The sequence below is a fragment of the Trachurus japonicus genome, chromosome 10 (assembly GCF_045865225.1).
Source record: "Trachurus japonicus isolate A0001 chromosome 10, Traja_1.0".
In the NCBI taxonomy this organism is placed as follows: Eukaryota; Metazoa; Chordata; class Actinopteri; order Carangiformes; family Carangidae; genus Trachurus; species Trachurus japonicus.
Window position 1 is genome coordinate 7,499,075 of NC_140916.1, and position 72,089 is coordinate 7,571,163.

Below are 72,089 nucleotides of genomic sequence, written 5' to 3' on the forward strand. Positions count from 1 at the left end.
GGTATGGCACATAGTTGTCAGTCACACACGTGGCCCACAGCCAGCCTCTGAACATTTTTTCTGAACACAACACAAAAGGATCCTTGTGCTCGATTGCTTGCCTCTTGACTGTAACACCAGAGCCATGCCCTGTGACATAAATCATTAATCTCTATGCATATGGTGCTGATTAATGTGTGTATGCAAATGGAACGCCATGTCAGTCAGAATTAAACCACGGGAAGGCCGCCCAAGTTGTTTGACAGAAAGTGATGATGAATGAGATATGGATCAAAATTGTGTGGGAAAAAAAAGAAGAAAAAACTTCACTTGCGATGGATTTTATTTTCACTGGAAGAACAAAAGCTCAAAGTTCCTGTTCAGCTCTTTTAATGTGTTTCAACCAATCGTACAGAATGAGCGGAAAAGTGACACAAACTGTTTTGACGTTTTTGAAACAGCGTTGACCACATTCGCATATTGGAGCTCTTAGAAATGAATTAAAAAAAGAAAAAAACCTCTGGAGGGAATTCTTTGAAATGTTAAAAGTCATTTCTATCATCGCCCACATTATCAATTCTATTTTTAAAGACTGGCTCAGCTTTTATTGTGGTTCACAGTATTTTATATGAGCCAGTTTGACATCTATATTTAATATTTCAGATCATTTTTGGTCAATTGGATGATAGATTTGTCATTCTTTATTGAAGAAGTGAATATTAGCCATGTCTCAACTAATAAAAACACTCCTAGTGAGTGGCAGCTCATCCTGTAAAACCACAAATATCAATCTTTTTCTACCACACAAATGTTGCATAAGGGATATTCAGGATTTAATCTGCCTGAATTTTGTGACATCATATTGCAGCAGGTTGTGTTTGTCAAATCAAGATGAACAGCACAGCACTACACAATGTTGAAAAGTCGAGTTTCTGAGCTTTGACTTTCTGGAGTAGAAATCCATCTTAATACTGTATGTAGCTCACCAGTGGGAAACTCAGCTGCTTTGTACTGAAGAGTATCCATCACATAAAAGTCCTACATATCTTTACACACACCGTAGATTACATGCAGTATATAAATCATTGCTCTCTCCATAAAAAAGAGATCATATGATGAGTTTGTAACTGCTTCTGCCAAAGTTTTTTTTTCACACCATATGAGTCATTCGTCCAATCGCTCACTCTGCCCCATTCATCTGTTCTTCAGTTCATTTAGTCAGAGGCTAAATCTCAACGTAAACAAAAGGTCCCACGTTAGAAAACACACACACACACACACAGTGCAAGCCTGCTGAGGCTCCCGCGGTGATGGATAAGTGTTTTAACACACCGACTCACAGCTGAGTTATTGATCCTGGGAAACAGCAGCTGAGAATAAAGTCTGTGCACTGCAGAATTCAATCGGTAGCTGTTCTGGAGCTTTTGATCATGTCACAGTTTTCATCATGGAGTTTCCCGGTTGTCATGGAAATGTAGTTGTTCAAAACTTCCCTTTTCATCCCTCAGCGGCAACACCATCTGGGTTGTCCGCATGTATATGACACAATATCTCACCAACACCTTGATGCGGGACTTCCTACATTTTGGCACAAACATTCACAAGGACTCAAGGATGAAGTGATTTGAATTTGGGGGTCAAAGGTCAGGGGCACAGTGACCATGGTGATTCCCAACCCGCCCCTTGTGAACACAATATCTCAGTGACATTTTGAAAAACTTCCTCAGACTATGAACACAATAATATCTCCAAGGGAATCCCTTCATATTTTCCACAAATGTCCACTGGGGCTTCGGGATGAGCTGATTACACTTTAGTGGTTGAAGGTCAAAGGGCAAGGTCAATTGGACCTCAGAAAGTACTTTTAAGTCATTACTCAAGACTTAACACAGCAATTATGACAAAATTTCACACAATTGGTTCATATTTTATATGATTATGGAAAAGTAAGGATGTGACATCAAAGTAGTCTCAGACATAGGTGATAATTCTAGTTTTTATAAACACTACTTCCCTTCTGTTTCTATAGGCTAGACACATGAACACACATGTTAAATTGAATTTAAATATTTATTTATTTATTTATAGCCTATTTATATTTAGTATATATTTTTTTCGTTTTCTTTTAGAAAAGAGGCCCGCTTTATTTAGGAAAAAAAACCCAACATCGACATTTTTTATATATTTAATACTCACACATTATTCACATCCATATAAAAATGAATATGATTTTTTCGTACATTAACCCTGTTGTCTTTGAGTGCACTACTACCAGTGGAAGCCCTGATCTGACGGCATCCATAATTCCTGCTTTATGGTCTGCACAGCCCTGTTCACTACGCACATCATCTGCCTTTAAATACCACACAGACACTTACATAAATAGTGAGGCGTTTGCTTCCATCACGTGAATGAGAGCATTTTTTCCCCCTCTTTTCTTTTTATTTTTTTTCTCCCCCTTCTGCTGCCACGTCACGTCTGAGCGTTTAGCAGCGGCTGTGGCTGTGGCTGTGGATGTGTGCGTGGAGGCGGGGAGCGGCTGTCCGTGGTGCTGATGGGAGGACTGATGCTCTCCGGCTTCGTGCAGCCGCTACTGCGCATGTTGCATGACAGGTACACGCAAGCCTCCATCTTGGGCATCCCGAGCTGAGGCGAAAGGGCAGCAGCCATATATATATACACACACACACACACTCATTCCTAAATAACAACAAGCAGCTGGGCGCGGAAATAAAAAAAAATTGGCAATTTGCCGAGATGTAACTTTTTGGTTTTTTTCTTCTTCCTCTAAAAACCCATTGAAGAAATCGCTTCGGTGAAGAGAGCGGGAACAGAATGGACCAGAAAGACAGCGGCTGGTCCTGAAGGCTGTGTGTTAACCACTAATTGCTCACTCAGCTTCACTGGGTCCAGTTTCCGGAAGAACTGACAGGTGACAAACAGAAACGGTAAGTGAGACCGCGTGAAACACGACGAGCAAAACCAAACCGCTCTCGTGTTATATTCATGTTCGTAACGTGTTCGCGCTCGCCTTCATATGTGCAGGCATCTTCTCCCTGCATCCCCCTCCTCCTCCTCCATCCCCCCGTCATGGTGGTCGCTGTGTTTTCCTGTGTTGTTCTCACTCCAGCTCCTCTGCTCTGCTCTTCAGGCGCTCAGGCTTAGGGGGGTACGAGTGTCAGCCACTGCTACTTACTTTTCTGTTGTTACACAGAGACCCAAAGCGATGTGCAGCCACAGGTTGTGAGAGCCCTGCCAGGAGCCTATGTGTATACTGTTTGTTTTGAATGGGATGCATCTCAGTATTGTGATGAGCATATAGCACAGGCCTGTCCTCATGGGTTCATGCATTTAGCAGGTAGGTAAGCACATTACTGTAAGTAGTCATATGGAGTGTAAGTATGTTACACTAAATCTAATTCAAATTGAATAATAATAGTATATTTATTATTATTTTAACCAAATTGCATTACTTTATTGCTTTATTGTCAGCATAAACAGGTTAATAATCATTCATATGCCTGGATATGCTTGGTTTGTCATATAAAAAGATGTTTATGGAGACAAATCTGAGAAGTGCAAAACCTGCAGAAGGAATGTGAGCAGAGCAGAATTGCTTATTGACCTTGGACCCGTGGGGCGAAAAAAAAACAAAAAACAACCTATAAGGCATCTTGAGTCACTGTCAGCTGCTCTATACAGTAGCGATGTCTCTGCACTTTCAACATCACCAGTAGTAAAACACAGGACGGGTAATGTTCCTCGGTGGTGGCACAGAGTTGACTCAGGAAGTGCCACGGTCAATTTTATAGCTGAACTCACATTTCTGTGCACAGGGATCAGTTCAGCATCACTGGGCATTATGTCTAGGTGATGGTCAGTACGCAATGTGTATTTATTTTATTATATTTTGTGAAATATGTAGACAAGCGTTAGCAAAACAAGTTATTCTAAAAGTCTAAACACGATTGAGGTTAAATGAAATCTGAGTAGGGAACGTTTCCTGAAGGGGCCGATGAGGCACTAGTGTGATGATTAAGGGTCACAAGCCAAAAAAAGAAGGTTAGGGACTAGTGGCATAATGTGCTGTCAGTAAAACTGGATCAGGGGGTCAGAGATGGGAGTCATCATACTAGACTGTAACCACAGGGGAAGACGGGACACAAGAATAGTAGGTCAGATGAGAAATGATTTCCAAGAAAAAGTGCCACCGGATACATGTGGCTCAGTGTTGTTGTACGCTGACAGATTCCTCCTCAGGAATGAGGACACCGTCCGTCCAGCCTCGCTGTTGTCTGCAGGAAACTTCCGAATCGATAAAGTAATGTCGACTTAGTTTGGGTGAAGTCAGGTATATGCATGGGGACAGACTAAAAAAGAAAGAAAAGAAAACGCTGGAAACGATTTCTGCTGAAGAACATGATGATCAATGTGCAGGCGAGGAGCAGACAGAGACTTACTGGGCCAGGGCAATGAAAGAGAGAGAGAGAGTGTCTCTGTCTAGACAATAAACTGCTTCAGTTAATATACAGTCTTGTTGGCAGTGTGAGGTGGGATGGGGATGGGGATGGGGATGGGGCAGGGCTTGACGCTAAGCTTTTTTCCAAGTAGCACTGTGCTACCATGCTGAAAAATTTAGTAGCACACAACATTTTTTAGTAGCACAATAAAAATTTTGTAGTTTTGGTGAAAATATCATTTTCAAACAAATAAAGTAGATTTAGCCTATAATCCTAACCCTGTAGACTAATTTTTAATGTTTTAACTGGCTCTTTGCCTTAACAAAAATCAGGAAAGACAAACAAGGCAAATATGTGTGAGAAAATAGAATATTTACAACCAATATTAGTTTTTAGTTTTATGCTGTATGTGTGTGCATGTGGCCCAGGGGTGGGGGTATTGATGAGCAGTGAACCTATATTTCCCTCAGTATAAAAAGCTGAACATTACATACAGGGCTCTACACTAAGATTTTTTAGGAGCACAATGAAAAATGTTGTAGCAGGCTGTTTAAGCCTTAAATAATGCTGAGGGTCCAACATGACCCATTTTTACATTTGAGAACAGTAAAAACACCAAACATGTTTCCTCAACAACCTGTCACACAAGCAGCTCCATGTTGCCCCTGTGTGATGTTCAGGGACAGGTCAGACAGGGAGCTTTGAGGTTGAAGTTTATATGAATGTTGCACTGTGAGACTGTGACCACATGTCAGCTGTTCTCACCGCGACAAGCGTTTTTTTTTTTTTGATAGCTCCGCGGTAGCCTCGGAGGCCACGTACCACCTAAGGGCTTCCTTCACCTGGGGCAGAGCTCCGTGTGAAACAGTAGGAGAGACACAGCCCGAGACCGTGTACCGGAGGAAGAAGCAGGTCGAACGTGCACGGAAAAAAAGCGCATCGCACCGAATGTGCGCTGCTACGGTGTCGCCTTGGCGTGCATGACGCGCGTCTACCTTGAAAGTAATGTGCGGAAAAGACGTTACATCTGAACGGCCCCGATGTACACAAGCTTTAATCAATGCGGCGGCCAAAATCACCAAACAGGCGGGGGGGGCGGGGCGGGGGAGATACTGCTCACGTTAAACAGCATGCAAAGCGGTGCATGCAGTTTCTGTCCGAGTCGCACTGATGCGACTGAATGCAATTTTTTATTCGCACGGGCTATTATCAACTCGCAAATGCGAGCAAAACTGTCGCACTGTCGAGCCCTGTGGGGGGGTGGGGTGAGACACAGTTTGGTTCGCTGTTGGTCTCATTGTCCCTACGCAGGGAAAAGGGCACTGCTTTCCTAGACAGGGGTGCGAGATAGTGGGAGGTGGGTGAGTGGGTGGGGGGTGATTCATACAGGTACTGTGGCTGCTAGCTGATTAATGGCCCCTATCAAGAAATGCAAAAAAGCGCTGCCTCCGTGTATAAAGTGTGCATTTGTGTATATGAGCGGCTGTGCTCTTAGGTTTGACCCGGCTTTGGATCTTCTAACAAAGAGATTTATGGTAAACCCAAAGGACCATATTATCCCCCGCATTCTAGTATGTGCGGAGTGAGAAAGGACCGAACCGCAGCCTTCATAGATCAAACCTAATGATGCAGTTTTTTAAACATCATGATAAAGCGGACGCTCAGTTGAGAAAACAGCTTTATTAAACCTCCTCTGTGCAGCTTCTGGGCTGAAGTGGAGGATATTTTACGTAATATTTATCTCAGCCACCCTTTAGAGGTCACATTCACCTGACGAGTCCTGAATGACCATCGTTATTCAGGTGCATTACGCCACTGATTGGATTTATGCTTGAACTTGCTCTGCTTGATTAAACCTGGTCAGATTGATTAATTTACATTCCAGACGTTTTACTATTGGGAACGCATCATATCAGGACAATTGTCCCCACCAAGGGTACATCTGAAGCAGCGGCTGTCTCCTGTCACATGTGCAAATAAAGATTTGTTGGATGCGATGAGAGAAACACGCTTTTTTTACGGTTATTAAATGGCACACCATTAAGCCAGAGCAATTTAAATTCAGCGGCGTCTTCCTTTTATTTAATCAGTTTGTTTTCTCTTCCACAGGCTCAGCGCGCACCAGAATGGGAGTTAAGAGGCTCGTCATCTTTCTCCTGGTTCTGTCCCTGTGTCTGGACGGAGGGACTGCCAAAGAAAAAGGAACAAAGAAGGGGAAGAAGAAAGGGAAGCAGGTCTACTGTCCATCGTAAGTGCTGTCACACATCCCTAAAGACAACATAACGTATACATGCATGCATGGTACACTTAAATTCAAGTCACAACTGTGCTCATTAGCTCATTAGACACTACCCATGACAATTAAACTGAACTTGTCATTTACTTTTGAGGTGCTTCGGTGTGGGCTGATAAGCAGAGAAGTAAAACTCTGTCCGTTTTACAGCTGATCGATACTTTCTGGTATTCATCCACCTGCTGTGTTTGCTGCTTTACTTTAGAGCTACTTTAGGTTCTCGTGTGTGCTTCAGTACAGTCCAATAGGATCCATGGACCCATAAACCCACCAAGTCAAGTCAAAACAAGTTAGCTTTTATGTATACATCAACAATTCACAGCAAAAGTCTTCTCAAGACACTTCAGACAGAGCAGTTCTAGACACTCTCCTAACAGTGTTTACAGAGACACAACAGTTCCCACCAAGAGTGAGCAATCAGCAACAGTGATAAGGAAAAACTTCATTTTAAGAGTCAGGGAGCTGCGAGGCTGCGACCTGCTGGGTCAGAGAGGAAGAGATGAAGAGAATAATAACAGGAGAAATGACAATCAGTCATGCAATCATAGTAAAACACATGACCTTGACTCACACATTGCACAGACAGAACATCAACACATAGAGCTGGATAGGTCAGAGGGGATTGCCATTGACTTTGGATTGGGAGGCTAGGGTTTGTTTGAATCCCAGTCACAGCTACTGTACAGTATATGCCCACATGGCAACTATTAGAGGAGTTTGTTACTGGGTCTGGCTGCTGCTGGGCCCAATAATAAACCATTATTCTTCTGTTGACCCAGCAAACTAAAAGCCATATATGTGCACATGGCCATGGGATGAAAAGTCAGTGGCATCACCCACTGACCTAACCAGCTGGATGTGTTGAGTCTTAAGGATCTGCCTAAAGAGACAAGCTGCCACTCTCTCGTGTCTCTGAAGGAGACAGCGGCCGAGGGCTCGACACATCCAGCTGGATAGGACAGTGGGTAATGCCACTGACTTTGGATTGGGTTGCTGGAGGGTTTGATTCCCAACAAGGTCTGCAGAAAAGAGCTGGCTTTCTTTTTATGAATAGATGTGACAAGTATTTACTGTAATCAGTAGCGGAACATTTAGTTACATGACTGACCTTGTCACATATCACAGTTCTGAAGCAAGACAAACATGACACATGAAAGGAAAGACAAACAATATGGTGGACCTTGGGGATTGACCCATCCAGCTGGATTTTGGATTGCAAAACTGGCTGATCATTACCTAAGCACGTCCCTATTTAGTCTTCAGCCGACTGGCTTCAACTGGCTAACACCATTGGGCTCTATCAGGAAGTGTCGAATAAATATCGAGTTTTCCGCACACAGATAAACCTGAGAAGTAAATACATGTCTCCGAACAAAGTCAACATCTGTACGTCCTCACTTGCCTTGTAAGCGTCCATTGTCTCTATGTATTGGAGAGCTGCAGCCTCTACTAACGCGTAACGAATGGCTCCACAATCAAACTGTTTAACACGAGGCAGAGAACGTTTGATGTAGTCCCAGTATTGGCAAGTGTAAGCTGTATGACATATTTCGTGTTCAGTGCTGTGGATGCCTTTGTGGATCAAGGAACCACTTGGTTCCAGTTTAACTGTTGTGCTTGAGGTTGTCAGAAAGGTCTGTTAAGAGAGAGAGAGGGGAAAAAAGAGGTTTAGTGGATGGGAATTATGTTTTTCACTTTGATCAGGGGAACCGCAGAACATACGCACACTGTGCAGCATTCCTGTGGAGCACTTTAGCTCATCCTCAGTGCATGATAAGGTTTACATAATGATATATAAAGTGCTTTGAGGAGGGGAAATTCTTTGGCAGGAGAATTCATTGCCACCCACAAGGAGGCTTTCTGTTTCTCCTTTCTTTCCTTTCCTGCCAGATCCTGTTCCACCCCCCCTTTCTCTCTCTTTCCCTCTCTTTCTGTCCCATTGTTTTTTCATCAGTGAACCTCAGAAAACAAGTGATGTTAGGGTAAATGTCTTTGAAACCACCGCTGTGTGTTATGGTAAATTTCAGCTATAGGCCTACTATTTTGCAGGGCAGGGGGGTTTAAATGTCCCAATAAATAGGGGAAATGTTTGTCTTGACATGTCATTTTTTTCTGTTATAGCTGAATTCTGCACTTAAAAATACAATGAACAAAAAATTGAGTCACATAAATGATGAATTGCCATTTTTTGAGTGACAGATCAACCATTTGATCATTGGAGTCTCTTTATCAGAATGAGAGAAACATTTGGTAACCCTTCAATTTACAGGCCGTTATGTGATAAGAAATAACAATTAATTGCAAGAAATGCCCTCGAAATAACAGTCATTTCATAGTAATGTCATGTTTTTCATAAAGGCAAAAGATTACACACGCTTTTCATGCTTTGAATTTTTTGGGAAAGGCCAGAATTTTTCTCCACCAAGTCCTTGCAATTGACCATTATTTCTGTGCTATTTCCATGCAATCAGTAGTTATTTCTTGGCTATATTTCTTGACAACTATGAAACTGACTGTTATTTCTAGGCTATTTCTAGACCTTATGACACAATTAATTGCTATTTCTTGACATTATCACGTAATTAACAGCCTGCAAATTACAGGGTTACCAAACATTTATAGCTGGAATTAGAGGTTGGAGAGTTCTTTGCATGACCATAGGCCTCTATCTCCATTTTTGTATTTGTTCAGCTAATTCCCAAATCTTAATCATAACAGGCTTAATAGCATTGTTACATGAACATGTTAGCATTTAGCACAAAGCACCTTGTGCTTATAACCACACAGGGATACTACAGTAGCCTTCTGTGTGTTATTTCTCCTAATTAGCTAATGTTAGCATCAGCATTGTTACAGTGAGCATGTTACCATTTAGCTCAAAACACCATGTTCCTAAAGCCATGCAGTGGTGCTAGCATGGCTGTATGCTCTCAGTTTGCTCAGAATATATTGCTTCTTACTTTTGTGCATGCATAGAGTTTTTATTTTAAAAATGTATTCACAAAATTCACATAAAAAGTTAAAAATCATGTCCTTTGTCAGGCTGTGGTGGGTGCATGGCACGTCAACCTCCCCAGCCGTGATATGGAAACATCTCAGAATAGCACCACATCACATTTCTAAACATTCCTTCGCTCTAACGTTGGGCCTGGGTGGTCCAAATCTTAAAAGCTAATTTAATCCCTAACTGGTAGCTCTCTCAGGTTATAGTTTAATCAGAGAGTATACAGAGCAGAGGTTGGTGTAATGTACATCTGTACTGTTCATCTGCCAGGAATTTGACCTGCTAATGTAATCGTGCCTACAGTTGCCTCTCTGTCTTTTTTTTTTTGTTTGCAGACAGCTGTCATCTGAGGATCTGGCCCGAGTCCCTGCGAATTCAACCAGTAACATCTTGAACAGGTTACTGATCACTTATGATCCCAGAATAAGGCCCAACTTCAAAGGCGAGTCTCTTTCCCTCTTCATCTGTCTCTGTCTATTTTTAATTTACATTTTTTTACTGCAGTGCCGTCACTGTAATTAAAAAAACCTGTATACTATGAATATGTACCTCCAGATTCCTCTTCAGAATTTGGTGCTTGAACAAATATCTGCATAATGGCGCTTGAGACGTTAATGAAAATTAATTTCCCTTCTCTGCATACAGTACGTACACTTGCATATACAGTATACTGTATAAACTGTGCCACAGCACTGTAGCAGTAAGCTGATGTTCTCGGTTTGTTTTCCCTCTGAGACTCTTTGATATGATGTTGATTGACACACACAGCAGGCTGTTGTGGGGGTTTGTTTAAACCGCCTCAAATCTTTAAAGAACGGTAAACAGCGTGAATTCTGTGTCTTTGTATTTTGACTTTTTGGTGCAGGAAATAATTTAAGGAACGTAAGGGACTTTTGCACTTTAATTAAACAGCTTAGGAGTAGAATGGAGGCTCTCTGCCTTCCACCTACCTATAAGGTCTCTTGGCCGAAAACCAACCTTACAGTCAGCGCCTTCAATCCGGTGTCCCAGATCCCATCTTGCAAGAAACATGAACTGCTTTACGGCACTATAGTACAACACAAATGTATTTATTTTATTTATTTATTTGTTTATTTCGGGCATGTCAATTAAATCATCATCATCACACTTCATTAGTTCAAATAATACAATACACATGGCCGAAAGGGAAAGTGGGAGAAGCAAAAACTTATCTAGTCCCGCCCCCATTACCCACAGAATAATTATCTTCATCATAATCTTTTCTTTTTCTTTTTCTTTTTACATTTTGACATAATATTTTCTTTTTCTTATGACATTTTGACATAATATTTTCTTTTTCTTATGACAATTTGACATAACATGTTACAACAGTAGGGAGTATACAGGTACGCCCTGTAATCTGTGATCTCATGTTAACGTGACCTACCTTGGTAGAGATTACTAGATTGCCTTCTCGCTGGCTTCATTGAAAACAAATGCACATGGCCATGGGGGAGGGAGGAGGGTTAGCGGTGAGTTTTTACAACAGTGAAAAAATGTAGGGGGAGCTCTGTAGAGAAATAAACGACCAAAACGGCAAAAACTTGCATAGTTCCCCTTTAGGTTTCATATTTTACAAACCAATTGAGATTAATTATAAACACTGAAATTCAATAGTATATAGTTTTTTTTCCCCCGTTCTTTACTGCTGGCCAAGTATCCATCTTTACAATGTGCTGTAAACATCACACTGTAAGGAGTACCAGGCTTACAGAAACAGCCATAAAAATAACAAAGAGGTGACTGGCAGCCTCTCCGTCTAACTGATGAGTCGGTCTTCAGGTGGATCCTCAGATAGTTTCCATCCTCTGGCACTTGGCAGCAGGAGCTGTATCTGGGACTCGGTGTTTGATGTGTTGTGAGCAGAATAAGCTCCCTCCCCGCGACTGCCCGCGACTGGTCCAGTGGCCAAACATCTGCTCTTGATTTCAGGGTGGGCTGAAAGCTCCCCGTCCATTAACATCCATGTCATAATCTCCCAAATTACATCCTAAACTGCGCCTGGTGCCTTACTTTGCCCGGGCCTATAAAATGGTGAGCAGCTTTTATAGACCATATAGAGAATTTTAAGTTAACGCCACAAGGGTTTCTTGAAAATTAATTAGTGTTCTAGTTTGAAACAATGCATCAGAGGTGTGAGTTATGTGTCGCTGTCATATTATGTGCATTAATGTTGTTAACCGCTTGATGAAATGTATCCTGCGAAACTCCTGAGCCTTCAGTAAACACGTCAAAGGAAATCACATATTCAAAGCAGTGTCAACAGTTGGCATTCATCAAGGATTTTATTAGTTTATGCAATAACCTGAGCGGAGAAAGATGCCTGTATAAATGTTTACAGCGTTAGCTTAGCAGAGGAACGGGAAGCTCCTGAGAGGGGAATGTTTTTTTTTATTACTTTGCAACGTTGATAAAGTCTCACACAGATCCTGATCCAATTCAGCCACAAGGAACAGCTTGCATTGGTGTTTAAATGGAGATGTACAAGGTCTCATGACACATACTGACGCTACAACGCAGTCGACTTAATGCCACTGTCACTTATTTCCTCCTCCTCATTCAGGAATTCCTGTGGAGGACAGAGTGAACATTTTCATCAACAGCTTTGGCTCCATCCAAGAAACGACCATGGTAAGAATTCACTTCAATCCTATTATTCTTGACAGCATTGAAAATCAATAGTGCTGCCAATCAGACGCGGTGGTTGAGAGCTCAAAACTGCTTTATCCTACAAGGTTTGGGAAGAATGCATGAGTGGGTTTTTCTAGACGGTATCAGTCCATTTAGCAGTGAATCATTATGAAGACTGGAGTTTTCATGCCTCATTTATCTGATGGCTTAATTGCTGATAAAGAAGTGCAGTTTTAATGCTAATGAACAGATTAAACTCAAGGACGGCGCTGGGTCGACTCTCGATCACTTAAGAAACAATAAAAAAGGAACATTTGTGAAGGTTTCTAATCACCCCGGCTTACCGGTGTGTTTTAATTTAAAGCTGCTGGGAGGGGCCAATGAGTTTTAACTGTCTCTCTCAGTAAATATACTCAATCATGTAACAAGTTAATTGTAATTACTGCAATGAAGAGTGACAGGATCCACAGTTTGACTTCATGAGGGACACAAGGGAAGGAAAAGTTTATCCTCATTGAAGTAGTAGTAACTTTAAAACAATGAGCAACAAGATGTTTCTTCAAGCTTAATCTTAAATATAAATCTGATCTTTGGTCTCACACATCAGAACACTTGATTTTAGATCCAGATTCTGTTAATCCACAATATACCAATATACCTAACATTTGTAGTATTATACTGTATTTGTCTTAACTTTTAAAGTTACAAAAGCTATAAAACTGGCCTTAAATGCAGCACAACTGTTTCTTTTTAGCTCAAAACTGTCTGACTTTATCAAAGTGAAAACAAATCAGTTTTATTCATGAATACCTCAGTTTTTACAGGAGCTGAGTGTTTCAGATTTCCTTTACCCACAAGATTCCCATACAGTAGTTCAGGCCTGTAGACTGACTCATCAGAGTCCTCCAATCTTCAGTGGCAATCCAAGACTCTGCCATTTGTGGACTAATGGCAGATGGTGTAATTTACACATGTCCCCTAAATGCTTCATCTGTGGGCGATGGGCAAGCTACAGCACACCTCATTAGGAGCCCCCCTCTGCCTCTGAGCAGCAGTGCACTAGTGTATGCATGGGAAATTTAAGGAGGTCTATAGATGTCATTGCAGAAATGTGCCAATATAAGGAGCCATTAGGGGCCCCAAGCCTCTACCAAGTCCATTTCATGAGGAGTCACACTCTGATCCTACATCCTGGGGTTGGAACGGCATGAAAATCAAGTCTGGAAATATTTCCTTTTGGCTACACATCAGTAAAGTGTGTTCACATCTGAAATCCTCCGGCGGAGAGTTTCACACCAGGACCAGTTAAAGTCCAATTAAGGTGTTACATGCTCTAAGTGTAAAATCTTTAAAATGCAAAGTGTAGATGTGAAGTAAGTGGGAGAAGAAGAGATAGAAAAAAAGAAATAAATCAGTGAGGGAGAAAGTGCACGAGAAAGGGAAGGTGGAAAAAAAAGGTATTAGGAAGAGAATGAGGAAGAAACAGAAGATTGGAAAGTAATAACAGAGCCAAGACAGAGTGAGAGAGGTGAGAAAGTGGAGAAAAACAAAACAAGAGACAGGAATGAGGAAACAGCTCAGCTGAAAGTATCAGACAGAGAGGGGAGAAGAAATTAGAAAGAGTGGAAGAGGAAGGGGAGAGGAGAAAAAAAGTGATGAGGAGAGGGAAGAAACTAAAGCCAGGAGGAGGAAAGAAATAGGATTGAGAAAGAAGAAGCGAGAGCCAAGACTGTGACAGAGACAGAGAGATGAGGGACTCCCGGACGGCAACTTCTGTCCTCCTCCTCTTCTCCCTGGACGCCCGACAAAAAGATAGAAAGAGACGGAAAGTGAGGAAGGTTTAAAACAAACCCAGGAGGAGACCGTTGAGACAGCTGGTCACGTCTCCCCCTCAATTTATCACTCTGTGGGGCATCTGCTCCCAGGAAACCCTCTCTCATCATTTACACCTCCCTCGGCCAAACAACCGCCACGCGTCCACTGTAGTTAACACATCTGTTTTCACTCTATGACTGTATTCACCAGGAGAGGATGACTAATTTGATGGTGTGAGATGAAATGAATGGGGGCCGTGTATGTGTATGTGTGTGTTTTTTACTGCTTCTTTAGTTTTAGTTTTCCTGGTTGATTACAGCGAGAGGTGGTGTTAAATCTCTCCGGAATCGAACGCAGCACTGGCAGCTTGATAGCGAGCCAGGAGGAGGATATATTTCCTTGTCTGGTTTTCAGAAAGGCGAAGGTGTGGGAATTGGCCTGCGTCTTCTGGCAGACAGTGGGGGAGAGGCAGCGAGGGGGCCGTTTGCGCTGTCACTTGAGGACTAGTTGGACGTCAGAGTCTGAAATTAGGATGTACGGAAACGACGGCACCGACTTCCAAAAAAATCAGACATCAACAACTCTGACCACCTCACTGACAAACAAATGTTTACTGGCAGTGAAGTGAAGCAGAATCTGGGGAACTGATGAATTTATAAAAATAACTACCATGGTCTCTGTGTTTAAAATGTTACGAGTTTTCGTCAAATAGCTCCTTCCTATTCGTATACAACGGGGAGGATGGAAACCTTTGGTGTGGTTTCTTGTCTTGTCTGTTGTGGACACGAGCTGTGGCCACTTCCAGGGAACAACATCCTTCAGTAGACCGTTGACCACGAAGCCTGAACTGAAATGAAACAGTCTGGCCCACGGAGAACTTTCACTTTGTCATCATCATCATCATCATCATTCCCTCTCTTACCCCTGTTGCCTAGCAACCTCAACATCCTTAAGCTTTTTTTTTTTTTTTGAATAAAATCCTGAGGTTTTTTACGTCCCTCGGTTTTTTAACAGTTGTAGTGAAATGTGGCTGTCTATTTTGATTGGATTTGATTTATTTGTCAGTAGAAAAGAAATACAAAAACTGACGAGGATAACACAGAAAAGTCCAGGACTTATTTCCACTGTGGTCCTCTGAGACGATCCAGGCTAGGTAATAAAAACATTCACATCGGAAAAATTACTACTAAGCAGTCATTTACAGTACATGTTAAATACAGCTTTGCAAAACACAATACACATTAAACGAGGATTGTGTGTATTTGCAATACACCTTAAAGAAAAGTGCACACATGAGTCACTCGAAAGCACGTTGCAGGATGATGGAGGAAATACTCTACTGCTTTAAGCAATCCATCCACCACCTCTTCACTGCTACTTTAAACCTGTGTTTGGAGCTGATTAATTTAATTGATGCAGGGAGACTGTTCCATGCTAAAGCCCCACTATAGGCAAAGGTGCTTTTCCCTACTGCTGTTCTGAAAGTCACAGTGTTGACATTGTAAAGACTTGCCCTGGTCCTGTGGTCGTGACTATTGTTAACCCGCCTGAAGTAATCTTTAAAATAAGAGGCTGAGTTATTGAATAGGACATCGTGTACTGCTCTGCTTTTGAGTGAGCATGGACACTCGATCCTCTACCTTCAGCCATCCTGTGGCTCTGAAGTGATGCATCGTCAGGTGGGTACGGGGGTGAAGTTTTAGGACCACTCTAATTAGTTTATTCTGGGCAGTTTGTAGTCTGTGTCTTAGGTTTTTTGAAATACTACTAAACCAACTTGTGCAAGCATAGTCAAAATGGCTTTGTACTAGAGCTGTAGCTGAAGCTGAATTTTGTTTTGGTACAGTATGTACTTTTTCTAATACTTGTTCTCCCCAGACATAGCACTGTCAAGTTTATGACTCTCTTAGCGTTGTTTACTATATGTTTCATTATTGGTGAACAGTGAATCTTGGGGTAGGATGGGTTCACCTGTTGGGTTGGGCCAAGGAAAAGAAGGCCACATGTCATTATCACATTTGACATAGCCTTTGAAATGAGACACTGTAGTTGTACAGTCTTCAAATGTGGCTTCTACATGGTGGCAAATGACCCTAATCCTACAGTAACTCTAACCCGAACCGTCGCCCATCTACATGAACTGTAACACTTCTGCATGGATCAATCATCACATCACATCTCTGCAGTTTTACCTGGAAGCTAATTGCGTTTGATATTTAGATATGCAGGATAATTACCTACTCAATATTTGCATAATGTTTGGGTCTAAGTTCTTGAATGAATCGGTGAAAAGTAAAAGGGTGTTAGTGTTGATAAACAAGTTAATAAAAAATGTTACTGTGGTCTTGAGAAACAGTCTAAGTTTGAAAAGTGTCCTTCTGGCCTCGAAGGGAAGTAGAAGCTGCGACACTGTGTATCTCAATATAAGCACAGACAGTCTAGGTCAGTGTCTACAGGGCTGCTACTTTACTGCAGATAAAGTTGCCATAGAGCTGAAACAAAAAAAAATCACAAAACCAATGTAGTTTCATGAATAACAGATGTACAATAAAGCCAGATTCAGGTCAGCTGGCTGTCTCTCACGATCAAACCTGGCTGTGACTGACATAGTTTCCAGTAGGAATATCTTTTGGCAGAGGACCAGTTAACATATTTACAGTACAGATCATATAGGACTGAGAGAAAAATGAATGAAATGCCAATATCTGCTCTGTTCCCTTAGTCGAGCTCTATCTAACAAATGTGGTAATAATAATGTTGGCAAAAACATTCATTTTGATGGATGGATGAGCCTGTGCAGTTGTAAAATAATAGTCAGTAAGAAGAGATCCCTGAGGGGAGTTTTTGTGTTTTTTTGCTTTATTAGATAAGTTACAGCAGAGATGCTGACAGGAAACAAAGAGGAAGAGAGAGAGACATGCAACTAAAATACGCCCCCAGGATCACCGGGTTTAAAGCAACAAAAAAACACTGCGGTGATCGCAGCCGTCGTACTGTATAGCGGCAAAAAGACAGAACTGCAGGTCAAACGGCCGCCTTGGGCTCAAACACGTCCGTGACAGAGGAAGCAGCTGTAACATTATGAAGAAAATTTCCTGCGTATCACCATTTCAAAGACCACTGGCGAACCAATAACAACGTGAATCATTATTTTCATGCCATTCCTGTGAGCCCAGCAGTCAGCCGGAGACAATGACACACATAATGGGCATGGAGGCAATGAGCTGGGTGAATGAGATGAGCGCGTCACCATGTTTGGACACCTTATCCGGTGTTTAATACATCTGTGGTGCGGTGGGATGAGTTTTGTTGTGCTGTTTGACTAAAAGACTGATTGACCTGGATTTGACTCAAGCACATTTTTATGCCAAAAAGGAGGGGGGGGGGGGACATAGGGTCTCTTATATGTTTATTCCAGCTCCATTATTCCCATTGTGGTAGTTTAGCATTACACCCTCTGTGTATATGCACTCACTCTGACTGTGCTGGTGGTTGGTGATGGTGGGGGGAGAGGATGGGTGGTCTGGTCTCTTTTGCCACAGCTGTTGTAAATTTCTATCACTGGTATTCAACCATAGAGTGCAGTGGAGCCACTTTTCTTTTCTTTTTTCTCCTCTCATTTAATACCGGTGCAATCATTTGAAGTTGTCAAATATTCGCATTTCTCTCAGTTTAGGAGAAAAATTGAGCCACTTTTATTCCGAAAAGTACAGAGCACGAAGCAGTGACAAATGTTGGCATTTAGAAGAGTTTAAAACAAGTGAGGGGGGAAAAAGAAAGTTATACAAGAGGGAATAATGAAAGGATGGAAGATGGAATTTAGTCTACGCACACACACACACACACACACACATATCCACATACAGATGGTATTTTGGTGGCTTTATTTGACATGCCATCCATCTTCACACTCAGCATTAATAGTCCTTCCTAGCACCTGGTCCCAGAACAGCTTGAGGCACGCCATCAAACCAGGCACAATGAAAAAAAAGAAAGTCTCGTAGCCTTACTGAGTGATACGTAACCCACCAACAAGAATGTGTGTATTTCACCATAATTAGCTCACTAACGAGATGTTGTTGTATTGATAACATTTGACCGTTGGACTATGCAGCTTCCTGTATGTTGTAAAGGACACGTGTTGAGTGTTTTCATCGCAGCTGTGGAATGTGATTCTTGAACGTTTTTTTTTTTTTCTTTAAAGAAAAACAAAGATTTTTAAAAAAAAGTCTTAAAAGAAACACAGCTGTTGTATCTTTGACATTTTGGCTTTAAAACAGAAAATAAAAACAACATCATCAGTGTCTTACATGAAGGAGCCAGCTAGCTTTTGGGGCACATGACGTCTGTCCGACTACCTATTTCTCCGGCTTCCCATTTCTCCGACCATACAATTCTTTATTTTTGCGTCCATTGGTCCGACCTCCCATTTCTCCAACTTAAGTAACCCTAACCCTAAACCTAACCGTAAGGTAACACTGTAGAATAACTCAGATTAAAGGGATAGTAGCATTTTTTTTTTAAAGTGGGGTTGTATGATCTACAAATAGCCCCTAAGTACTTTAATTGCAGTAGAAGACTCTCTGCACTCCTCCCGTTAGCAACGCCAGCCCATAGCCCTGCCCAGAGATTTACAACATACATTGTTGTGAATGGACCCAAAGAAACGGCCTATTTTCGCGGCCTAAAAGAGGTTTTACGTAAAAAAAAAAAACACAGTTCCATTGTTCGCTATAATATAATTTTTTCAGCCCTTCAAAGTGCAGGAAAAGCGCAGTTTTTATTTGGACCTAACCAACTCACGTATCCCTCCGGCCCAGGGTTAGGGCCCGCCGATCAGCAGTTGGTTAGCTCCAACTTAGTCGGAGAAATGAGGTCAGACTTTTGGGCGGTCGGACTGATGTATGCTCCCCCAGCTTTTGCTGCATAGCCTAGCTAATGTTAGCACTGTTTACTGAAATAAACGTTGTGAGTTCGACATCAACTTCGTTCCTTTACTCAGAAAGAACACCTACTGTATATGGACTTCAATATAATATCAAGTCTTTTTATCCACTGATAGCAAGTTAGCATGCTAACCAGCTAGCCCTGGCCCCTAACCAGCTAGCCCTGGCCCCTTGTTTTCCAATCCGTCCCGAAGATTTAGCGCTGCGTAGAGAGTCACACTCTGCAGCAGAGAGAAAAAAAACATAGATGCCTTTTTAAGGATTAAAATAAAGATTTTTTCATTACTCCATTCAATTGTTATTGAGCACTTTGAAAGCGACTGACGTGTGTATGTGTGGTTTTGAACGCCAACAGGATTACAGAGTCAACATCTTCCTGCGGCAGCGCTGGAACGACCCCCGGCTGAAGTTACCACAGGACTACAAGTCTGATTCTCTCACTGTTGATCCCACGATGTTCAAATGTCTGTGGAAACCCGACCTGTTCTTCGCCAACGAAAAGAGCGCCAACTTCCACGACGTCACTCAGGAGAACATCCTCCTCTTCATCTTCCGTAACGGAGACGTCCTTATCAGTATGAGGTGATGAATATTAATTCTTTTCATTATCTTTGTCCTCTATTGTAGACATTATATGACTTGGTTTGGAAACTTAGAGAATTAGGGAATATCTGTAACGTATTAGTGTTGCACGGTTCATTATCCTCCAATCCTGAAATGTCAAAGAGGATACATGACTCACAGTAATTGGTGAGGGCAAAAACCAAATAAGAATAATCGTACATAAATATGCAAATGTCCTGATGTAGCTTTAAGTGTGGGTGTAAACAAAGCTCAACAAGTTGATTTTACTGTAAGGACATATTGCACAAGTCACTTACCTGGGGATGCTGAAGTGATTACATAATGGTACATTCAGCTCTAATGATTTTAGTCCTGTGTGCTTTGTTCAGAATAACATTTCCCTATGCTTGTCAATGATTCCTTGGTTTTATTTGTTTTGTATCTGGGTCAATAATGATTGTGGCTTAAGGCTGCAAGAGTGAAATCTCCGAAGATAATGAGGCTCTTGACATGCATAACATATGGTGAAAAAAGATATTTCATCTTCCAAGGGGCTCAATGTAAACGATCTGAGCCAGCAGCTACAGTGTGTTGTGTTAGCTTTCAGTCATCTCCACAGAGAGTCATTGAAATGTATCATTTGTAATTCTGACTGCAACACACTGATTATATCTCCTGGAAATGCTCCACTCCAAAAATACAGACGTGACGGGTAAACTTTTTAAATCCTTTGACATCTCAACATTATACTGGTGTCATGCACACAAGGCTTGTGTGGGAGTTTAAGTGGATACGAGTGGATGCTCTAAAGCAGAGCATAAATGAAAAACTTAAAACTATTTCTTCTTCTTCTCCTCCTCCTCCTCCAGGTTGTCCGTCACCCTGTCTTGTCCGCTCGACCTGACGTTGTTCCCCATGGACACACAGAGGTGTAAAATGCAGCTCGAAAGCTGTGAGTTTCCCCAGAAATAATATCACTTTACCTTAACCCGGCTCATCAGTTAACCCATCTGCTTGGTCGGTATTTGGGCGATACAGTATTTATGAGTTGGGAATATATTTAAAATAGTTGTTTAAAGGGGTAAATGGGAGATTTATGCCAGTGCTTGAGAAGCCGATATGAATGGCGAGCAAGTGGAGAAGTGGAATAAATTATCATATTTTAAGGTTGTGGTGAAAATCTCACAGTTAATTGAGCTTGACTGTGGTTATTGCATCTTGTTTACAAAGCTGCTTAGACTTAAATGAGCAAAATAACTTCAAGCCGTTTCCCTATAATGCCGAACCTGACTGCTGAGACTTATAGCGTCTTATGTCTGTATGCATACACATCCTTATTTATTCTGTGATTATGTGTTTCTGTGCACAACATGCAAACATGTATTATGCAAATATGTGTTTATATATGTGTATATAAGCACTTGTGTATACTGTTTATGCTGTGTTTGGGTGCATGTTGACTTTTTTTTTCTTTACCTCTGTCATCAAGTTGGCTACACTACCGACGACCTGCAGTTCATGTGGCAGACTGGAGACCCGGTGCAAATGGACGCAATTGCTCTGCCACAGTTTGACATCAGACAAGAAGATATCGATTATGGGAACTGCACCAAATTCTACGCAGGAACAGGTACTGTCCTGGTTATGGTTATGCTGCCCCTTCTCTCTGATCTTAAAAACATAAATTACACAAATGGAAACAGAAATATTTGTTTGTACAGGGCAGGATTCCCATTTTGATTAGGAATTACCCACCCAATAAAAAGTAAAAAAAATTACAGCAGAGTGAAATATTTGGAGCCGTCATTTCCATTAACCGCAATGCTTTAAGCTAAACGACGTTTTGATTTATTGCAGTTTATCTTAGGGCTTTTCTTTCTTTCTTCCTTTCTTTCATTAATTATTCTGTCTGAATTGAAAATAGGTTGTTCTGGGAGGGCTCACAGCTGTAGCGTCCTCGTTATACGTCGGCCCCAATAAGTACATTTATGTGTCTGGCAGGTCCCCTGATTATTGTTTAGGTTGTGTTCCTACTCCTTGACATCTATGTCGGTTGTCATGATGAAAACACAAGAAAGTGTTGTTTTTGGGTGGAGTGGAGGCATAACAACAACTAATTGTTTCATAATGATCAGCGGTTAGCTGCACTGTAAGTCTGGAGTACAATACTGTAGGTTCCCAGTCAGAGAGGATGATGGATCTTTTTGTTGAGGTAGGATTAGTTGGGCTCCAGTGATTGACAGTGCAAACTGGAGCACATCATGTCTTAGACAGGAGCTGATAGGGTTCATGTGCATGTTTTTATCTGATCAAAGCAAAAACTGTATGACTTCTATCTAACCTACAGTATAATTTTTTTAAATCACAGATAGCAGAGATGTATACGTACAGTATGCTGCTGTATGATTATATAATAACAAGAAACATACTTTGTTAGGTCCACATATATTAAACCTGTCTAAAAATAGAGACCCTATGAAAACATAAAAACAATAAGCAAGACATTAAATAAAAACTTTGCTTTTTTAAGTTCAGAAATCACAGGTGTCCTGTGTTACATAACATGTTATTTGTGTATGAAATGTATTGAAAATGTTTCCACCTTCAGAAAACACAGTTTTAAGCCATAAAGGTTAGGGTTAGGGTTAAGATGAGGGTTGGGTTGACCCTAACCTCAACACCCCACCCTGTCCCCATCCTCTTGCTCGTGCACAACACAAACAACAGGAAGTCTCTGGTAAAGACGCTGTGGGAAAGGTCAGCTCCTCCACATGGTACCTTTAAGTTGTGTTCAGATGTACAGTATGCATGTCTCCACCCCCACCCTTTAGATACCACTCTAGGGCGCCTTGCTGTTTAACTGGCAGAAAATATCATCATCTCTTCATCTTTGCATTGAAAACCTTGATTCACAGATTCTTGTGTGTTGCTGTGCACTACAGGTATAATCAGTGGAGACAAGCTGTTAATACATACTGTAGATTGAATTAACAACATATCACCATTAGCAACCACACACACACAAAAAAAAGAAAAACACTGGACATTCCTTTAATAAAATTGGAGTCAAATTGTTAAGGTCGTGGTGCTGTGTCTTACACAAATTCCAGGCTGTTGTGAGACCAAAAAGACATTTGCAATGAAATAGAAAATCTCTATCAGCCGACAGAGCCGATGTGACCTCGGTGCTCTCGCACTCGGGGAGGCACAGCGCTGTGCAATGAGTCAGCCTTTTAACGGGTAACCATGACAACCTGTCCAGACACAAAGATCACCTCTGTGTGTACAACTGGTGCGAGCCTGCTCCGCGACACAGGCAGCCCTTATAAGCTGTATAATAAGGATCACCCTGAAAATCCCAAGGCTAGTTCAATATTACTCACGCCCATCCACTCTGCCATCCCATCGGACCCTGACGACCAGCATCAAAAGAGCGAGAAAACACAACACGGCCATAGGAGGTCTGAATAGTATGGATGCTTAATACGTGCACAGTTAAGCCCGACTAATGGAAACCATAGCTCTGCACAGGTGGATTAGTTAGAGTGGATTGTGCATGAGTAGAAATTTATGCTCATGTGTTGAGAAAAATAATCCTTCCTCTGCCTCTCCGACAGGTCTCCTACATAATTGGCACATTATCAATTGGAAGCCGTGTTTTTTTGTTTTTTGGGGGGGTTGCTGCCCTGAGTGCTCAACCAGGTCTCAGCTTTAACAAAGTTAGCTGAAATGATGTTAAAGCTCTTTCTTTTTCTTTTTGCTTTCTCTGCTACTAATGGTGCACACAGCTGTGATTTCCCTTTCATCCTTTTATACTTGGGCAAATGGAGGCAGATCAGATACAGGACTTGCCCTGGACCATATACCTTTCCTCCAAATGCTTAGTAATGGGGATTTAATAGACCAAGTCAGTATGGAGACATTTCTCTCACCAGCCGTGTTTCACTTCAGGGTCTGAATACTCGCATTACAGGTTGATATTTCTAGACTCAATCAGGTAATAACCCGCTGACATCTTTGTGCTTATAGAAATGCTGTGATGCAGCGTTTATGTTGAGCCATTCAGAGTGTAAATAGAGAGTACAAGTATCTCCCATTTGGTTATAAAAACTGCAAAAAAACTGTTGATTTAAATGGTGCAGATTCACTCCCTCTTGGATCGTGTCCTCTGGAGGATTCGGCCTGTGAGCTGGAAAACAAACTACCGTATGCTTGATGTCAGTGTATGTCCTCTCTTGTCTTGTCTGCCCATGCAGGGTACTACACATGTGTGGAGGTTATCTTCACCCTGAGGCGACAGGTCGGATTCTACATGATGGGTGTTTACGCCCCCACGCTGCTCATCGTTGTCCTCTCCTGGCTGTCCTTCTGGATCAACCCTGACGCGAGTGCTGCCAGGGTTCCCCTGGGTATGGATTATTTTAACTCTATTGATCATCTTCCACTGACGCTGACCAGCACAAAGGAGGATTTGTGAATGTTGCTTGTGCTGTTTTGGTTCTAAGATCAAAAGCGGGGGAAGTGGGTGAGAGTGTGTACTGTACTGTACTGTACTGTATGTCGCTGAGGTAATTAGGTGTGAAAACTTGCCATGGGGAAAAAGACTTTGGTCGATCAAATAAAATCCTCTCTGAAGGATTTATATGTTTTCAGGGATCACTGACATTACGGCCCCGACTGTCTCCGTCATGGTGTCATCAATCACTTTGGCACCATGAAGGACTTTATCTATCAACCATGGTACCATGTCCAGTGTTGGCCTGGATGTGATAAATCATTGAATATAGCTGTAATTGACAGATGCGACCCACAGCAGTGGTAATTTAGGTGCAAGCGGCACTTATCTAATGAAGGAATCAGGAATTTGAGCCCATGTTAATGTGGAGTAACCACTAGAGATTCAACATGAGGCTAGTGTTGGTTTGATTTCTCCTTCAGATATTGATCTGATATCACTTAGATTTACCTATATTCATTTTTAGCCCCCTAATTTCATGTTTTTTAAAGGGACATTGTGTAACATCTCCTGTTATCTATTCACGAAAATCGATTATTTCGTTCAAAAGTACGTTTTTCATTCATCAATAATCACCCCCATCAACAAACTGAAGTGTTCCTTTCAGCTCTGAATTTGCCGTTCATATCATTCATATCTACATGGAGCGGGTAAGCTCGGTGCTGGCTGCCATGTCGTGTTGCCATGTTTTTACGTTCAGTGGCAGCGTGACGGTAGGAAACCACAGAAACTCAGCGGAGACGCCGGAGCTGTCGGCTCAGGTCGAGGTGGCGTCTGTGAAAAGTCACCGCGGTAACGCAGTGAGGAGGAATGCAGCGTTACACTGATGCTGCATTCACTTGCAGTCGGGCAGACGGCCGTCGGTAACAAACCAGATGTCATTTTAGTCACAGAAGTCGAGAGAAAGCCGGTAAAACGTGGGTCAGGTACAACAATACGACATCGCCATGACAACATATTGTCACATGTATTGTTTTGCCTCGAGCTGACGGACCACTTGTTTACATAGAGGATTGTTTATGCCGTTACCTGCAGCGGCTGTCGTCCGTCTGCCGTCTGCCCAATTTCACGTGAATGCAGCATGACAAAGATTGAGTTGCTTGCAATATACAACTGCAACGCTAGATGGGAGTAATTCTTACACAATATACCTTTAATAGTTAATATCAGAATTAAACATTTAATCTTGCTTGTAAACTGAACTCCGGTGTAAAATGTGCAGGTACAAGACTAAGCTGATGGTGGGAAACAAGTACAGATTGCTGGGTTTCTGGCTAATCTTTGTTCATGCGAGTGGGTTTGTTCAGGAGACAGAGAGAACCTGGAGACACTCAGCTGGCCAACGAGGCACACCTGATCCCTATTAACCCAATTAATGAAGGAGTGTGCTGAGCTGCATGAGGAGCAGTGCTGTTGTTTTTCTCCAAACCAGGGAGCACACAATGTCTGTGGCCCGAAGAAAGTCCAGCTACATTACTAGACTGTTAGTCTGTGCCCCAAGGGGGACGCAAGAATGGGTCAGCACTGGTAGTACTTAAGTTTTGTTTGTGTATTTTTTGTGTGCGCTGAATAAATCAGGCAAGAACCAGATGCAGGCGCAGTCCTAGTTCGCTTTGCATGACAATGGACAGCAACTCCCAGACTTCTTGTGACCTTTATTCATCTCATTAAGGAGCACTCCTCTCATTGCATCTTCATCCTTCCAGCATTTTCTTAGTTTCTTTGTGTGTCCGTTTGTTGTTTCATCAAATTACAAATTACATAAGCTGAAGTAGCAATGCACCGTAATTAGACACTTGGTAACTGATCAATGTGGCACCTGCTCATGAGATTAAAATTGCATTACTATTATTTACAGTAAACACAGCTTGAACAGCAGAACATTATATATTTAAACACATAATTAATTGTCAACTTTGCAGTCAACAGATGTAGCGGATGCTCAAACTGTACCTGTAAACTGTTTGCTAAGCTGAGCCGAGCCGATCTGTTGGTTGCAGAGATAATGATGTCAGATTTACTACTCAAAATAGAAAGTGTTGAAGAAATGAGTCCATGATATAAACAAGAGCAGGTTTCTGTTATCTAGTTGACAGCTATATTGTTTGTCAGCTGCAATTGCTAGCATTACTTTTTTTCAGTTGTAGCTTACTAATGTTAGCTAATTAGTTACATACTGTGAATTACATAATACGTTCATGCTCCTCTTGTGTTTTTGGTTTTTGGAAAGGTTTGTAAAAAAAAAAAAAAAAATTAGTTTGACGTACAAGCTCTGTCTGTATCAACATTTGATTATGGGCCTTCAGGGAGCTATGCAATGTTTTACCTTAATTGAGCAGCTTCGAAGTGATGGTTAAATAACTTGTTATGGGGAGAATGGAGGCTGTGTTCAACTTTGTTTTAAACAAATGCACATGTTAGTGGGTTAGCTCAAACTTGCATAGTTCCCCTTTAAGTATCCGCTAAATATTGTGCAATAATATAGACTAGCTAATTTCAATTAATCAAAATCTGCATCAGGCCGCAGTCTGTGATTGTACATTATACTGTTTAGAAATTGTCCCCAAGGACAATATATTTTATGACATATTTTGTGACCATGGAATCTGTTCTGAATTTGTCTAGACTTTAATATTCTTCCCTGTATGTACAGTACAGAAAACATAACATTTGTGTTTGCTGGAAAAAATGTCCATTGTACTTTCCACCTTTTTCTGCTCCCTCTCCACGATTCAATCTATATGTAATAGCTATGTCAGTGTCACCCATATACAGTTGCACACAGGCACCTGTGTGTGTGTGTGTGTGCAGGTCTGCATGGATAAGATAATCCATTGTTATCCCACTCCAGCCATCCACTGCCTCCTTTTCTCCATCCCTCCCTCCAGTTATTTATCACCACTTTCATCCCATCATCACTCCAACTCCACCTGGAAGCCTCCTCTGACTCCTCTTTAAATGGGATCAGTCCAGGTCAGTCAACACCCAGCTGTGGGACTACTCTCATTTATTGCTCCGTCTATTTGTGTGTGTGTGTGTTGTGTGTGTGTTATAGCACTTAGGGGTGTTTAGAGTGTCGCGTCCATATGTGCATTTAACTATGAATGCATTTTGAAGTTAACACCACATGCTTTCTTTCTGCATGGGGGATATAAACAAATGTCACAATAAAAAAAACTGTTTAGCTTTCCATCACAGTCATATACTATGTTGTTCATCTGTTTTTGTCTGATAAAAAGACCATGTTTTACTCTGTACATGCAATTGAAGCTGTCATAAATTAACAAGGCAAATTATCTCAAGGCAAATGATCTCAGCATCAATAATAGTCTGTTTAAAATGCTCTAAGAAGTGATGTTAAAAAAGTATAACTTTATACACAAATCAGTCTTTAACGAGCGACCATAATGGAGGCATAACCCATTACATCGTCCATTCATATATATTAATTCTGTCTCTGAAGTAGCATTACAGTGAGAAAAAGGGGAGTGACGCCCTTTTACTGTTGGTGAGGACCCCCACCCCCCCTTCAGAGTTGCTGTAATTATTTCTGCTGTAGTCTGAGACAAGTGCTGCTGTGCAAGGGGGGGAGTCTCTAACCTGTAATTCTGTTGGCCATCAGAGACTGGAAAAATAAAAAACGATTTAAAATGACTGTGTCATTAGAGGCTGTCTGAGCTCTGGAGATGTCCTAATAAAAGGGGTAAAGAAACGGTCATGCATCCGAATTGCAGTTATCTTTTCAGAGGCCCTTGTGTTGATGTAAGCATGTATTACAGCTATTGTGCAAATTGGGAGATTAATTTGTTCTGTATTTTTGTACCCTGAAGAGGATTGTTTTTTTTGTTTTGTTTTTCTTCTCTCAGCATTGGATGGATCATTTTATTTCGAGAAACAATTGATGTCTGTGTTTTATTTTGAAAATTTCATAATTACACTCATATTAGCAGCAAGTTGCAATCATCAGTTCCTTTTTTGGCATCTACCTAAATGTGTCAACAGCATCAGATACCAAAAACTGGCAAGTGCTAAAACAAAACAACCTTACTGATATTTTCATTTTCTATTTTTTAAATTTAATCAAAACAGGTGTTTAAAATTACATCACAAAAATAGGATAAGCATGGACAGGAAGTGCATAGGAGGGAATCATTCATACTGAAAAAGTTACAGTTTTGATGTAGATGGATTCAACTTCCTCTTACTTTTCTGACTGACAAGGTCACCGTCTCCCTTGTCTCTCCAGGCATCCTCTCGGTGCTCTCTCTGTCTTCTGAGTGCACCTCCCTGGCTTCAGAGCTGCCCAAAGTGTCCTACGTCAAGGCCATCGACATCTGGCTCATTGCTTGCCTGCTGTTTGGTTTCGCCTCGCTGGTGGAGTACGCCGTGGTTCAAGTGATGCTTAACAGCCCGAAGCGCATCGAGGCCGAGAAGGCCAAGATGGCAAATAAGGAGAAAGCTGCGGGAAAGAGCCCCAGCGCTAGAAACAACACGGTCAACGGGACCGGAGGGACGCCGCTTCATGTCAGCACCTTGCACGTCAGTGGATCTGGTTTGATAACTTGTCTCTTTGTGTGTGTGTGTGTGTGTGTGTGTGTGTGTGTGTATGGCAAGCAGATTTAACATTTAAAAGCTAAGTTTGACTATCCGGAATTAACATTGTAGATATCAACAACGTCTTTCTGACTAGTCGTAATTACATTTTGAATAGTTGGATTTTTTATTCAAGATATCTGTAATTCAGTTTTGCCTAGTCAAAAAGAACATTTCAGATATCTGCAACTACATTCTTCCTATCCACAATTGTCATTTCAGATATCCACAACTACGTTCTTCCTCGGACAAATTACGTCACTTTTGCCATTCATGTGTATGGGGTTTGTCATTACAGATATCTACAATTCAGTTGCGGATATCCGCTATGTGAATTACGGATATCTGTAACTGAATTACGACTAGTACGAATTCCAGTTTGAGATATCTTCAACGTCATTTTGACTAGTCATAATTCCAGTTACAGATATCTACAACGTCATTTCGCCTGGTCAAAACTTAATTTAAGATATCCGAAAAGGGACATGTAGACATCTTTAATTGAGGTGAATTAAAGATATCTTGAACTGGAATTATGACTAGTCAGAATCAAATTGTAGATATCTCAAACTGGAATTAGTACTAGTCGTAATTCAGTTACAGATATCTGTAATTCACATAGCGGATATTTGCAACTGAATTGTAGATATCTGTAACGACAAACCCCATACACATGAACGGCAAAAGTGACGTCATTTGTCCTAGGAAGAACGTAGTTGTGGATATCTGAAATGACAATTGTGGATAGGAAGAATGTAGTTGCAGATATCTGAAATGTTCTTTTTGACTAGGCAAAACTGAATTACAGATATCTACAACACATATCCAGTCTGGCTTTTAAATTTTAAAATAGCTTGCCATAGTGTGTGTGTGTGTGTCATCACTCAGATTACAAAGGTTTTCATCTGTTTTTTTTTCTTTTTAGCAATACTGGTATTTCCAGTATCCATTAGGAGAATAAATTCAGATCAGATCTTTCTCCATTGATCATTTAGGGGGTTCCTGTTGGCCTGTTAGATAAGATGCACACCAAATACAACAATATAACAGCAGCATAAAGTCCCATTAACATAAACCCACTTTATATAGGGCATACAAATATTTACTTGGTGTTGAAAGCCTCTGGACATACAGACGAAAATCCAAACAATTTCCAACTGCAAGAAATTAAATAAAGAATTCAAAAACAAAAATATCAAGATCCTGGTTGATATTACTAAGTTTGCATCTCCTATTGGGAACACTGAGTCTTGTGTATGCATATGATTTAGAAAAGGCTGTGTTGCTGATAACAATCATTCTCATTATTCAAGTATAAATGATGTCCCCTTGGGTATCGACGCTGTAGTGAATCATCAAAACATTGCTGTCACGTTGCTGTTTGTGGCTTTGACTTAGTGTGTTTTTGTATCTGATTGTGTGCAACCTCCCACCCACAGTAACAAACGGTGCAACGTCAAAATGCATACTCCAGATCCAATCCAACATCCTCAGGCCGGTTTGTAACAGTGAGATCTAATCTAAATGCAAAGCAGGGAATTCCAATCATTAGAAATTGGCAATATTTCTAACGCACGGCTCAGCCCAGGACTCAAGTCTGACACCCACATGCACATCAGACTTGCGGTATGTACTGTGGGTCTTCCAATCGCACGCCTAATTGAAATTAATTTACCTCTGTGTCTCTGTTAGTCCTGACCACATTTGGTTTGAGAGGATTACATTATTCCATTGAGGCATAATAGGTTTTCTTGTCAAAACCAAATCAAAATAATGAAGCTTTAATGAGCTTAATGACTTCAGTGAGTAAACATCCATAGACTGATTAGATCCTGTTCACCCCGCAGGCCTTCAGGGAAGTTGATGAAAGGGATTTTTTGGATGACATTAAACTACATCCTATTGCAGAATGTTTTTTATAAGCACCGGTTTGTTCGCTGAGATAGCATGTACAGTGTGTATTGGGGTTACAAAACCCCCAGATGGGAGAGCAACCATATTAGGCAATGTTTGAGAGCACAAAGTGAATCTAATTTTGGCTGCAAAGACTGTTTTTTTTCCCTTCCTCTTAAAATAACAGTAGTTGTGATTTATCAGCATGAGTTCTGTCCAAGACTCAGGATCAAACAGCTCCTAGTCTATTTTCAATAGAGTCCAACAATCCTAAACAGCCTCATTTAAACATTCCTCTCAGTTTTGATGAAACCTACCGGCATCATAGATGTGGTGTCCAAGAGAGACATCATAGCTACTGTGTGTGTGCACACAACTCTGTTTTTATGTGTCACACTATAGTCACAGAAAGTGAGTTTGTTTGGAAATATGTCCATGTGATGATTTGTGCAGTTTGGTCTGCAGGCAAAGAATCTAAAAAGATAAGACATGAATCATAAAAAAAGAGGACAAACTAGGCCACATTTTGTATTGTTGTAGATGGGAAGTCTGATAAAATACTTTTTAGCATGTCAGATAAACTGAAGTTAAATGTTGTTTACAAGCTAGTTTTGTGTTTTGGGGAATGCGAAGAAGAAGAAGAAGAAGAAGAAGAAGAGCTTCCAATACACTGAGCCTCGCCTCCAAATAAACTACTTTCATTACGTGTATCATTATTCCTGAAGGAGGAAGAACTTAACATGGAGAGGGTACACAGAGGGAAGACGTCAGTAACGAGGTTTATACACATTATTATAATCAATTGTATGCATCAAACACAGGGACTTAGACCGTCCTCTCATAAAGGTGTGGGCCAGGCCAGGTTAAAGCCCTTTGCGGCACAGCATCCTTTTTCTCTCTCACCAATTTTCTCATCACTCTTTCTCTTAGTATCACTGAGGTAAATGCAAAAGTCTTAAAAAAAAGAAAATAATTTGATCATTTTCCATTAAACACAGCTGAAATCGTGGCTCAGAATTTGTCTTCAGGTTATGTCTGGTGATTTTCTTAGATGAAGACAGAGTTATAAAATCATGACGCAGACAGGTTTTGGCCAAGGTTTGTTTGTTGTATATTTTACATGAGTATCTTGTCAATTCCTTTCCATTTTACAGAAAGATTGAAAAGTAGATTAATAGCAAATAAGTAGATGGAGGTGGATGCGTACAGATGGCTGTGGGTCAGAGAGAGCTCAGTCAGCACTGAGCCAGTGTGATGGCACAGTCGGTGCCATCTGTTGTATATATCTATATGTCTATAGATCTCTCTATCTACTACGTAAGCTAAGTAACAGTACAGTACACAGTACACACATGGTGGATACAATATTCAGACCACTTCATCTTTCATCGACTGGATTGTGTTGTAGATTTAATGAAATTACCAGACGAGGAATTGTAAAAATCTCAATAATGACGGTCATGGGTTCAGGTGCATTCCCTTTGCTGACATTATCCTTGAGATGCATCTAAGACTTGATCGTCCACCTGTGGCAAATTAATTCGTTTGGATATAGTTTACAGAAGCACACACTAGTGGATGCAAGGTCCCAAAATTCCCACTGCAGGTCAGGAGAAAAAACCGAGCCAAGAAGTCTCTGCAGACTTCGGTCAGGGCAGGGGCATGAAGCCATTTCTAAAGCTTTGAGTGTTCCCACGAGCACAGTGGCCTCAATAACTGTGAAATGGAAGAAGTTTGGACCAGGCAGGGCTCTTCCTAGAGCTGGGTGTCCGGCCAAGCCGAGTAACGGGGAGGAAAGAAGGGACAAGGGCCTTGTTCAGGGAGGTGTCACTATAACACAGCTTCAGAGATGGGAGAACCTGCTGTATGGACGGCAATCTCAGCAGCACTTCATCAGTCAGTCTTTTATGGGGAGAGAGGGGGTAGATGGAAACCACTTTGAGTGGAGGTAACACGACAGCCCTGCTGGAGTTTGCCATATGGCATCTAAAGGACTCTGAGAGCAGGAGGAAAAAAACATTCTCTGGTCTGATGAGGCCAAAATTGAACTCCAAACACTGTGTCTGGCCAAAACCGGCTCTGCTCACCACCTGGTTCATACCATCCCCGCAGGGAGGCACAGTGGTGGCAGCATCATGTTGTGTGGGCTTATCAGCAGCAGGGAAGCTGGTCTGAACTGAAAGGAAGATGAGTGCAGCCAAATATAGAGAGCCTCTTGGAGGGGTCAGTGGACCAGAGACGTGGGCGACGGTTCACCTTTCAACACAACAATGACCTGAGGCACAGGAGCTTGTCTTCGGGACAAGTCTCTGACTGTCTGTGTTGAGCAGCCTGGTTTAAGTTCCCATCGGGCATCTGTAGAGAGAGAGACCTTCTCATCCAGTCTGATGGAGCTTGAGTGGATCGACCAGGGATAAACTGCTCAAATCCAGGTGTGCAAAGCTTATAGAGACTTGGCTGAGAAGCTGTAATTGCTGCCAAAGGAGCTTCTACAAAGTACCGAATTAAGGCTCTTAATACTTCTGTAAATGAACGATTTCAGTTTTTGATTTCTGAAGAGATTTCTAAAAAATCATGTGCACGGATGGAGTCTGAACACTTTTCTATTTTTAAATGCAGCATGGTGTCTAGTGTTCCTCCAGTCAATACCAGTCAAAATTGAATGAAGCTGAACTCAGGTTTCTCACATTATGTTTATGTTACATATTTCATGTGAGAAAAATGCATGTATTGGTTATGTGCCACACCTCTTTCCATTGTTTGAAGTTTGCATCTTGTACAAAACTCCCCCTGTAGTCATACAAAGCGCTGTGTATGTCAGGTAACAGGATGTGGAACAACACAGTCTCTCACTTTTTATTCACTATTTGTTTATGTGACTGTTGTTTCTTGAAAGAATATAATGTTTGCAGCAGGGAGGGATTTTTGTTATCACTGTGAGTCTAATCCTCATCGGCCTCCAGTGTCTGTTGCTCAGTCAGTTTGAAACCACTTTGGTCTAGTTACACTGCCTCGGGGGCTGCCAGCAGTGCTTTCAGACTCTTAGTAGAAAGGCTGCCTTTTTTCTTTTTTTTTCCTCATGCGTTTCCTACAGATAACATAGATCAAATTCTCTCTGTCTGCTTTCCTGCACCCAGGTGGCGGAGACGCGCTGCAAGAAGGTGTGCACCTCCAAATCGGACCTGCGGACCAATGATTTCAGCATCGTGGGCTCGCTCCCGAGGGACTTTGAGCTGTCGAACTTTGACTGCTACGGGAAGCCCATTGAAAACCCCGTCGGAGCAGGAAAATCCCAGGCCAAGAACAACAAGAAACCTCCTCCTCCGAAACCAGTCATCCCCTCTGCTGCCAAAAGAGTCGACCTGTACGCCCGAGCCCTCTTCCCTTTCTCCTTCCTCTTCTTTAATGTGATTTACTGGTCCATATACCTGTAAATCATCTCCTAATAGTAACCCACTCCCCCTCCTTCACTTCACTCCCATGACTTCCTCACTGATCAGATTTACAAAGAGTTTGATTCCTGCCCATAAAAAGTGATTGCTGGGAAGAAAATAATATCATTATTATTATTATTATTATTATTGCATTTTATCTTCACAAAAAAAATATTTCAACATTTGTGTATGAGACAATGATCATAACTAAATCTCTCTTTACCTATAATGAATAAGTAGCATCTTGTATTGAAATATTTAATTTATTGATAATGGCACTTGAGAGGTTAATACAGGACTGAAGATGTGTAAGTGTTGTGATGAAGAGTGTGTAAACAAATCCACAAAGATTGATTGGTTGCGTAACAACCGAGCAGAAGATGCACAGATCTATGAAAGAGCTTTTGTAAATAGGTATTTGATTTTTCGGCTCCTTGCAGCAAAATCAAAGCATTTTATTTAAGCTTCTGCAAAGTGTAACATTGTAATTACCTAGCATGTTAAAAAAAAAAGAAGAAAAGAATTGCATGTATATGAAGAGAAGATAGAATATAAATATATGTGAGAGTATTTATTAAAATTTTATTCTTATGATTTGCTCTTGAGAAGATAAGTGGATACGTGAAACGCTCCTGTTCCTGTCCAGATGGTCATGTGACACTGCCACTCCTCCGACAAATGTTTAACGTTTGACACCCTCCCCGACTGTAGCGTGTGTAAATGAGTCACTGGTGAAGTGACCGTGACACAAAAATAAACAATCAAATGACTTTTCACCATTTGATGTGATTAAAAAAATTAATACACTTGAATTTGAATCCCTGATTATTGTGACTTTATTTATGTATTTATTTATTGCTGCAGCTTCATCACATTGATCTGTGTTTTTACAATGACTTAAAATCTGTGGCTCCAGTGTACCCCCCCCCCTCTGCTCCACCATCATGTATCCCACACACCACAACACAGCTGTTTCCTCCACTCAGGCTTGACCTCTGCTAATGTGCCAAACCAGACATTTATTATTCATACAAACCTGCTTCCGAAAAAAAAAAGAAAAAAAATTCACCTCCGACCATCACTTAGAGACTCCTCACATGAAATGTCTGTGGCTTAATGAAGCAAGATGGATGCCGACCTTATGTCACGACAACGGGTTCATATTAATGAAGTTGGAGACAAAGCGGCTCAGGATTTGCTTATGTAAAGGAAAGAAAATAATAGTTGTCATTAATGGGTTTTTCTCTTTTTCTTTTTATTTCTCTCTGTGGCTGCCATGGTTACAGACATGGGAGGTTGTTTTTTTCTCTGTCACAACAAAAAACAGTCTGAACATCACACAAGTGAGACAGGACTCAAATAGAAAAATGGCCCAGGTGAACCTTATAAGATCATAAGAGGGAAATCCATCCTTTCATTCAAGGAAATGTATTGATTTGTACAGTAGTTAATATTGACTAATAAGAAGTCTCCTCTCAGTTGAGTCTGAATCATAAATGAAAGAGATTCTGCATTGCAGTGCCCTCCAATGGCCAAATCTATATCTGTTTATTGCAATAAGGAAATAAAAAGCTCTCCTAGGGGAGGGGTGGGGGGTTGGGGAGTGCATGTAGGGGACTCATGTAGTGCCAGGTTGGGTTTGGGACGTATGATTATGGCAGCGAGGTAGAAAGCTGACTTCAAAGGTTTCAGTTTAGTATATGAAACCGTACGTACGTATGAGACCTTTTCAGTGGTGATGCTACATTTCATTATTGATGTGAAAATCCTTGAGAAGATCTGAGGTGACGCGGGCGACTTCGGCTGATGATGCAGGGAGATGATGATCAAATGTGTCACGATTAGATTTGTGCACCTCAGACAAAGAAGATGTATCAGATACACTTCTTGTCAGTGGTGTGACTCGTGTGTTTGTGTGTGTATTTGTGTTTCTCTGTGTGTGTGTGTGTGTATATACTCCACCCCCACACCCGGCGTGCACCCTGCTAGCAGCACAGTGCAGTAACCTATATCACACAGGGCGCTTTCTAATCCAACCTGACCTCTCACCAGGCAGCTGCACATAGGGCCACCAAGAAAACCACCATGACAGTCAGGCAATGATTAGTGGAGGAACAGTGGGGGAAGGGAGAGGCCACAGGGCTTATTGGGAGCTCATTTACTGTGAACAAGGCTTTCACACATCTTTGTTGTTGTGCTTTTACAAAACCTCATCCTCACCTGAAAGAACTGAACTGGGTTTCTTATCAGGAGAAGAAGCAGCATCTCCAACATCATCCCTAAAAAGTTCATGTTCCATTAGGCTGTCATATCATTTTGTCAGGCTTTCAAAATAAAAGTCTCATCATGACTGCCCACACTCACAGCCCAGTGGCTCCTGCGGTCTGTATTTATATGTGTTTTCTGGTGTGTTTGTTTACTCCCTGTCATTTTTGTACAGTGTCACGAGGCAATTTTCAAGGTTTTATCCGAAACCTGAGACATAATAGGCTATTATCCGGATGCCACAGTGGATTTAAGGTCAGCCAGAATTTTCCACTCCCTTACAGGCCCGCGGGCTGTTTGCTGGCAGAATTTTCTTTTTTTTTGGCATAGTTTGAAATGTGAAGTGTGGAGTTTAGAAAAACTGTGGAGGATGGCATTTCTGTGTCAGAGGTCAAGGTGGTGGATCTCAGTTCAAACTGCTCCCAACCAATCTGTAAAGTAGCCATGACGCTGCTGTATAGGTCCCGTCATTAGAGTTGGCTCTGCCCAAACCAGAGGCGTGAAATGTTAGATCTGATCTGAAAAGCCTGATTACAAAGAAAAAAAAGATGAGAGAGGACAGTAAAGGTAGAGAAATGGAAAATTTTAAATGCAGAACAAAAAGAGAAAGATTAAGGTGCTCATCCCAAATTAAAATGTGATCAAATTTTTAAAGAACCAAAAATGATTTCACTCTTTCTTCTGCATATTTTACCATGTCGAAGCTGAGGGTTTTGAATGGCTGTGCGTCAGCTCAGCTGGAAACACGAAAACCATTAAGCAGTGAGGGGTTCAGGAGAGGACGCATCATTAGCAGAAGAGAGAGAGAAAGAGTGAGAGAGAGAGTGGAGTAGAAAGAGATGCAGAAATTAAATGGAAGCTGAAAGCACGATTACACTTATTGGTCACGAAAAGATGATGTCAGCCATCAAAACCTCATTCAACCCCAATTACTGGTGCAGATGTCCTCCTGTTTAAGCTTTAAAATGTGCAGCTTGAATCAGAGGATCAAAACCAAGAATATGAATGAACAATGATCTTCAATGCTCTTGTTCTGACTCAACAACTTCAAACCAGATCACCATGAAATGTTGTCCCATTGATCCTAATTGATCTAATCTCACAGAAATTTTCAGGAACCTTCATAATCAAACCAAAATACTTGATTTATGACCAAATACATGACATTCCTCTTAGCCTATAAGCTGCACATATATATATATATATAATATGTAAGTATTAGCATGCTAACATGGTAAACTAAAATGGTGAACATGTTAACATGGCAGCATGTTAGCATGCTGTTGCTGGCATTTGGTTAAAATTCCCCACTGTGCCTATAGAGCTGCTAACGTGGCTATACACCTGCCTTGTTAATTTATCCCGTGTGTCCAGAAAAGTATTTGGCAGCGTGGCCACATTTTGCACACTCTTACACCTCACTTTTGTAATTCTGGGGGCCTCTGTGTCTATGTTATGAAATTAAGTTTGTGTTATTTTGCAAGTAAATGTGATAAAACTGGTGAAATGGTGTTTAATGTATTGGTTTGAAATCTGATCTAAGGCTGAAACGAAGAGGTCAAAAATAAATGGAGCTCCGTGTGATATTGGTACAGATTGAATGTTACCGATGCAAGCCAATGTAGTCAAAAGTATCCACTCTCAGCACTCTTTCTGACCTTGGGGCATATCCCTTCAGGTTTAACTCCCCCAGAAATGTTCTAATGACAGTATATGCTTGGCTTAGCAACTTCTGTCCGTCCAAAGTCCTTGTTATGTATTCACATCACCTCTGTCGTGTATGCTGAAGCAGCCTATAAGTCACTGTCACGTCAGCATCCACTGTAAGTCACTGCTGTTTTCAATTTTCTGATCAACTGGCACAACAGGGAGAGAGGGGAAGTGACAAAGCCTTATTAAAATAGGCAGAATGATTAGTTTTAATGCAGCTTTGGTTTTAATGCTGCATTTGCATCCCTCAAATTTAGTCTTAAATTCTAATTTCAATACCCAGAATTAGCTTCAAATGTCTGAAAAACATTTCATCTTCCTAAACATGCTGCACTGATATGCCAAGTCCTCATCTGGGCATAATGCGCACCTATAAATGCACCTTGTTAGTGGGCGTTCTCGTGATCAGCTGTTCAATAGCCTGGTGCTGTTGGCATTAGTGGTTTGCCTGAGGTGATAAAAAAATTGTTCCATATAAAGACGTGCCAGGGATGCTCACTTTTACCAGAGGCTTAGTCATTAAGCAATTATGTAACAGATCAAAATGTACAACAACATGCAAAATAATATTAATTACTAATGATCTGCATCATTTCATGTAATTAGTGCCACAGAGCTTCTGCTCTGCTTTAAGTTGTAATCCTGTTTGACAGGTACATTTCAACTGAGTTTCACTCATTCAGACTAAGCAGGTAAAATCACCATGGCAACCTCTGAGGGCACATGTGTTTTAACTGAGATTGTTACATTTAGGATGTTTGTCTTTTTGATCACCTGCTTTACTGTCAAAGACCAGGATGACCTGTACGCCGATTCTTTCCCCTCATCTCGACATTTATCTGAAAAAACAAAAAGGGACCAGGTGTGAACATAATTCTTCTTCTTCTTCTCAGCAACATACTAGCCCTGAGTAGGAGTCAAACCCTGAGCCTCCCAATCCAATCCAGCTGAATGTGTTGAGCCCTCAGGTCCACCGTCGTTGTTATCTTACATTACACGTCTTTAATAACACAAATCACTGACAATGACTTTGAATTGGGAGTCTTGGGTTGCAAATCCCACTCAAGGTTAGCATGTTGCAAGAGCAAGAGCGCGGAGAATAAGAATAAGAAGACATTTTTATTTATTTACAGAGAGAGCTGGAGACAGTGTTACCTTGGGCTCAGCCACACATGTTTGTTATTACACAGAAATGACACAGTAATTACACAGGAATTGCCTCAAATGAACAGACATGCAGTGGCTCTCTGTTTAACACTATCACCTTAGTTAGGACATTCTCATATTTATGAAAGTGAGTGTCTGTATACCTGTGTTAGCACTGTGTTTACATGCAAGTAGCCTATGTATAAAGTCCTGTGTCTCTCAGCCTCCTTCTCACTGCATGCTGGGAACAACTGCAGCCCCGAGGAACTTCCTGAGAAGGAATATAGCACAGAAAACTGATAACAACAGTTTCTGAACAAGTTGTTCAGATTAATGTGAGGAGCGTTAAGGAGGAGGAGCTTGGTTTATTCACAGCAGATAAACATAACAGAGCTCAGGTGTGAGGTCTTTCACCTGTATACACCTGCAGCAGCACCCTGTCTCTCTCTGCTCTGACTGTTAAAGTGCTTTGAGCATCTTGCTTTATTTAGCTTGAGACGATCCAATATTAAGTTCGAACAATGGTAGGAGTTGTTGTACATTGTGTTACACTTCATAACCTTCAATATTTTTCTCGGTGTGTTAAGTTGAATGTATAGGGAGTAAACGCTTTTATATTTCCAATTCACATAATACATAAAAACAGCATTGATTGTTGTCATCCTCCATTGCCCAGACCAGCTACCATGTAGGCTATATATATTAACTCTACTACTCAGAGACTATAATAAACCACAGTCTCTGTGTGCACTGTATTACCTGGAAGCCCCCACGCCCCCGATTTACCGTCCTTAATGTCAAGTATGTTTTACAGACTTGGAGAGTGCACGTTTATATGTCATGCTGTTGTGTCTCCTGGCCTTTTATTTTCTTATTGCGTATCTACCCAAGTGGACCGAGTTTTCATTTAACTCCAGCTTATTTTTGATAAAACATGTAGGGTAGCAGATCTCTCGAGAGTCTCTACAAACCCAATTTTGAAGGTCAGTCCAAACATGGAAGATAATTTGTAATTTCACTGTGTGGTTTGAAAAAAAAAAAGAAGCAATTTAGTAAACAGGCTTCATGTTTTCCCAGTGGACTTAAGAGGATGTAACATTTATCAATCTTTATCTGTCTCTCTATCCATCTATCTATCTTTCTGCACTGCAGGTAATGACAATGAGGGAATCATTAAAACAGGCCTATTTGCTTAACAAAAGGTCAGACCCCCACAACAACGGCCAGTATTTGTCCATCAGCAGCTGAGTGTCTTCTCGCTGAAGTGCCCTTGAGTGATCGGCTAAAATGCAATACTCATTGTAAGTCACTCCAGATAAGAGCGCCGGCTAAATGCCAGAAATATAAATGCTTTCTAGGAAGCAGTCACACTTTCTGAGACATAAAAACCAGAGTGCTGAAACATCTCTGGAAAGGTCAGTGACTTAGTTTTACTTGCTTTATTTTTTTAAATTTTTTTACTGCTCAGGCAGCAGAGCGAATTCAGAGGGAAAGCCAAATGTTTTCATAAGTGTGTAAAATTGCCATCTCATTCTCATGGTTTATTTGTGTAAACTGGCTCAAAGGTAAACACTGTTACATAGCCAGCAGGCTCATGATTTGATTATGAGTCACTCTCTTCTTACTCCCAAACAGCCATTAGGACGCTCCTCTGCGTTGTGACAGTTAAATTATCTAGCGGGCTGCAAAATCCAGAGCATCGTGGAATGTGGTGTAAGATAATCAAACTGAAATTACATTTGAGTCGAGCATGCAGCAGAGTGAATCCATGCATGGCACCGCCGACATACAAGGTCACACAGATGAACACATGTGAGCCACTGAAACACAAACGGCTGGGAATTCACTCTAAGGAGAGGATTTTCATCTAGTGTTGAATCAGAGGGCAAAGCTTTTGGTTTTCAGTCTATATAACAGGCAACAGGTGACAACTCCACTAACAACTGCATGGGCTTTAAGGGACATTCTGTTTTATGTCAAAATGTACAATAATAGTTTTGTAGATGCAAGGATGTGGAGGCAGTTTGACAGGGAAACACACACCGTGAGAAAATATAACAAGACTTTTCCTGGAATAATCAATAGCTGCTAATTATGGAGGGAGGTATAATCACTGTTTGGTTCGTTCTATAGCCAGAGAGCTGCAGTCAGAAGGTCAGCTGAAAAACAATCTGAATAAGTCATACGATACACCAACAATATGATGCATTAATGTTTATTTTGATTCAAAGTACAGTATCAGACCTTTGTTAGAGGTGCTTGCATGTTTTTCTCTTGCTTTCTCACAGGTTTGAGATGGGCGTGGCTTAACCTTTTGTCAAAACTCCTGTATCCTGTTTTAAATCACTTCTTAAAACTCACTTTTATTGCCTGGCCTTCTTAAACTGATTCTTTTTAGTTTTTAAAAAAAATCTGTATTCCTGTATTTTAACATTTTTACTGTCATGAATTTCAAATTGCACTAACCATTTTATTGTTAAGCACCTTGTAACTCTTTTTTTCAAACTTTTTTATTGGGTTTTGCAGATGTATACAATTGTATCAAAACATTTACTAAGAGTAAAGTAGCCATTTTTTTGTTATAGAAAAAAAAAACAGGTCATTGAAGTATTGCTGCGTACCCGAACAACTCACAAAACTAGAACAGCCATAAGAAAATAGTAACTCTGCGTTGAAAGGTGCTCTTATTATTATTATTATTAGTATTATTATTATTAAGTCGTATACTTCTGCGCACCGTTAGGAGTTATCTTTCATCATTTGATGCTGACGCGATGATTGTGATGATGTTTGCTTTTGTTTCCAGCACTGTCAATTAAATATGATCATATCTCATCTCTTATTAAATAGCTGTTATATTTGTATGAGTATGTCATCTTAGAGAGAAAAATGTTTATCACTGAAACCACGTACCTGCACATCTACTGTTGCTATTGTGACAAAACTTCTATCAAACCTTTTTCTTTTTCACTCTGTATCATGATGATAAACCATAATCTCCATTAAACCGCCTCCTGTCTGTGGCCTGATGGAGCGACAGAGCTGTGGAGCCAGTGTGAGGTGTGATGTGCTGTCCATGGTGCTGAAATCTGACTCACTCTGTTGCTTCTTGCTGCTTGCCTCCCTCCCTCCCTCCCTCCCTCGCTCCACTCCTCCCCCCTCCCCCTCACTCTCAGCCTCATTAGTTTGCCCACAGATTGCTATGTCACACGCTCCGATGATTAATATACATCTGTCTGTGTGGGCTGAGATATGCATATCATAAAAACAGGCGACAGGGCTGCCATTTACTTCCTGTTGGCGCTGAGGCAACTCCTCTCCATTTAACCCTGTTCAACATGACACTTAAGAGCCAGCTGTAAATTTTGAATCGTAAGAGGGAGGGTAATAAAGCTGGATCAAAGTTAAAGAGGGGATTCATCGAGAGTGTGAGGGATGGACTCCAGCTGATGCACTTGATAGATTCTGCTTGCTGTTTACATGCTTTAAGGGAGACTTGTTATTCATGTAAACTAAACGCTCTTTCACATCTGTATCCAAACTGTAACAGTTGAGCTTCAGCACAAAGAGTCACTTGTCTTGGTCGAGGTTGCAAAAACATTCAGGAATATCCCAGCAGAGGAAGGATTACTTCCTGCAGATGGTTAAAAATGTGTTTTGAATTAAGCTGTGGACTATTACAATCATGGTTAGTGGCATTCAGCGCAGTGAGTCACACAGGAATTAAGATTAACACATGTAAATCTTAAATGTACTGTAAGTGTGGAAAAGATACTTATTTGCACTCCTCTTTAATCTCGTACATTTGAAACACAAATGTCAGTGCCATGCTTTTTTTTTTTTTAAATGCAGCTCAGATAAACAGCTGCTGCTGTTATGTGGCTCCCATGGCAGCAGGACGATGGACGAGGACGTCATCTCCTCATTGTAAGGTAACAGGTCTGATTAAGAGCTGCAGCTCACGTTCAGGAAATCATCTCGAGCTAGTTTTGTCTTACAAACTCTACAGGTGATTTGAGTTGATTGACCAAAAAAAAAAAAAAGATTTTCAATTGTTTTTAGTTTTTTATCAAGCAAATACAGCTGACTATGTTCTCTCTGGTTGTAGAATCTGCATTTGTTGCTTAAAAAACAAAAAAACTGTTACATGAAGTTAATGATGGTTATAATTTCCATCAGGTATCAGGTGAACTTTTCACTAATATTAAATAAGATCACATGTGCAAAATGTGTGTATGCTTACATTTAAAACTGTTGACTGAACTGTTGTGTTTAAGGAAATCGTTTCATACGGAAAGAAGAAAGACAGGTTCAGGTGAACTAATGTTGGTGAGGAAGATGGCAAACTACGGTGGCCCTGGGAGCTCAACACACTGCAAAACACTGACAACTACAAACAATACTGGTGTTAGAAAATACACAAAGACACAAACAGGCTTCAAATTCAAATATTAAAACTCACAACACAACAAAAAAGTGACGGACTGGGCTGGGTTGTGTTTTTGTTCAGTGCCTCTTGACTTCAGAAATCTTAATGGTGGCTACCTGTTAGTGGTGTTTGATAATAAGGTGAGTTTGTTTGGTCCATTATAACATCATTGTTCCAGATATGAACTAGTAGCTTAGCATTAGTCTTAGCCAGATCAGTAACTTTTTTGTGTCCCTAGGAACACTTCTGTTGTGTTGTGAGTTTTTGTTTTACACCTATTGTTGTATTGATGAGTATATTTTCTGAATTTGCAACATCCTGTCTTTGCATGTTTTTTTGTTGTTGTTTTTTTTAAAGCTGCAGTGCACTAAGCTCTCAGTGCCACCATACAAATCAGCCCACAGTTCTGTTGAGAGACGCTTCACAACTGCTTTAGAGAGATAAATAAAATCAGACTGACATTTGTTTTATTTTTAAACTGGGATTATGGTGTGGTGTCTCTACTGGCAACCATCAATCACAAGAATTAACAGCACAGATGTTATGATCCTGTATGATGTGATCAACGCTGCTTATTTAAAAGCCAGTAAAACAAAGCAACAAAAAAAAGAAAAAGAAAAGAAAAATCTCTTCTGGACCACAGGTTATTAGCCTGAGCTGAAAAGTGTATAGCGCGCGCTCTTGTCGCCAAAAGCCGGTTGCACTCGCTCGGCTCTTTCCGTCTCTTTCCGCCTTCTCATTAACATTCCTCACTTGTGGGTGTGATGCTGAAAGGATCTCCGGCGCGTCGAGCGGAGACGCGCAGTGTCCCTGTGCGTTTAGAGGAGGTATCAGCTGCTGGCAGGAGGAGAGAGCGACGAGGAGGAGAGCGGAAGAAGAGACAGCAGAGCCACAGTGCAGGCGACCATTCCTTCACTGCTGGTTCCCTTCCCACTGCCAGACACCTGCAGAAAAATTACCCACTCCTTTTTTAAAATATTTTTCTTGCAGATTGGTTTTTCCCCCCTTCTTTTTCTTTTTCTTCTTCTTCTTGTTTTGATTTCTCCCCAAAGCTGAAGGTGTCAATATGTATCGGATCTAACATCTCCGGAGAGGAGACAGAGGAATATCAAAACCCCCCCGTGGTGGATGTGGACACTTAAACTGTGGACATGGAAAAGATAGTGAATTTATCCCTCTCAGTGTTGCTGGTTTTATGGGGATGCGCGCTCGGAGGCTCACCCAGTGTTCAGATTGGTAGGTATCCGTTTAGTTCTTAAACCCTGAGAAAGAAAGAAAAAAAATGGTTTGAAATGATGTCTCATCATTGGACATGGTGCAAAGTGTAACTGGTATTTTTTTTTCTTCCATATCTCCCCTGGTTTTTAGGGGGACTCTTTCCAAGGGGCGCGGATCAAGAGTACAGCGCATTTCGGATAGGGATGGTTCAGTTTGGCACTTCTGAATTCAGACTGACGCCTCACATTGACAATCTGGAAGTGGCCAACAGTTTCGCTGTCACCAATTGTTGTAAGTGACCAACACCTTCTTCCTTGGTTGAAATGAACCCAGCTACCCCCCTCCTCCACCCTCCACACAAGTGTTTTGCATGTGATCCAGTGATATACTATATCGATGCGCGCGTGACGCGAGCTTGATTGATTGATTGTGATTGAGATTGGAAATCATCGGTGCTGTCTGATCTATATTCCGTCAGCAAAACATATCGGGGATGTGGCTGTGCCGTGCGCTGCATGGGTTGTATAGTTGAGGATGAAAGAGCAGCAGAGCATCGTGTGGGCAAGGGAGGAAAGTTGGTTTCCACAGTAACAGTCCAGTCACATCCATCCCATTTTCATTCCGTCAGATTCCAGAGATCAAACAAGACGACAATGCAAAAAAAAAGAAAAAAGCATCGACCCTGGTTTGTTCTTTTCATCCATCAGCCTTAACGATTTTTTTTGTGGCTACAGTGAATGGGAGCACAAAAATTGGGGGATTGAAATAATCCCACTTGATATTAATAAACATCTTGAATCTAACGTCATCTCCACTGGATGTCATCTAGAGATTTGAGACTTTCCTGCTTCTTTTTTATTTGGGAAAACAAAACAAAACCAAAAAAATATTCAAAACATTATTATAAAATCGTTTCGCACGTGAAAAAACGAAATAGGAGTTGCTGAGATAGACAATTCCTTTTTCCACGCACCGATGTCACGTCTTTTTTCAGCTCAGGAGGAAGGAGCGGTGCTCATCCATTGTTGGCTCCTTTAAGAATGCCTCCATATAGATTCACACTGAACACACACTCACACACATGTACACACATTGCCTACACACTCACACAGTGGCCGGGCGACGCTTTAACAGTGAAGCATTGAGGATGAATTATCATGCTGAATTAACAGCAGAGGACCCTAAAATGATTGACACTTCCTTAGTTAAATACACTGTCTAATTAATGGGCTTCTTACCAAACCCTAAAGAGCTGCTCTCCTCAACAACTCCCATCACTTCCCATGTTGCTGCCGTTTCCGGTGATTTACTGTATTTCACTTCATTTCATTTCATTTCTGCCTCCAAACTGAGCCACAGTTTATTGCGCACTGTTGTCTCTGAAAGAGCCGCAACAACAGGCAACAAGAGCAAACAGGTTCTGATAAGGTCGCTATTTTTAATAGCAGCGGCTCGCACATTTTCATTAGGCGGTTGCCAAGCGACTACTCCTCTCAACAGTCCCTTAAACATAAATCAAACGCTTCTGATTGGTGCGCGCCTCGGCCCCAATCGATTTCATTACCATATGAAAGCTTCCTGCTTTGGAGAGGGCTCAGCGCGTCCGGCACATCACAGCCAGAGTCATGTCGATGCCCAACATAGGCTAAACACTCTCTCTCTCTCTCTCTCTCTCTCTCTCTCTCTCTCACACACACACACATGCACGACTGTAACATACTGTTTCTCACTGAAGAAGAGCTACCTTTGTGGAGAGGGTCTGTCTGTGCAGTCTGTTTGTCGTCTGTGTGCATCATTGATAATATAAAGCTGATATCTCTAAATCAGCCCCAAACCTTTCCCAAAACTTGCTTGTAAACATCTAACTTTGTTATCTCCTCATCTTAACTCATTTTTAGTTGTCTATTTGGGGTTAGATAGGGCAGTGTTGCAGATTATCCAATGCATGTAATTCATTAGTCTGGTTTCTTAAGGCCATTTGATTGGGGGAGTGGGCCTGAGTTAAGAGGTGGAAAAAGTAAATAAACAGCATTGGAGTCAATTTTATGTTCGTTCTTTTAATTTATGAGCCAATTCATCACTGCCGGCCATGAATCCTGCTGTTTTTTGTCCCGTAATCAAATTATTTAAAGCCAGAGTTCATGTCAAATCTGTGCACTGCGACCAATGTAAATGCTTTGAGCTGTTTGTTTTTCTGGTAAATCAAAGTGTTTTTATGTGGCTGTAAAATAGCTTGAATGGTTTATTCTAAAATAGTCGACACTTCAGACTGGTGACAAACTGTGATGCTGCTTCACCCCCTCCTTCTTTTATTGTTGGTCAAACGACATCAACATCACCTCTGACCCACAGGTGCGTAGAGAAGGATGGATTTGAGTTTAGAGACTGGCCGTTGTGCCGATGTTTAGTTTTATTTTTCTTGCCTATCACACAGCACCCGGCCCCGAGTGTATCAAAAAAGAAAAGAAAAAGCGTGTGTACTTCCTCTGACTGACTTGAGTGGGAGTTAGAAGAAGAGATGGAGGATGTGGGGGCGACTGGGGTGAGGTGAGGTGAGCTGGTGGAGGGGTGTGGGGTGTGTGTGTGTGTATTGGGTGTGGGGGTTGGGGGGTGGGGGCGGGGGGCAGCTTTGCTATTAAGCCGGTAGATGGCAGCCTGCCTCAGCAGCATCCACCTCCATCAGTAATTATAGTGCATTAACCCCACCACTCTGCCTTTTGTTCGAATGTGCTTTCTGAAGCAGCGTGGTGGAGAGAATAAAAGGAGAAAAAGGGCGACGCTGATGTGGAGTTTTGAAAGATTATAACTACTGTAGCTACGGCTTCTTCTTCATCATAATAAGAAATTCTGCGCAGAGCTCCAGGACTCCTCACGCGCTCCATCACCAGGGAGCTGCTGCTCACCGTGGAGGGGGAGGAGGAGGAGGAGGAGGAGGAGGAGGAGGAGGTGTATCAGGTGTGAGCTCCCCATTTTGGATCCAGTAATGGGAGATTTTGTCCATCGTAAAAATGGGAAGCACGAGGGAAAATGTGGAACTAAACACACTGTGACTGAAGTAGACTACAAAAAAAAAAAAGACTGAGAGACAGATCGGCCTTCACACATTCACATCCCAGAATAGGGAGGCAGCAGATATTTTTATGAGCAGGACTAACTGTGTCTCATCTAAACTGTGCCTGTAGCACAAAGTACTGAAAGTTGGCACAGAACTTAGACTCATTTATTTTACTTTATTTTGTATTTATCTTTGATACTTCCTGTCCTCTTGTGTATTGTATCCAGTATTTTCCCTCTGATTTTTTTTTTTTTTTTTGCCTTTTATTGATTTATTTCTTGTTTGGCCAATATAATACAGTGTATAGGGCTTCTCTGAGTTTATGAAATAAGACTATGGATGTACGCCCCTGCCCCACAGACACACAGTATCACACTCTGGTTGTACTCGGCCTGTACAGCATCATACTCCATCAATGCAGTGTGTCAGAGACAGTGGGAGGGAGGATGATACATCCCTCCATCAATAACAGCTCATCTGGATGGGCCTGCAACTGCTGCCAGGGCTGTGTGTGTGTGTGTGTGTGTGTGTGTGTGTGTGTGTGTACTGTCCACCCAAAGCAATACATCTAAAAGGAACTTGTTCAAAGTTCCTGGAATAGAGACACCTTAGAGACGCCACGTGGTTGAATGACTAATGCTCCACCATACATCATCTATATGATATACATTAAATTTCTGGGGCTAGTGCTTGATAATGAATTGATTATTAATGTTTTAGAGAGAAGTAATATGTTAATAAGGAAATGTTTGACTCACCAGGTTATGATAATGCAATGTATAATGCATTGATAAATAATGAGTCTTAGAAGATACAAGATTTATACCTGTTATAAAGTACTGTGGCTGAAGCTGTTCACTGTGATACTAATAATTAAAGGGGCATTTCACCAAATCACATATCTGGAGGAGTCCTCCTAAAATAACCCTTAATTATGTCATCAGATGTTAGTGAAAAGCACAGTTAAAGCAGAAGTAAGTGATCCGGTCTTTTTGGCTAACTTCTTGTCAGCCGATGGAGTTAGCAGTCCCCGCCCTCGTCCCTACGTCACCACATTCACGCGCATCCCTTGGCTGCACACACAGAGAGGACCGCCCCTTTATGCCGTTCTCTCTCCTCATTGGATAAAGGTTGTAGGATACAAGGAAAGTTTTCTCCTCGGCTTACAGCAGAGCAGAGTGACTGACAGACCCATGTTTCGGACCAAACACTCTATATAAGCGATTACCGTCAGAAGATGTAACTATTTAAGACTTATATTAACACAAAGATTCCGCTTACTTCTGCTTTAATCAAAGATTATATGGTTTTGCATTATCAGAAATGTTAAGACTGAGTGTTTTGAAGAGCTCCGACTGCTTTTGACCAACTGACAAACTCACCGACATGTGCATGTTGATGTGGAGACTCACAAGAAGTCGTTAGGCTGCTCCATATTGAGGGTTGGGAACCACCTTAATGTCTAAATTTAGCATTGCCATCCAATTATCAGTTTACAGATTGTAGTGCAGCGCCGACCTACACCTTAGTCATTGATGACGCAAAAACCTGACACCTTTTTTTTTTTTTGGACAACTTCAGTGTTGGCTGACAAACTGAGATGCAACATCTTATCTACACTTTGACTTCCCCTAATTGGACAAAACACCTACAGAATTAGCAGCACTGAAAAGCATTATGGGTAGCCAAAAGACCAAAACAGACTTATCCAGCAATTTAACCTTATCCAGAGACAGACCTTTGCTTTTAGACCATGAGAGGTGTCTCTCTGTGTGTGTGTGGCTGCAAAATTAAACTTAATATTCTTGCTTCAGTTTGCTCCCATGCTTTTATTTCTGACACCCACCTCTCTCAAAGCCGAAGCAAAGGGCTCTTCCCTCTGTGAGACCAACGGAGCGTTTTGAGGTCACTGACACCCGTCCTGTGATTTAACACTTCAAAGTTCTAGTTTGTCATGGTCAAATCACGTCATACTGTAATTTCATGCATTTACATGCACACAGCATCTCAGGGCCACATGCATTCAGAGACCTTGCTGAATGATCAAAAGCCTAAACCGACGCTCGGTGGAGCATTGGTTATAGCCAATTTATTGTTCACACTTAATTAAGTGCATTCTCCTCCATTTCTGTGGGAGCTGTGAAATATTAAGTAGGCCTGGGAGCTGGCTGGTCAGAAAATGAGGCTAAAGAACCCTCTGTGGATCTTTGCTTGCCCTGAATACAGCCCCCAACCAAGCCCTTATCACTGTGTCCTCAAAAAACACAAGACTGAGATAGCATCGGTTACAGCATGATTCAAAGTGTCCCTGCAGGAAGTTGCCCTCTGCCTCGCATCCTGTGACTTTGTTTGCTCAGGGCCTCCAAGGCAGGTGGCTCAAATGCATTTCTGTCATAAGCTGGTGGAAGAACAAACTTTTTTTTTGGCTGGAGGTGTCTAAGTGCATCTCAAAATCCATGACACAGCCTGCGTTTTAAGCCAGCACACAGCCTTTCAATGATTAATTTAGTCTAGACAGAGTGATGAGGCAAACTTCACATTATAGTCATACTGGCGGCTTGTTGTTTGTTCTCGTCTTTGAAAATCACCAAAAAATAAGTCAATTGACTAGAATTTTGATTTTACTTTGCATGAACCAAAAACATTTTGACATCATAATATTAACTCAAAGTGGACTGTTTTCCAGAGCTTTCAACTTCCTCTGACAGTCTTCATCAGTGAAAGGAGTTGACTAAGACAAATTACTTACTTTAAAGTTTATACTGTATGAGTTACTATATCCCACCATGTCTTACTTCATTGACCAAAACAGAGGAAAATCATGTAGATGAAAGCTCTAGAAAAAAGTGAGTGGACCATTGAGTCAAGAGTGAATGTAAAGAAATGGTTGCTGTATTAGGAGATATGCACACGTACATTAAGTTACCATCCACTTCATGGTGTCACAATAAAACACAGCTTTTTTTTTGATTGATTGATTGATCTATTTTGGTCAATTGACATACAGGTAGCAACAGTACAAAGCAACATAATAAAACAACTCTTTAACCGCAAAGATATAGGTTGATATAAGCTTGTAATGCCTGCATGCGCACATGTTGAAAATTTATGAAACACTTAATACAAAACTTAATACAAGGACAACCTACTGGAAGTTTTTGGTTTCATCTCTCAGTCTTTATCAGCCAATGGCATTTTTATAAAAGCTCAATTTAGAAAGCAAAGCTTGTACACCCTTTTGAAATGTCATTAATTATTTATTCATTTTTATTGACATTAAGTAGATTATAGATCATTTCACTTCTGAAGAAAGTTTTGAGTTGGTGAACTTCTTTATAGAGGCTCTTTATGAATCTGACTTTCAAATATTTGTCCAGTCAACTTGAAGTTCAATTAACTGAGAACAAATGGAATTTTCTTTAATTCAGCGAATAACCTTTTCTCTTGAAGAGAGATGCTCATTAGCATGCACACAGGAGAATCTGTCCTTCCCATCATCGTGGTGATTAAGATTTGATCCGGTTGCCTTGTCTGGTCCTACAGGGTGTTCTTGTCAAACTTATTAGGATTTGAGTGTGTGAGTGTGTGTGTGTGTGTGTGTGTGCAAGTCCAGGGACAAAGGGAAAGATAAAGAAATAGAAAATGATGAATGGAAATAACAGGACAGAGCCAGGGCGCCTCTACAGCGATGAGCCGGGCGAGGGAGCAGACAGACACGTCCTTGTGCTGTCTGCTGCTGCTGTGATGTTATGTCTCACTGAGCAAAATGTAAATGTAATGTAAATGTAAGAACAAGTGTGTCCTTTTATATTGAAAAAAAAGGGCAGGATGACTCAGACTACTAAAGGTGGATTCGATCAGAGGGGACAGAAGTACCTGTGCCTGTTTGCCTTCTTTTTGCGGAGCTGGTTCGCTGTTGCATAAGCCTCTAATGAGATGTAAACATTCAGTGACAAAACAAGTGAAAGCCACCTCTGCTATCAGGTCTCATCCTCTCACATGAACTGTTTTCTCTCCTGCTCTGTGTCATCCCTTCAAACAGCCCAGTAAATCAACATGGAGGCCCGATGAACGCGTTCTGCTCTCTTTCATTCAGCCCCCGTCTCCTCGCCCGAGCTCGCCGTGTCCTCTTCACTTAGAGCTTTGATCCACTTGAAACATTTCTTTACATTATCGTTGGTGCTGTGAGGCGCTGTCTGTTGTGCAGACGGATCTATTGTACTCTTGTCAGAACTTGCTCCCTGATGTGTGTTGTGTGCCTGCTTTAAACAATAGGCCCTCATCTGGACCGGAGCCAGCCGCATCTCAGCAGCTGCTGGCTTGTCAGTTGCGTTTTTGTATAATTGTACCGAATTCTTTTATTTCAAGCATCAGTGAGTGCGAGCTGATATTACACCGTCCATTTGCAATTTGGAAAATATTGAAGAAATACAAAATCAAACTTTGGATGCCTCGATATTGTTACATGTGAGCACACAGTGTGATGTGTAACGATCTGACGATTTGTTAGAAGCATTCTTCAGAAAACAGCCTCATCTTATTGCATTCAGCTGTTTGTTACAGATTTAGGTGGAAAGTGTGATCTTGAATGCAACAGCAAAAACATTTAGATGCTTTTTTAAACTGAGAATTAGAGAGAAAGATATAGAGATCTGAAGCCTGTCTTGTATTATGATCTATTAATCTGAGAAATTGAATTGATAAAAAACAGCAGCACATTTTATATAGTGGAGAGAACAAGTTATTGGTCTTAATGAATAAATCTGATGTTTCACTGTGGATCTTCTGAGCTCAGTCAAATCCACCATGAATAGATCATGATTTGACACTGATTAACAACATCCACGATAAGATAAAAAGCATACCACCAAATGAGGGGATCACATTTTGGAAAGATGACAAATACATTTAAACCACCACCAAATGTTGTGCTTGGATGGGGTTGAGTGGGATAATGATGTTTGGGCGCACACCAGGTTTTATCTTATGCTGTCACCAGCATACATTGTTTTATGTGAGCTCATGTGGGGGCTGTAATTTATCTTTTATGTCTTCTGTGGCTGCAAGACAAAAATTTCTTCACTTGGCAAGTAAAAAAAGTAAGAGAAAAAGCTTCTTCGTCACAAATGAGTGAAGTTTTTAAGCATTTATGAGACGTTGACTTTTGGTTTCAGCCGTGCATGTGCCGCTCCCGCTCCCCTGCTGCCTGGCTCTGTGAGGATGTTTGTCCCCACTGAAGGAACTCTGGGTGTTTCGCCATGTGAGGCCCTGTAAGGCCACAGTGTGTGGGCGCTGCCTTTGATCTGCCATCTCATAAGTCAATAATGGACGGATTCAGCTGAGGCTCGAAGGAGTTCAGAGGTTGAAAACAACACGTTTTCTGTTTTGTTGGAAGGTTAGCCCTGGGTGTTTTAATGCTCCTCTTTGTTTATTTTTCTTTTCATTTGTTGCCCACTGCTTCGTTCACAGATGAAAAGGAAAAATGACATTTAAAAAAAAATACAACAGTGCTAACCAAAATGTATGGAGAACATTTGTTCTTATCTTAATGTAGCGATTCATATTTTGCAGCGGATAATTTGCAGGTGGATGAAATAAAAAGAAAAAAACATGAAGAGAATAAACCATTCTCTCATGTGAACATCTTTATAATAGTCATTTTTCATCACACAGGAATTAGACAGTGGGTTTGTACTGAACTGAACTGGTTATGATTTATGTTTTGGGCAGCAGCCAAACGTTATTATGAGCTTTTAAATAGTTTGTGTTCAGGAAGCAGCGGTGACATTCAGAGTTTCAGTCTGAATGGATTAAAAATGTCAGACTGTGCTCAGGAAACTGTGAAAACACCTGTTGGCATTTTCATTTGAGCAAAAAAAGAGTTTGTATTTTCCCTTCTACTTCAGTGTAATATGCTAGTTTATCATCACAGTTAATGAAAAACAGTGGTAATGGGTGAATGGATGCAGGTCTCTAAATTAGGGAAAATGATTTGCTTGGGTTGGTTGGCTGGATGAGTTATGCAAACATGCAAATTTACATGACAAATGTATGTTTAATGTGTGTGTGGATGAAACAGTGCTGTAAGTTTTGGATCTTTGTGCATCTACACCATAGACTGTAAAAAAAATATGGACGTAGCGTCCGTGACGTCACCCACTGGTTTTGGGGAGTCGTTTTTGTGACTCAAATATGGCGCCTGAACAGCGCCATGTTGGATTGGCCGGCCGAGCCGAGAACCCGCCCACTGGCCTCCAAGCAGCTGTCTCCTGACCTGTCACTCAACATTTCCGCACCCTAATTGGCCAGAATTTTAAACTTAATAATAGTAAAATGGTAGAGTTAAAAAAAATTCACCCCCCTCAGAGTGTGTGTGGGGGTAGAAACTATCGATTGAGACCAAAAAACGTTCTGACACCAGGCTTTTAACATGTTTATTGAGGATGTAAAGTCGGCGATTTTAACATGGGGGTCTATGGAGAACGCTCCCTTCTGACACCAGCCCCCAGAGGAAGCCGAGGGGATTGCAGTTTTTTGAACGCGGAAGTGAGCTTCACTTCTCAGACCGACAACTGCCCCCTTAGTCTCCACTGGTAGTTGTCGTCCATCTGGGAAAAAAAAATGCAGGAACTTATTTTGTGACAAGGACAAAAAAAGATAAATATTATTGACTAACATATGACAAGTACTTAAGTGTAAGTGAGCACAGCGTATAGTCTGCAGCATCCGTCCTACACGCTTGGATAAGATCAGGTCAAATTTCCAACAATAAAACCAATTCAAATAACGGATTGACCACAAGGACAGCCGAGTGTGTAATAGCTGCCAGGACAAAACCATTAAATAGACAATGACATGGACAATTAGAAGCAGATAAGGAAATAAATAAGAGAGAGGAGGAACATGACGAGTCACAGACGGAGGGAGAGATAGGACTTTGGCCAGAGGCTGCTTCCACAAAGGCAGGGTCAGCAGCTGTGCCCCCCCCCCCCCCCCCCTCCTTTCCTCTCCCCACTCTCCTCCTCCTCCTCTCCCCACTGCAGCAGGTGAGATGGTGTGTGACAGGTGTCTGAAGGAGAAGGTAAACAAATAGACACACACACACACACACAGAGTCAGCGTAGACATATTCGGCTGTGTACAAAGTCGGGCTATAGAGAGGTGGATGGGTGTAATGATGTAGCAGGCAGGTGGCAACTCTGGACTGTTCCCTGCTGTCTGCTCCTGTTTCAACACCGTCAGACTGAAGATAGAGAAGAGGCTGCTGCTGCTGAGGTCGACAGGAGTGAGGCTGCTCATAAACAGGGAGGCACAGACAGAGTTTGGATCATGTAGGTTTAAGTGTGTGTGGGTTTCAGGCCTCATATTTCTTAGCAGATACAGTACACACCGTCCCCCCAACCCCAAGAACAGGAGAAACGCTGGCAAAAAAAGGGGACAGCTGCATGAATTATCTGACATTTTCTGGCGATTTCACCATTCGTTCGCCAGAAGGCAGTAACACTGACAAACACGGGTACATCTGATCAAATACTTTCCCATTTTCTCCCAGTTCTGCCTCAGTGATCAGAAATAAACAGCAGGGATGTTCAGATTTTTGACATTTGGTTTCCATTTGGTATCCATGTGTTATCAAGGACATCAGCTTTCAGTGTGATGTATGTAGGCCTATAATATTGGAAGCATTCAAGATCTTAGTTAAGCATTAGTATGAGGCTTGCTAATTGGCAGTAAACACAAAATACAGCTCAGAGTGATGGGGAGTTTTGGCTATGAGCCAATGCACTGGACAAATACAAATTTGAACCTGATGATACACAGCATGAGTGGTCAAGAGATTATGAAAGTTGTCATTTCAATTCCATTATCACAAAAACAAACCTGATGCTCAAGGAAAAGTCAAGGAATCACCAAAGAGAGATGGCTCCATTCTCCGAGAACCATGTGTCTGCATAAATCTTTGTGACAATGCATTTGTTAGTTGCCAGGACCAAAGCTGTGGATTAACTGGGAAAGCTTGTGGTTTGAGTTAAGTATAATTGCCTCTGATGCTGAGTTTAAGTTTTGCTATTGCTAAATAGCAGCTATGTTGGCATCAGCAGCTGAAGTTGTAAATTCAGCATCAAACTTCATTCTTTTACTCACCCAGAGGATATGATCTCTGGCCTCCCTGAGGCTCCCACTTCCTCCAATATACATTTTGGTGGCAGAAAAAACCTAAAGTTATCCTCTTAAATTGAGGCCAGAACACCTTTGTTGACATTGTTATAGGATGTGACCGCAACATTACAATTATGTGGTTAATAATGGCTTTTATTACTTTCTTGTGTTACTGTACTATATGTTTTCTGAACCATCTTCCTAAAGTGGACTTTTGATGTAGCTACTACATCATCTGAATCCTCTGCTGTCATCATACTTACTACAGCCGTGTAGCTGTAGTAAGTATTACAGGCAGGACGTATTCCTCTGCCAACAGTCATCCTGACGCCAACTTGAAGCCAGTCCATTACTCACTTTATTACCAGCTCACCCACATTCATCTGCACTTGTTCAGTGAAGGAAAGTTTGACTCAAAACACAGTCAGGAAAATACCTACTGAGGGTAAAACCATTCCAATCCCATCCTAATTGCGTTTAATACCTTAATGCGCCGCCATATCCTACACGGTGTTTACTTTTCAGCCAAGCAAACGCATTGCTTCTGAGCAAATATCAGTATGTCACGGTTCAGTGTTCTATCAACATAACAAGTTCTGTTTTGTGTTGTGTCTGCACAGCGAAACCAGCTTTCTGTATGTGAGGGGTGTTTCGTCAAAAAATAGTCAGATTTGCATGAAAATCCCCCACAGAAAAGGATGCATCAAAGCTCATGAAAGGACTCCAGCTGCAACCTCGATCTTACTTTTTAATGCTTCACTTCAGTGCAGAAAACTGAGGCCTCCGGAAGGTCACGACTGTGTTTGCTTTGCTTTTCAAAGTAGGAGTATTGTGTAATCTACATCTTCTTCTATGGGACTTGTCACTGGCACTGACTCAAAGTGTGTTAGCTCTGACAAAGACAATGTCAAAACTGTTTTAAATAGTGCAGAGGAGCACTATATGAAAATGAAGCCAATCTCAAGAGGTGCTGACTTCCTCCCTTCAGGATTTTGTCATGCTAATGACAGTGTGCATAGATCCTCAGCTTTTTTGACATTCATATATGTTTAATTATGTTGTATCCTCTATTAAAACTTCAATTAGTGACCATGGCCTTAATTCACCTCTACAGAGGATCTGCAGTTGAGGATTGTTGAAATACTAGGTTTTTATTTCTTATTTCCCTTGTTTTGTCAGTGCTGTCCCTGTTTTGATATCTAGTCATGAGGGCTGTATACACTCAACAGTTTCAGAGTCTAAGATTTTTCTCATCCAATAAATAATGTTTATCACCAGCAACTTCCAAGAAGAAGAAATTTGTATTTATTGCAGCTCCCAGTCCTTGGGTTGAGGTGTTTTTTCAGTTTTCACATTTTTAGACATGCAGAAAATGACTGTCCCGACAGTAAATTAGGTGATAAACACCATAAAATCCCAGATGTTAGTAATAATCTGATTCAAAACACCTGTGCCCTCAGAGGTTATCATGGTGATTTGAAGATGCGTGACGTAGGACGAAGGATGAAAATGCTGTGGGACAACTGGTCACCTTATGTCTCATAAGAAAGCCTTGTCCCAGCTCATAAACCTTTTCTTTGAGCTTTTAATTTATTTGACACACACAAAAATACAGACTTGGTCTTTAAACCATTTGATTTTTTTAAGGCCTCTAAATTGAAACATCTGCAGGAAATGTTGAATTTTATTGATTGCAACTTAATGGCACTCAATGAATCACAGAGGCTTTTGTAATTAATCAGCCAATGTAAACAGCATTTCTGTTGAACTCCAAAGGGAGATGAAGAGCAGCAGCAGCAGAGTTGTGTATGTAACATAACTCTGCTGTTGTGCAGATGGAATTAGTGCTGTGGAAATGTAAATTATGCTGAATTTACTCAGCCTTAATTAGCGACTGATTTATTTTTCATGCTGGCCATCTCCGGGATTTGTATTACAGTTCTTTATTTGACAAATATTGTACTATTATAATGTAGAAAACCTAATTTTTGTTTATTCCAACCTATATTCAAGCCTAAAATAAAATATTTTACATCCAATGTACAAATGTAATTTGAACAGGAGCTATCAAACACAGGATCATCTGTGTTAATGTCTCTTCACTCTGCTCAACCTCTTTGAGTCGATCCCTATTCATCTCCAGCAACTGCTGACTGTCTGGTTGCTATGGCAGCTGCTCCCTGAGATGCTGGATGAAGCTGTGTTTTTATAGATGTAACTAATTTTGCTCTGGCAGGTTCCAAGATCATTAGAACATAGAACAGCAGATCCAAGGTCTGCTTTGGTATTTCCACTAAAGGTCAGCGAACACACAGTATGTTTTATTACAGGAGGCAGATGAAATTTGAACAAAGTAGCTGTGTGTGATGTATGGGGCCGGTATGGGCCAAATCAATATGGTTGAAGAATTCTGTATTGTGCTTAGTGGGATGAATGTGTGTGCCTGTGTGTGTGGACACCAACACAGCACAGCAGCTCCTATTGTTCAGATCTAAGACTTAGGCTGTGTTTAATGGAAAATCATTTTCATAATTATTGTGGATGAGCCACAAATTAGACCCAGAGCTGCAAGGATTCTGTTTATTGTGTTTTGCAAGATAAGGTTTTACTTCACCTTAATGTTCAAGTGTCTCATCTGGGACTGGCCTTTGTTAAAACCTCCCATACATTTTTTGTTGTTGCAGTTTGTTGTAAAGGACATTGTGAAGGTGTCTGCCTCCAGGCAGAGCTAACCTTGGTGGTGTCACTTTTTTTTTTTCTTTTTTAAACTTGAAAAAGCTCCTCCAGAGCCATCTCTCTCTCCTCTCTCCACCTGAGCAGCAAGGCCCATGATTCCCCAGTTGACTTTGATGAATACAATTGGTGGATTTATTCGTTTTATTGATCCAAAATTCACAAGAGCCGCAGTCAATTGTTAGTTAGCCGTAAGTGATGGAGCTAGAGTAGAGTAGTCAGCAGAACTACTTAGTCAATAACTGGCATAGATGAGCTTTTCAGGCAGTTTCTGTCGCTCCTCGCCCCCCACTCCACACCACCACTCCCCCACATCCCTCCTTACAGCTGCTCCTAAAGCTTTCAAACAGAGGAAAGAGAACAACAAACGGCAGAGAGCTGAAATGACGATTGGGACATTTTGGGCACTGTACAATGATCACATGCTGGGATTTCAGTATGTGGAGCATTCATCACATTCTGTTCTTCTGAAACCTCCATCCTCCATCCACGGCCGTCACAAAGCCTGCAGGAAACAGGTCAGTGAACAAAAGGAGAGAAGGGGGAGAGAGAGAGAAGGAGATAGAGAGACTAAGATGGGAGATGGGAGGAGGAAGGAGCGAGGGAGGGGGGTGGGGGGGGTCAGAAGTTGATAAGAACTGAGCTATACTGTTCTTCTCTGGACCAGCTGCCGGAAGAGCTGCTCAAAGGCAGACAAAAACACTTCCCAGTGTGCCTCCCTGGCCCACAGTGACACCTCCCAGAAGTCTTCCTACCGGCCACTCAAGAGCGTGACTGAGGGCTGTCACCCAGGCAACGGCCCGTCTCGCTGTGTGATGCATGTACTGCCAATGAGGGAATTTCATTATGAGATTTGTTTGTTTGCTTGTGTGGAATATGTGGTTTCACAGAAGCCTGCACTGTATATAATGTGTATGTATAATTTCTGCATATGGTGACTTTGAGACACACTTTGAAACCAGTGCAAGTGTGAAGCAGAAATCGAACCCGTTTGGCCAGATTTCTTTCCGTTGCTCTGAGAAAAAAAATGACATTTAAAAGCGTCAGCAGCACCAGATGAAATGATGTGCCGAGGTGAATATTTTCTGGAGAGGAGAATGGCTGAAATATGTTTCCCTGGCAACCGACCGTCTGCAGAAGGGAATGAAACCAGATCGTGCTTTTAAGGGCTGCAGACAACACTCTCAGAAGTTATAAAACACAGCCTGCATTTGATGCTGATAAATATTTAGCTTCTGCTCGTGTGCCGTAGGTGCCAGCTTGGTTGAGCATATTACATCTTTAATAATCCTTTAACCTAAAGAATCCCTTTGGGAATCGTGTGAATGTGAATTCAGCTGTGGGCTACGCAGGGTTTTAATTGAGACAGGAAGAAAAGATGAAAGTCTTAAAACAGTTCTTGTGTCTTGAGCCTTAAGTCAGAACTGTCTTTGTCTTTGTCTCTGTCTGTTCTACCTCTGAGGTGGCATGATAAGGATTCAGATACTAAACCATAGTCTGACATTACAGGAACATTTGGGGGAGACAGCTGAGATTTTGTTTTAAGAGGACTGTGAGGGGCTGTAAAAGTGCTGAGATCACTCAGGAGAGCGATTGCATGACTTTTTATTTTCTATTTCTTTCCCTCTGTATCGGCAGCAGCAGCCAGAGCCAGAGGCGTATTGTTTTCAGGTGGACCATCTATCCCATTCCCATGGATATGACATCTCAATAACAATTCAGCTTCATCAAATTTGGCACAAGCAATCCTTAAGACATAGTGGTTATATTCTTGGGGTTAAAGGTCAAACCAAATTTCTTCAAATTTGAAAAACTTTCTCCTCAATCTAAGGAGAAACTGATTAGATTTAAAAGGTCAAGGCTGTGGTGACATCACACAACATGGTTTGGGCCGTTTGAACGCAATATCGCTGTAAAACTCTAAGGGAATTTCTTCAACTATGATTTTAACATTCACTTGGACTTAATTATAAACTGATTTCACTTTGATGGCGAAAGCTCGAAGTCACCATCAGCTCAGAATATACTTTTTTATCAATATTCAAGCTTTTACACAGAAATTATGATAAAAAAATTCACAAAAAATAATAAAATGGAAGACATTTGCTTCAGGAATATTTTGATGTACCCTCAGGAAAATGAATGTACTGAAGCAATGTGGACTGTGGTTTTCATTCCATCAAGTCACCTAATAGTCAACTTCCAGATCTTAAAGCCTTTAGTCTCTGAAACCAAACCTCAAACACAGAGGTGGCACTTGCAAATCCCTCAGATGTTTCAGAGGGCACAGATAGCCATTAAGCCCATTCCTGTTTTTGAGCAGATATAACCCACGAGGTGAAAATCTGCTCTTGCAGCAACTGTATCAGTGACAAACATGCTCGGGTTGCTCTGATGGAAGGGTTGGTGGTGGGTTTAGGCCACGTCGCTAAACTAGTGACAGATCGGTTTTACACAAAGGCCCCAAAGTCCTGAGGCCTTTTTCTCTGTGGTGAGAACAGGAGTGTGGGAAGGGGTGAGATATCTAACAGTCACTTCTGTTCGCTGTGACTAGACTGCTGATGATCATCACCACAGCCACATGGTGTGTGCGTTTTTGGTGTGTGTGTGTGTCCCTGTTGGTTGTCTTTCAAATACAGATATTTTGTCAGCTGCCCTCTGGCCACTGCTGCCTCATGAAAACTGTCCGTTAAACCTAAAGAGAAACTGCAAATGGCATTGAATTCTTTCGAGTCAGAGGTTATTATATAACTTGTCTAAAAAGAAAAGACTAACATATGCCAGACCTGACAAGTGCACTGGGTCAGTGGGTCTGCATGTTCCAATGCTTTTCAGTGAAATAACTAAAAAACAAAATGCTTTATAAACCTTTATCTTAATTTTATTGAAGGTTATGAGAAAATTTAAAATGAAAAAAATATTCCCTGTATCCTTTATGCTCTCAGATCTCACACAGATACAAGGTTCATTACGTATCAGCTAAAACCAGACAGTCTATTAGTAGTTAATTAACACCAGTTTAATCTTTGATCAGTCATGTAAACAGTGGTGGAGTGGTGGAGATGCCTTCAGTGCCACAGTGGTGAAAACCAGGTCAGCTAATTGGGACGGCTAAATATATTTCGCAGGGTACACCTTCTCCTTGCAAGGTGAAACACAGTGCCAGAGTCACTGCTGCGACAGATTTAACATCCTCTTCATAATGAGCTGATTAGAAGCTTCTGATGACCACAGTGTGTTTGATGAGGGCTCATATATTTGCAGTCAGCCATAAAAACCTGCAGTAACTGCAGGGACTACTTTCAGAGCTGTTAAGAAATTCATAAAAAGTTTTCCAGCCATCGCCCCCAGTCAAGATTAACTGCAAACAATCCAAGTTGTATACTATTTAGTGTTATTGTCCAGTTTAGGTCATGCTGAATCTGCAATGTATTTCAGTGAAGTCTGTCATTTGAAACTATTTCTCCCTCTTGACAATATGAACACTTTTTAACAGCTATTATGTACAAATTTGCATCTCTCAATATCAAATAATGAAAAGCTCCATCTCTAAACTCCTGGATCTGCCCCTTTAAACCAGATCCACACCATAATGTTAATGGGTTATTCCCAACCAAAGGCCCCATTCACCCACCAAGTGTAGTACAAATCAGTTCAGTGCTCTTTATGACATACTGCCTGACAAACAAGCAATCAAATGGACAAACAGACATGGTTGAATCTACTTGGCAGAGGCAATAGTAACATCAAACTCTGCAAAACAACTGAGTTCTTATCAGTTTATGAACCAGACTCATATATAAAGATAATATCTACAAAATAAACAAATAAAGAAAGGATCAAATAAAATATCTCAAGATTTTGTGTGATAAATCTCTTGTTTACTATTATATCTGTGGGAAATGTTTACTTCCCCCGGTGCAAGAGTTGTCACTTTGCACCTATGTTAATGTAATCTCAGTGTGCAATCTTATATTTTACTGTTGCTCCTGATAAGGCCAGAAGTATCACCTTCAGGCACTCAATGTTTTAATGAACCAATACCAAACAATTCCTCTCGCAAGCAGTTGAAACACAATCGTGAGCATGTGTCAGATCCATGAAGGACAATTTTCCATCCTAATGTGTAATGGTGTGTGTGGACTTCTATCAGCAAACCATCAATGAAGGACCCCAACTCTTAATATCATGTGCTGTGTTTTTGAACATGTTGATTGATGTTGTGTGAATGTGCTCTATATGTTTTATGTTTTCACCTGCCTGCAATGCAAATTTCTCTTTGGGGACAATAAAGTTGAAGTTGAAGTTGATTGAAGGCAGAGAGGAGGAGACACTCAAGGTTCTCAGGGAAGACTGTGATGGTGTTTATGCAGTTCTCAAAGCAGATACTATATGATACAGATCCTACTATAAATGCAGCTGAAAAAAATCCAAAACACACAGTCATGGACATAGTGGTAGTTTCCCCCGCACTTGTTCTTCATACATCAAACATATGCTGGCTTCATCTTTTTACACAGGCAAAACATGCAGCATTCATAGGAACAGTATTGGGCCCCATGCGCTTTTGTCTGTAACTACAATATTAGGATTACAAGTCCCCAAATCGACTGTGTGTTTATCTTAGTTGAACATTCCCCAGATTAAGTGAGAATGGCATTTTTTTCTTCATTTTTATCTTTTTGAACAGAATTATAGACTGGGAAAATTGGATCAATACCATGGTTTACAGGCCCGGCAGTGAGCTATAATGAGATACGTTTCAACATTTTCCTCATGGTGTCTAATTAGTGTGACCTCATCAACAAAACAAAAAACGCAGTCTTTTCCCTCTGTTAGCAAGGGAGTTTCTGAGGGCAAATTCCCCCCTGGTTTCATTGAAAAGCAGTCAGATGTGACAGAGGCTTAATGGCTTTTTCCACAATCCTCACTGTTTCTACTAGTTACTGTTTGCGGCTGGCTTTTCTTCCATAATTAAACATTTCTAAAGTCCTTATTGAAGAAGCACATGTAGATGTCTCAAAAAAACCTCTTGGTGTTCATTCTTCTGCTGTCACGTTCCAGAGCTGGAGAAATCCTCTCTGAACAGTCGCCTGAAGGAAAACTGGGTAGTGCATTGCTTCTGGATCAGAATTACCATATTTGGTAATAAAGTAACATGTTGTCAAACTGTTCGGTCTGGCATAAGCTGCAGCACAGTCATGGGGATATCCAGGCTCTAAGCATGAGCTCAGAGAGTTTTAATCCTGGGCAAACTCAGCAAGCTCACCAGCACAGAGTGTCAGCAGAGGAAGCCTGAGAAACATGACAAAGGATGGACGTGACACAGAGAGAGACTCTACAGCTCTATTAGCTTCGGGGAGTGGCTGCTAGGATATATTTACTCAGCCCCATGCTGGCCTGATGAGATAGGATCTTTTCCCTTCACCTGTACAGGGAGTTGCAAGTCCCATTGTGATACACTATATGATATGAAGTTACCAAGAGATGCCTTCTGATTTCATCAGCTACACATAATCTGTCTAATAAAGGAGCATGAGGAGTCCATTGTGACACAGCATGAGTGATTTTCTCTCAGTAAGAGCAGCCAGGTCTAGGCCTTGCATGAATTTCTATTAAAAAGTTATATTAAAGCCTATATTATATATAAATAAATCAAATAATGCATAGGCTACATGAACAAATTATAAACAAATGTATGAATAAGCAAACAAACAAATGCATATAATGCATAATCATCAAAATGTTTTTATTTGGTAATAATTTGTGCATTTTTTTTTTTACTTTGTCTTTCATAAGTTTCTACATTGTCAAGACAAACTTTGGCTAGTAGCCTAGGCTTATTTGCTCAATTTACCTCTTTTACTGTTCAAAATGAAGTATTTTATGTCAATAACCAGTCACAGTCATCTTGTCATTTACAATTAATAGTGGTGGGCTGCATCTTGTGTAGTTGGAGTTTGTCTGCAAAGTCTGACTGATTGAGGTCCGTTGTTATCCCTGTCACCGGCATCTATCGTTTATGCCTGGTTGGACTTGATTCTTATTGGCTGGGTCAGGCAATGCCGACCTCTGATTGGAGGAGAGAGATAATAAATCCCGCCTCCTCCAGGTGAACGCTGAGTAAAAGATAAAACACGAACGGAAAAGTGCTGCTAGAGGTTGTACTTAATTTGAACCAGTGGTGGTGAATAATATCTTTGCTATGGGCGGTAGGACACCTTCAGACAACATCTTTGTGACGTGAAAGAGGTGGTTCAGGGATTTATGCGCCAGGAGTTAACCGACTTTGGTGAGTTTAACTAAGCTAGGTCGTTTTGTCTGTTGACGCATGCGCCATGCGAGGAGAAACACCTGCGTCAGTTTCATGGTTACATAGGCCTACTGTTTCAAAGCTAAAGTGATGTCATAATTTGTTTAAAAGGGGATGATATATTTCTAAAGGGAGCTACTGTACATTACTGTAATGGATGGGGTATTGATTATGTCATTAAAGGGTATGAGTGTCTCAGTAATAGCCTTGTTTTATAAGATTTTGTGGTTGTTGGGTAGCCTACTACCCTTAGATTTTGTATTTCACTGGAAAGGCTTTTGTGAGCTGCCTGCCTCTGAACCCATGGGAATGATATTATGTACAGGTATAGCTACTATCCATACATGTGGGGTGTGTGTGTAAAAATATCAAGCTGAAATTCAAACATACTTTCACAACAGGCTTTGTACACAGATTTATAAAGTAATATGATGGATGATTGGCATTTGCGTCCTATAATTTCTCATTCATTCATTCATTATTCATGGGAATAATTGCATATGTGCATTTTTACACCTCAGTGACCCCAAAGATTACAGCACCTACATCAAAGGCAGTCAATGAAATAATCAATTATTTTTCTTTTAGTATATGCCATTTTTCAATTGTTCATAAAAATGATAGGTGAATCAGGTTGAGTGGAGGTTGATTTATACTGTCCGGTCTCTTTGTTTCATGGTTTGTTCAGTTCAGTCAGCTGCTATCCATAATCATAACAGAGCGCCATGTCTTAAATACCATGTAACCTAACCCGTCTATGAGTGATGTTTTATTTCTCTTCACTGAATTGTACAGAATAATTTTCCTGCTAGATTGCGACAGTTATCAGGCGACACATTTTCGTTTTCATTAGCTCAAACTAGCTCCAACTAAGGAATTAGATCGCTGATGTCTTTTCTCTCTATGGCTGCTGTCATCTGTTAAAAAAAGAAAAGAAAAAAAAGAGTAGGAAGTGTGCCAGAGACTGATTAAGTATGATCGGACCACCGTTAACGCTTTGTCTCGGGCGGCTGTGATGAACATTTAATTGCGTTGAGTCTACGGATTGGTTAGATGTTGGAAGCACTTGAATGCTGGCAGTGGATGAAAGCTGGCTCTGCCCCCACTTATATTGGCCTGCTTTTGATGAGCTCTGCATGTTTTGGAAGTCAGAGGGGTAACAGTTGGGGGTGAGGGGTAACGCCTCAAGGATGGAGAAGATTGGCTTTTGACTATAGAATGAATGGTTTGAAGACTTGGTAGAAAATCAGAGGTCGAAGTGAGTAAGTAATTGTCATCGACTCAAAAATATTGCCGTATGTGAGTAGTCTGTTGACCTAATATTACAGTTCCATATGGCAACAGGTTGTATTGCTGTTTTTTTTTTTGTTTCTAAAAAAGATAAAAATGGAGAAGCAGAAGTTAACATGTTTCTACCCATGGCACACACCTGCTTTTTCTATTATGTTTTGCATTTCTCCCACTAAAAACTCACCTTACATATTATAGTAAACAGACCTGTGCAGCACTCTCACTGTCTGTCATGCACTGTGCCATTGTCTATGAAGAAAAATAAACTTGAACTTGAAAACAACAAAACAAAGACTAATTGAAATTGAACTTCACAACTCTGTTGGTGGAAGGAGACGTTAGTTTTAGTATAATTAAAGTTCTTCGTGGTCTAAGTGAGTCTGTCTTCCTCAGCAAAGACTTGTGCAAAGATTATGAGAATGAATAAAGAAAAAGTATAGTAGGATCCTCTTTTCATTATGTGCTAAGTTATATTCAGCTCTTGTTCATTTTGACCAAAATTGCACCCATGATGCTATTTGATTCGTAACAGTACAATAAAGTGGCTGTAGATTACTGGCTGCGTATGTTTGTGAACCATCTAAACAGGAATTGAATGGACCTTTCTAAAACATCCCCTCCTAACCTAAAAAAGGGAGAACAAAGCTTCTGTGTGAATCTGTTGTAAGGCTGCAGCTGTAGTCCTTGAATCTGCCCTCTTTATGTTTCCATTTTATCATTTTGCCACATTTATCACTGCCAGTGCAGATGGCAGAGTGCCTGCAGTACCTTGACCAAGCTGGCTAACGTCTGATGTATGGACTCCCAGTTCACTTTGTCAGCAAGTCATCCCAGTTATATCGTGGAAGAGGAAATTACTCATTAGATGAATTACTTTGGAGGACACACATGTCCAAGTCAATAAGCCTGATTAACTTACATTTGATCAATACACATTTACAAGAAACATGCCAGTCTGCTGACCCCGACGTAATGTTTGAGAAACGGCCTGCAACCTCAGGATTACTTAGACATTCAGCATTCATGCTTACCTTCAGTCCAGTGTACTGTACCTTTTTTCTGGTCCGCGCATAATGAATGTTAAAGGCCAGCAAACGTACTATATGTACCCGAGCATGGGTCATGAATTATTGAACAAAGGTGATTTTGCAGAGTCAACAGTATGAGGATGTAATACAAATAATCTGATGCAAGTGCACAGAGGTATCATAAATGCTGGGTGCAGAGCCTAAAAGGATCCTAACAATGGCAATCATTCAAGTTTAATGGCATCTGAAGAATATGTATTCAGGACCTTATATAATCTACAGCATGTAGTATGTATGTATGTATGTTCTCTGCTACGTATTCTCACAGGAGAAACCTGAAATGGTTGGAAATGGACTCAAACAGAAGATATGACAGCACAGATGGATATCACATATGAAGAATTAATGTACAGGTTTGGTGAATGCTTGACTCGTACTCAACATTCCCAGTGTATCAAAAAGTCATAGGGCAACTCATAAAACTTTCACATAGTGACTGTTGTATAGTGGATCTTTGAATACAAGCAGTCCCCTGGCAAAGCTTATGGAAAGCTATCCATTAATCAGCTGCAGGAGAAACTGAAGAGATGTCCCTTAATGGCTGTATGCCGCCCTAATGTGCACTTCAAGGATTGGAATAAAAGTTTGAACTATATACATGGTTGTGGCAGAGAGTTGTGAAAGAATGACGAGTGAATATCAGAGCAATTTGTTTTCCAAAAGGAGAAGTGCGACTTGTCTGATGAAACAGTTTCATAATAGAAAATTCAGCATCAAAACCTACGTAGAGGATGTGTGCTAAAAAAAAAAAAAATCAACTAACATCATTCTGTTTTCTGTTTCAGTCTGTTCACAGTTCTCGAGAGGGGTGTACGCCATTTTCGGATTCTACGACAAGAAGTCCGTCAACACCATCACATCCTTTTGTGGGACTCTCCATGTCTCCTTCATCACACCCAGCTTCCCTCTGGATGGGAATCAGCAGTTTATTATCCAGATGAGACCTGATATCAAGGGGCCCCTCCTCAGCCTCATCGAGTACTACAAGTGGGACAAGTTTGCCTACCTGTATGACAGCGATCGAGGTAAGGCTCGCACACAGTTATGTTAGCTTTTGAAAGTTAGCTGCCAGTTCTGATTGACCCAAAGTTGTCACCGATGTTGGCATCTTGAAATGATTTATTTTACAAAGTGTAGGCTGGTGTCATGTGTTGATCTGTTGTTCTTTGAAGTTGGATAGGGAGCGCACGAAAAAGCGACTTCCACCCTCATTATTTTGACATCACACTGGCTATTGCCATTTGTTTAGACAAGGGAATTACATTAAACACTGGTTACATGCAAAATACACCATATGCATGTATCAAAGTACAAGTAAAGTGAGGTAAAGAGCAATCTGCTTGTCACATACAATCAACCGTAGCACCGCTTGTGTTAAAGAGTCTGTTATGTGCAATATCAAGGGGAAGGGAGGTTGTCAGAGTCATTTTTGACACACTAGAGATGATATGCCCTTCAGCTGTGAACCCCACCTCCATGCCGCTCTCCCTCTGCAGAGGTGGGATTATTTTGCTTCTTATACTCATGATAGGACTCTAGTAGGTCTCTACCAATCCAGTGGATCCAGCGGTCTGTTGTTCAGGAGTTAGTTCTCCTAAAATATCCAAGTTATGACAAGTGAATCTCTAAACTGTTAATGAACTGTACTTCTGCTGTGTCTACCCAGAGGGTTTTTCAGTCGTGACTCTCGCATGCATCTGACAGAATAGATAGGTTCCTCCTTTAGTCAGTCCAGCCATCAACTGAGAACACATAACAGCTTGTGTTTTATTCTCTTTGCCCGCAAATGTGGTCTGAAGCATTTATATGTCAGTTATGCCTCCTGGTGTGAGGCATAAAGGTTTTTACTGCCCTTCAGTTTGTCTAGAAAATGGGAAAAGACATCGCTTTCCTTTGATACTTTAAAAAAAATATTAATATATAGAAATTTATCTTGAAAATAGTCAAGATTTAGTTTTTGTACTCAGGGAGAGCACAACAGTATGTTAAACGAATCACCCCAAATCCCAAAATATATTACATTTCAGAATTGAGTTTGCTGCAGCTGGCTTTGGTGTTATAAGAAACTTTGAGACATTATTGAAAGATGTGTGATTTGGGAATTGTATAACAAAATCAGAGAATGTATTTTATAGTTAATACCCCATGTTATTTCGTATTTCCAAAAAAACGACACATATAATATTGTAGATAGTATTGTTTTGAATTTTATCAGTGTTTTCCCCTCCAGGGATTTAAATAGTAGACCTTTTTACCTGCAGTTAAACCATAATCATTTCTATGGAGACTGAAAGGATTTTGTATTTTCTTTCTGAGCTCTACACCATTTCACAATCAAACAGTGAGTTCACATTTGCACCAGTGGGGTTAGCTGGTCCTGTGCTGTTGGCCTGTAGGTCAGCGGTGCCAAGCACTGCTCACCAGAGATAAGCACACCTGCCAACAGACACACACACCCAGGCGGTCCGTGGATTCAAACCAGTGACTCTCTGGTTGAAAACTCCACGTCAGTGTCAAGCACCACCAGGCTCCTGGTATCTATCATCCTGTCAAACGAACCCTCCCCAAGATGAGCGATAGAGGCTTCGCAGGTGTGACTTAAAACGAAAAGAGGGCACATGCTGAAAGATGGCGCTCATTTATCAGTTTGCTCGTTTAAGTACACACAAATCATTAACACAGCAATAATGAAGTCCTCTCTCGTGGAACTGTCGCACTCTCCGTGATGAGTCTGTGCACCTGTAATTGCAATCCTGGATAAGATCATGGAAGGCATTTATGCAAGGCAGACAAAGAAGAAAAATTATCCCCCCTCAAACTGTAATATCCAGACTTACCTCATATTCAAATCTATTCTGTATCTACTCGTTGATTCCTTTCATCTGCAAGTCTTTTCTCTTCAACAGTGACGGTGTCAAAGTCTGGAAATGAGATTTGATTTTTCAGTACATATTTTACTTTATTGTCCAAATGGTTTTACATAGAAGACATGGATTACAAGCTGACACTGTGTTTTTTTCTTATTTTTACATGAGTGGGCAACATGGGAGAATGTCTGAATGCCACACAGTGTGGCTCTGTAAAATGGCGGACAGCTTTAATACAAAAAAACACACGATTGCCGTTTGCACATTATCTCGCTTTGCTTTGTTATGTTACTCATGTTACAGTGTCACCTGCTAATCGTCATTCTGTGACTCGTACCCCTGGAGAATAACGGTGCCCGCTGCCGTGCTGAGAAGGAAATCTCCTCAACAGATAGAGTTTCTTTCTTTACTGTAACTGCAGTGAAAGAACAGAAGTAAAACCTCAATAGCATCCAGGTACAGTGGAATAACAGTATCGGTTCCTCTTTTTCTCCCCCCGTCTAATAAGGGATGCTCGGCTTTCAGGTTTCACTTCTTAAATCCCCTTTGTATTTCTCATTATAGAACAAAAATCAATCGCTAACAAGAGTTTTGGGATCACTTTCAAAAAGCACTTTGAGGGCGTTGAATAATACCTGATGAACGCCTAAAGGTGGCTTACAACATTTAAATAATTCCCTGGCTTAAGGTAATATGAAGTGAAGTGGGATTGCTGCTGTCTATCCACTGGTGTAGTGCCAATGGCTCAAAAGGGACTTAGTTTTTTTTTTGTCAGATTTACCTTTAACTCGTTTCATTACTTAAACTCTCCTGCTGCATCTTCTTCTGTCACACACACACACACACACACACTTTCCCTCTATTTGTCTCTTCTGCTGTTGCCCCTCTCCCACCTCGTTCCCAGCATTCATAGCTAAGCCTTTCCAGTCAGCCTCGCTCTGACTGACAGCAGAATCAAACAGTGTCCCTCTGTATAATCCGAGGGCAGGTTTCGACCAGCTGCTTTAGATTGTCCTCATACTGACCTGCTGTCCCTACTGTACATCTGCGATGGCACTAAAGAGCCTGTTGTGCATATTTCATCATCGCATGGCTGTCTAATTAGGTCAGTGTGATCCCTCTCATTCCCATGGCAACCAAGTGTGGAGCGAGAGGAAGCGAGAAAGCGGGAGAGAGAGAGATATTGTAAGTGACTGAGCAGGTTATGATGCAAGGATGTGCGTGGGTGTCTCTCGGGGAGAGGAGGCGATAGAGTTGCCACTGGTTATGATGATTTTTTTTATTTTTCCCTCTGTGGCACATTGAGACTAGTGGATGAACCGACGTCACCATTTTCAGCTGTCGTAGCGCGTCAGTTCAGATAATAGACGTGTATAAGTGGGTGGATATGTAGAGCTGCTTCTATAATGCATTCCTTTGGCTTACTGAGAATTTATTAGCAGACCCATCCCAGACCTATAACTTTTCCTTTTACACATAGCTGTGATCTTACCCTAAAATCAAGAGTCTAGTTGTCAATTCTTAGCTATGACATCTGCTCTAATCAGCATGTTTCACACCTAATCTGCTCCCATCACACCCAGTTACATCTAAAATAGTGTGTTTCCCTTGGGGGGGCTGCTGGGGCTCAGGAGGTTGTCCATTAATTAGAGGGTTGGTGGTTCAA

The 72,089-nt window shown here is 41.2% G+C and overlaps 2 protein-coding genes across 9 annotated transcripts in view; both read left to right on the forward strand.

The window, feature by feature from the left end:
• The first annotated feature begins 2,594 nt into the window (after positions 1–2,594).
• Positions 2,595–34,967, forward strand: glrbb (glycine receptor, beta b). Its single transcript, XM_085789076.1, has 10 exons — positions 2,595–2,927; positions 6,549–6,687; positions 10,072–10,178; positions 12,321–12,388; positions 19,505–19,731; positions 20,583–20,665; positions 21,203–21,343; positions 23,970–24,122; positions 28,476–28,768; positions 33,853–34,967. Exons 2-10 carry the CDS (start codon positions 6,566–6,568, stop codon positions 34,147–34,149), a joined length of 1,491 nt encoding a protein of 496 aa, XP_085645202.1. The 5' UTR covers positions 2,595–2,927; positions 6,549–6,565; the 3' UTR covers positions 34,150–34,967.
• A 9,533-nt stretch (positions 34,968–44,500) lies between these two features.
• gria2b (glutamate receptor, ionotropic, AMPA 2b) overlaps positions 44,501–72,089 on the forward strand; it is a 49,457-nt gene continuing 21,868 nt past the window's right edge. For all 8 annotated transcript variants that reach the window (XR_015036861.1, XR_015036863.1, XR_015036864.1 and 5 more), the window contains exons 1-3: positions 44,501–44,935; positions 45,068–45,208; positions 68,342–68,581. Coding sequence is in view for 4 of the 8 variants with exons in the window: in XM_085789080.1 (XP_085645206.1) it covers positions 44,851–44,935; positions 45,068–45,208; positions 68,342–68,581 (466 nt within the window). In the remaining 4 variants the exon portion in view is untranslated. The remainder of the gene's footprint in view (positions 44,936–45,067; positions 45,209–68,341; positions 68,582–72,089) is intronic.

Coding starts and splice junctions, on each gene's coding strand:
- glrbb (XM_085789076.1), top strand. CDS start 6,566: ATGGGAGTTAAGAGGCTCGTCATCTTTCTCCTGGTTCTGTCCCTGTGT. Junction 10,179..12,320: donor AATAAGGCCCAACTTCAAAG/GCGAGTCTCTTT, acceptor CTCCTCATTCAG/GAATTCCTGTGGAGGACAGA. Junction 28,769..33,852: donor TTCATGTCAGCACCTTGCAC/GTCAGTGGATCT, acceptor TCCTGCACCCAG/GTGGCGGAGACGCGCTGCAA.